Raw genomic sequence first — 72089 nt, forward strand, 5'->3', positions numbered from 1 at the left:
CTCTCCAGGTAATCATCTCTTGCTCGTTGCTTCTCTCTCCTCCGCTCCACCTGCCACCACTGCCACCACTGCCCCCTGCTGGCAACCGCAACTGATCCCACTATAGGACCACTCCAGAAAGGGAGAAAGATGCTTCAATGTTATGTTAGTGATCCATATCGAAGCCGGAGAAAGAGTAGCACCTCGCATCATTAGTAGCCCGGGCGAGATATCAAAAGGAACACTGTTTATCACACTTTATACACACACAGGGGAGGTAACAGTTAGTCAGCACTTCTGAATACTTAGCAGAATATTCAGGATGCTACACTACTATTTATGCATAATAATCATCTGTTTTGTTCGCACGCGAGGGAACATGCATGGGACGCACGCTTGCACATGGCGTCATTTAAACGGCGTACAGGCACTTCTGATATTACAACAGTAACTATGGTTACTGCTATTGGCATACTCAAGATGTATTGCATCCATACATAATGTGTGCACCTTTCCCCAGTGAAGGTTTCAGTTGTTGTGATGCCCTTTTGATGTTGAAGCCTCCACCCTGACTCTTTTGTCTGGTCCAATATGTAGCCAAGTAACTTCTCTCTACGCCTAGATGGCTTCCATTGCTGAGGCTGCACAGAGGCTGCAGTGTCCCCTCTGCTTAGACCTGCTCAACGAGCCAGTCTCCACGCCGTGTGGCCACACCTTCTGCAAGGCTTGTTTTGAGATGTACCAGAGCTACGGAACCAGCTGTAAAGACTTCTTGGGTCGACCAGCCTTGCATGTCAATTATGTTCTGCAAGACATTATTGAGTACTACAGAATGACGTCCACACCTGTAGGGCGACCGGAGGACAGGATGTGCCCAGTGCACCACCGTGTGCTGAGCCTCTTCTGTATGAAGCATGATGTCATGTTGTGTCAGACTCACAAGGGAAACAAACATGATGGTGTGACCATATCCAAGGCTCTGAAGGTAAGGTCATGTCGGTAGTAACTGTTACTCGAATAAAACTTTAATCTGCAAAGTACTTAGTTTTGGAAGTGTTTTCTTGTGACATGCATCGATGCCTGCATATATTTCTATATCGTCCCAGGTGATGCTTCCAGTGATCCAGGGTAAACTTGGAGCTCTGAACTACGTTGAACGCTCTGAGGTGAGGAGGGTTACTAAAGACTGCCCATTCCGTGTCAACTTTTCTTTTGTGTAGCACTGACTAAAACAACCAGATGAGACTGAGAGGTTATATTTTAACCTTTATTTAACCAGGCAGGTCAATTAAGAACACATTCTTACTTACAATGATGACCTGGCGAGAGGGCAAAAGGCCCTCTTGAAGGGTAGCTGGCAAAAGGGGACAAAATTATTAAATAAAAGAATATGCATACATCAGAGGTTGGAGAAATAATTAAAACGCACATCAAATAAATAAAATGACATGGTATGTAATCCATGAAGCGGCATAAATATAAGTTTAAGGCTGGGAGTTGCAGATCCTTAAAGTAGTGAGGGGGGATCAATTTGTCCATCTTCAACATATTTTGCACCTCATCAACTGCTGGGAGCAGCAAATTGGAAGGACTAGGAGGATAGACCAAAGGAAGTGTTGACCCGGAATATCTAGCGAGTAGATGACAATTGTTCCACATGATGCCTTCTTTGGGACAGTGATGGTCCAATAGTCTGAAGTGCTGTGTCACCCGTTTTTCAATGTAATTAATAACTATGCTTGTTGAAGTCAGAGGTTCTAGGTAGGATTGTTAGTAACTGTCTAACTGCATATATAACTGTTTCCACTAGAGGGCGCTCTAGGCGGAGCCACTCAGGAACACCACCAGGTGGCGAGTATAAATAGAGATGTCTCCTCCCATTCTTTCTCTTCCCCCACCTACCTCTAACGGGGAGGACTCATGTGTTACTGCTCTGCCATGTGAATAAATAAACCACGCCAGTTAAGGCTCAAGATAGAAACCATGCCTCTTGACCACATTATTTGTCGCCCTATAGCCGGATTCTGTCAACAATGCTCAATCTCTATGATCCCTCCCACAGGCCAGGGTGCGGCGTGTGGCCCATGACCTGGAGTTGTCTAGTTCAAGCCTGACTGGTGCTTCTGCGCAACACATGATGGGTGTCCAGAGAATGGTTGACGCCATGATTTGCACTAATCTGCTAACTTGGTTATACTGGTAGCAATTTAGATTTTTGATTGATTGAAATCTTTATTTCAAACATGTAAATAAATACAAACAATATAAAACCAAAACAAATCATTGATCAAGAAATTAAATGAAATAAAATATATATGACAAAAGCAAAACATAACTCAATTTACATGAAAAGGAGTAGGAAGAAGTACACTTTTCCACTACTCAATGAGTGTACTAATTAAAAACTTTAAAAAACAAATATATATATGCAAAACAAAATTGTTATGTAAAACATGAAATGAAATAAAAATGTAAACACCCGTGAATGTCAAATCCCTTCCTCATCCCTGTACCTCGTGAGCATCATTTCTCTATAATTCAGTTTGAATTGTCTCATATCATCAATTGTCCTGTTTTTGTTTTAGACTCAAGCTGACTGAGTTGGAAAGCCGTGATGACTTTCGGTGCTGGACAGAGACCAGGACTAGGACGAGGAACCTACTTCATAGGGGCTCAACGGATGACTTCAGCTTCTTGAAGGTAGAACTCCTTGTCTTCATCTAGAGACCTACTGTATGGTGGGTTGGTCTTTCAGTTTAAAAATGAAATGTAGGTGCGGCTGCCGGCTGGGTAGTGCAGTGGACTAAGCACTCTCCTACCACCGCAGAGACTCTGGGATCTAATCCAGCTGTCGGAGGTACCTCCAGCTTGGTCAGTCGTCCCTACTAACACAATTGGCAGTGTTGGTAGGTGGGATATGTGTCCTGGTCATTGCAAACTGTGACTCCTATTGGTCTGTGAACCTTCGCACACGTTATGTTCCCCCAGTGAAACTCCTCACTGTCAGGTGAAAAAGAAGCGGCTGGCAACTCCACATGTATTGGAGAAGGGCAGGCATGTGATAGTCTACACCAGAGGTCCCCAAACTATTTCCTGTGAGGGCCACATAACTTTTCCCTTCTCTGGTGGGGGCCGGGGTCAGTTTGTAACAGAAAAAGTGTGACGATCGCAGGGGTGCCTAAACGTAAACATTTATTGTTTTCCAGAAAGCCACACATAACCAAATATTAATAACCCTTTCCGGGATCTTTTTTTTTGACCAAATCTTTTTATTTTCATATTTTCAAACAAGAAACAACACAGCACAATAATGACAATAATACATAACAGACATCCAAGAACACAACAATGACTAGACAATAAATTAGACCTATCATATATCGGATACACAACCAGTCAATACAAGTTGTCTCAAAGAAAAAGTATAACAAAATAAAATCTTTACTATAAAAAGTGCTTACCGAGCCCCCTCCACCTCCAGGTCCGGCAACCGCAAGCCACAGTCCCGGAGGACCCACAGCCCGGCCCCCCGCGAGCCAAAGCACCACGCCTCTTTAGTGCCTCGACCCGCAGAGACCCTGAACCGCGGCCCCCCCCAACCAGAGCCTGCGATCACCAGACCCAGATCAGAAGGGGGTCAGAAAATATACATAGGATCAATATTGAATGAAAAATAATAAACAAAACAAAAATAAAAAATACAAAAACACCATAACCATCAACATACATGGATATTCGCTTGTTCCCCCCCCCCCCCCTCTCGCCCCAGGACCCCAACGTGAAAATACCTTATTCAGTACTCAATTTCCAGAGTCATATGCGTTCTTTTAGTTTTTCCACCACGGCCCACCAGACCGCGATATTGGCCTCATTAACACCTATGACACGTGCAGTAGAATCTCCAAATAAATAACATCAAGATAGGTGAGAATCCATACCTTCGGACATAACTTATCTGGTTGTATCCAGCGTGAGGCAATCAGCTTCTTGGCCGCCGTTAGACCAGCCAAAATGAGCCTCTTTACTTGTACAGAGGTCGGCAGCTGAGAAACATCATTTAACAACACAACAGAAGGCAAGGCCGGTATGGTTAGAGAGAAAATCTCTGATAACTGAGTGGTGACCTTTTCCCAGAAGATCTCAACAGGAAGGCATTCCCAGTACATATGCATATATGTTCCAATGGCACCGTCTGGACACAAGGTACATCGAGAGTCAGGCCTGAGACCCATTAGGTTCAATCGCCTGGGGGTCAAATAAGTCCTATGAACAAAATTTAGATGGATCTGTTGGTGATCTGGGTTGCGTGATGATAGCCTAATATTCTCCCATACCGCATCCCAGTCAAATCTATATCCAACTCAGGGATATCCTTTCTCCAAATCGTATCTAAGGGTAGGGTAAGTGCCGATAAAAGTCAGAGACGAAGCCTCTCGATGTCTCTCTGTCATAAAAGAATTTGTGAAACCGGTGTCGTTCTAGTGGAGCGTCCCATGGGACTCCGTGAGCCTTTAGAGCTGCCCTCATTTGTAAATAAAAGAAAAAGGAACTACCGGGGAGATCAAATTCGTTGGTTAGGTCCTGAAAAGACCGGATACCAGAGTAATTGAAAACATCCCTCAATACATGGATACCTTTCCCCTCCCATCTGGGGAATCTAATGGGTCGTTGTCCAATAAGGAGCAAATTGTTATTAAACAGTGGGGAGTACGTGTGCCAAATCTGGATCACATGTGTGATCAGGGGGCCAAATCGTAATTTGCATTGCTTAATTGAGATGTTGGTATACACGATATCTTGAAGTCTGTGTGGGGACACCATCTCCTCCTCCAATGGACGCCAGGAAACAGCCGCTTGAGCGTCAAACCACGTGATAAGAGGTCTTAGAGAGTATGCTTGGAAATAATATTTGAAGTCCGGAAATGCCAAACCCCCGTCCAATTTACTCCTCTGTGCAGTGGTTCTCTTTAAGCGTGGGCGTTTGTTATTCCAGACGAATTTATATGCAGCAGAGTGCAGTTTTTGCCAGTAACAAACAGGAGGAGACAACGGAAGCATGGAGCTAATAAAATTAATTCTAGGTAAGACATTCATCTTAATTATTGAGGCGTGGGCCTGTAGTGAGTTCTTTAATTTGGACCACCTGTCAAAATCCTTTCGCAATCCTGTCACCCAAGCTGGAGTAGTTATACTTTACAGTCTGGTTAACAGTCGGGAATATTTCAACCCCAAGGCATTTAAAGTTATCTACCATGAGAATATTTGCCGGAAGGAGGGTTGCCTTCGCAGCCTCGTTGAGTGGAAGGAAGGCTGATTTTGGCCAGTTGATCTTAAATCCAGATAGGCTGCCAAAGTCATCTATTACTTGGAGAAGGTGGGGCAGAGAGACGGCCGGGTTCTGCATAAATAGGAGTACGTCATCCGCGTATAAGCTGATATGGTGATGTGTGCCCTTAATTGAAACAGGGGATATAACTCGTGATTGCCTTATGTACTGCGCTAGGGGTTCGAGTGAAAGAGCAAAGAGTCCTGGGCTAAGAGGACAACCCTGTCTAGAAGAGCGCGAAACAGCGAATAGTGGTGAGCAAAGCTTCCCTGTCAAGATCATGGCAGACGGGCTTGTGTAGAGAACTTTGATCATGTGAATGAAACCCTCGCCCAATCCCATCCTTCCTAGTACTGCCCATGAATACGACCACTCCAATCTGTCAAAGGCCTTCATCGCGTCTAAGGACATGACGGCCGTAGGGGTTGCAACATCCTTACTGGCGTCAATCACGTGTAGTAACCGTCTGATATTATCCGTGACCAGACGGCCTCTTATAAATCAGGGTTGACCAGAAACGTCATGTGCTTTTGAAGTCGGATGGCTAGCACCTTAGCATATAGCTTGAGATCGGCTCCGAGGAGACTTAAGGGTCTATAGCTGCCACATTCCGTGGGGTCCTTATCTTTCTTGAGTAGAACAGATATAAGTGCCATATTGACATCCCTGGAGAAGTTGCCCTCCTCGACTGAGTGTAAAATCATTGAAAGTAATAAGGGACCAAGTATATCCCAAAACGCAGTATAGAGTTCCGGTGGAATGCCATCCCAACCAGGAGCCTTGCCGCGCTGCATGTCCGCAATTGCTTCCCTGAGTTCATCTAGTGTGATAGGTTCAGCTAACCGCTTTGTGTCCACCTCTGAGATTTGTGGTAGGTCAATTTGACTAAGATAGTCCTCCAGCTTGGCGTGATCAAAGACCACCTCCGACTTGTACAGGTTGGAGTAAAATGAGCGAAATGTATCATTGATTTTCTTGGGGTTGGTGGTTATCTCCCCGTTGGTCCTTAATGGCAGGGATATCCGCAAATTGATCGCTGGCCCGTATCCTCATAGCCAGTAGGTGACTTGGTCTAGAGCCATGAAAGTAATAGTGTTGTCTTGTTCTGTGCATTTGAAATTCAGACTGTTGTCTTAAAATGGAGTTAATCTCCTTCTTCACTACTTTAATTTGGAGCTCCAGTCGGTCAGAATAGTCGCTGCATAGAAGACATCAATGTTTTATGCAGCTCCTCCAATTCCACCAACTTGGAAAGATGCCCCTTGCGGAGATTGGAAGCAAATAGCGTGGTATTACTCCTAATAAATCCCTTGACTGCATTCCACAGAGTTATGGGGTCCTGTACCGAGCCAGCATTAAACTGCACGATTTCAATGAGCTTCTCTTTAAATTGTAGATTAAATTCCTCGTTCTTCAGCAGTGTTGAGTTAAAGCGCCATTTTGCTGAGTGAACCCTTAACCCATCTCCCGCCAATGACTGATTAACACGTCATTCTCCGCCATGCGTTGTCTGCCAATGACTGATTACCACGTCATTGAGATCAATATTTCAAATTTTCGTCATGGTATTCACATTTCACCCACGGAGGCCTGACTGGTGCTGTAAATCTCCGCTCAACTCTCCAATGCTTCAATACCGCCACCTGGTGGCCGATCGGCGAGTTGCCAAAACCGGAAGTCACCGGAAGTGCTTGGTGTCCCCCCTATTCCGTCCGGCCACTCGCTATCGCTCGCGGGACTCCATCTTGACATACTGGATATCGATCCGTTGCCATAACTCAATAAACAACATTATTTGGACGTATATAGTATTATACAACCTGGAAATGGATCGCAAAGATCAACATCCCATAATAGCGATCTTTTTGCTCCAGTAGCATCCCGCATCGCTACGAGGAAGCTGCCGTGAGTTATAGCGTTTTTGATTATTATTATCCATACAAACTGTTCTGATCTATATATCACCCATACTACATGAATCATTTAACGTCGGTCATTGCATTATAAACGACCCCCCCCCCCCTCCGGTCACCAGCAGATGATGAGTCATGACGTTTAGGACCTTGTACAATTGAAATTTTTAATATAACGTTGATCGGTGTCAAACGGCATTTGATAATCTAATAATATGCATTTATGGCTATAACTCACGTTCTATGAAATACAGCAGAAAACGATAAAAACATATTTATACTCTGGACGGTATTTTAGTATGAATGTGTGAATGAAAAAGTAAAATGTTCCTACATCCTGAACGATATATAATTGATGTTGAATAATTGAAAGTTATAGCCCTGCAAAGAAGGTGAATATCTCCATAGACAAATAGAGCTGGCAGAGGATGGTTTAGGATGAATCAAAGTGGTGGCGGAGAATGGGTTTTAAGGAGGATGTATTTGTGGTCTGACAGTGCAATGGGCTTCAAGTCAACGTCAAAACTATCGAATAGCCTAGGGGAGGAGAAGACATAATCAATTCTGGAGAAAATGTTATGTCTTGCAGAGAAGAAAGAGTAGTCTCGTGAGGTTGGGTTGAGTACCCGCCACATATCCATAACCCCCGTGTCTTTAGACCAGCCACGTAGGGCCACGGACGCCTGCTTTTGATCGTGGGTTACAGCATCTCCGGATTTATCAATCAATGGATCCCACATGGCATTGAAATCAGCACCCACTATGAATGAGTACTCAGGCAGTTTCAGCATCTCTGTAGTGAGTGCAGTATAAAATTGTGCGTCATACACATTAGGGGCGTATGCAGCTATAAGAGCAATTTTCCTGTTAATGTATTCCAATTTCGCTATAGTGATTCGTCCTTCAGCATCCGACCACACGTCTACTAGTTTAATATTCAGCCTCCGCTTAGCCACTATGGCTACCCCCCGAGATCTAGTGCTAAAAGAGGAGGAGCCTATACTATGATAAAATTTGTTTGCAAGTTTAGCACTGTCAGCCTTTAAAAGATGCGTTTCACTCAGCAAAGCCACATCGACCTCCTGTCTTTTCATCCATGTAAGAACACTTGTGCGCTTATGTTGCATGTTAAGCCCCCCTGAATTCCAGATCAAGATGTTTAAGTTAGCCATAGTCCACCCAGGTTGCAGTATGATTGGACGTGATTCCCCTGAAGTAGAGTACCACAATATATACACAACCCCACGTTAAGGACCTGTTGGGCGTGATCAGACATACAATAGAGCGAGCGAAAAGAAATAAAAAACAAAAAAACCTGTGCCCCCCCGCCCCCCCTCAAAAATCGTGTCCGATGTCGATCAAACATCACCTGGCACTGTGCCCGGGTCACAGCAACCAGGACCACATTATGTAACTTTACCATTCTAACCAGAATTGCATATTGTAACAAACTAGGACTAGGGGGACTCCCCCGTCTCTCAACAGAGAATATCAATCTAAAGATATACATACGCCCCCTAAAGAGCACCTACGGGAGGCTGCAATTCGAAACTGGCCACCGTAAATGCCCAAAACCCCCACCACCTCCTAATAGACAGTCTCCTCCCCACCGCATGTATATATTCCCTCCCCGCCGTATGTATATTCCCCTCCCACCCACCCACCCCCTCCTAATGTACAGTCCCCTCCCCATCATATGTATATACTCTGTCAGGATCTAGGGGTAACAGTACTGTATATTTGAATACCGCCTATGTCACAAATGTATCAGTACTAAATACCTATATGTCCCTATGCCATAAATGTCATGTATGTTATGTATGTCATAAATGTCTATATGAATTGAAAATGGGGGACCCTGATGGAAACAAGACAAACGTCTTTCTCAGGTCTGCATCCCCTTAACAATTGTATGTATTGAGCCGTACTGTATTGTACCCATTCTGCAATCTGTTAAATAAAGTTTTCATTCATTCATTCAATCTATGTCTATATATAAATCAGTGAATAGAACATTATTCACACGAAAAAGGCACATGAAACATAGTTCGTCCGAACTGAACTTGATTAAAGTGACGTACTCTTAACACATGTCGAAATAACACCATTGTGGAAACAAACCCTGATCATTACCGTGCTGTCCACGTTGAAGTTGCGCAGCGCCGGCGGCATACTTGTATTCTGTTATGACAAGGAGAGTTAAATGCAAACAACATTGTCCGCTGCGGCAGGATAGCTTCGACCTGCCACACCACACGCATACAGTTCTTTGCAAGGGGGAATAACCCCCTCGAATGGACGGACCATAAACATATTCAGTCTGTTTGAGTGAAGACTGTGATCTTCATCCCACCCGGTTAGAGTCGAATAAAGATAATAAACAACCGTAACAAATCCTTGCGCCGTTTACTGGATAGCTCAAGTGCTGGATGGTAAAAAGGGCAAGAGATAAATAATAATGAAAAAACTGATAAGAGTATAGGGCGTCTGAATTACATTCAATTAGTCCGTAATCATGTTTGTGATTGAAACAGTACCGTATAGAGAAGCCAGGCATTATCGTCTTGAAGATTGAATAAGCAGCGGTCGAAAGTGAATACCAAAATGCTGGGCTGGCTAGCTAGCCGGTGTGCTAAAAGCACTCGTGCAGTGAGGACGGTAGCCTGGTTAGCTTGTATGCTAGCCGCCCACATGTGGAATCATCGTCGCTCCTATAGGGATGCTAGCCTGGATAGCTAGCATGTTAGCAGGCCACACGTGAAGCCCGCCTCAGGTACCCGCTCCAGCCTCTCACTGCCCGTCGCTCGGCGCCTGCTCCACCGCGGCCTGTCCGCTCCCCCCCGTCGGAGCGACCGTGCTGCTTCTTCGGATGTAGTCCTCCGCCTCGGCTGGTGACTTGAACAGCCGGTTGCACGATACCGCTCCCCGGCCCGTCTTTACCTTTAACGTTGCTGGGAATAGCAGAAACACCTCCACAGCTCGCTCTCGTGCCAGATCCATAGCACCTGCGAACGCTCTTCGCCGTTTAGCTGTGTAATCGCTAAAGTCAGCGGAGAATCTCAATGTACATCCATTCACAACCGGAGGTTTCAGTCTTGCCTCTCTCAGTATATGCTGTCTCGTCTGGAATCTCAGGCAGCAGAAAATTAATGTGCGGGGGATTGCACGTCCGCCCTTCGCCTGGGTAGCTGGCCTAAAGATCCTATGCGCTCTTTCAATCTCAGGCCGAGCTATCTTTGGAAACCATCTTGGGACCATTTCCACAAGGAACCCAATCTGGTCGTCATCCTCCGTTTCATCAGGCAGTCCATAAATTCTCACATTGCAAAATCTCTTGTACACTGTAGTACCATCAAATTCAGTTCAAAAAAGCATTGCAAAATCATCACAGTAGAAAAAAAAGATTGCACATCGGCGGAAAATATTGCACATGAACCATTATTGCACATGTCCCAACATCTGTCATATTGCACATACAAGTATATATTATAGTGAGGTAGATGTAGATGTGGTGGCAATAGGGGGGGGGGGGTTGTTCAGTTCAGTGATGGCTCTCGGGAAGAAGCTGTTCTGCAGCCTGGAGGTGCAGGCTTTGAAAGCCCTGTATCGCCTCCCAGATGGCAACAGGGAGAAGAGGTGGTGAGAGTGGTGCATTTCATCCTTCAGGATGCTGCTAGCTCTGCGGAGGCAGCGCGTTCTGAAGATGTCATCCAGTGTGGGCAGGGGGAGACCGATGATTTTTTGGCAGGTGTTTATGACTCTCTGGAGGGATTTTCTTTCATATTCTGTGCAGTTTGCGTACCATGCTGTGATGGAGTATGTTAAAATGCTCTCAATAGAGCATGGTTGGGGTGGCTGGGGTCTCTGATGATCCTACAGGCTTTGCTTGCACACAGATGGTTGTACAGTTCCTCGATGGAGTCCCCGCCGGTGTGTTTGGCAGACGGCACTACCCTCTGCAGAGCTTTGCGGTTGAGGGCAGAGCAGTTCCCATACCACGCTGTGATTCCTGCAGTCAGGATGCTCTCGGTTGTACCTCTGTATGCATGTCCGTGCATGTGCGATGTGTGTATGTTTGTATGCATGTATCTATGATAACAAAAACTGTCAAGGCAGAATTTCATACAGACAAAATGGACAATTGAGATGCCATAAAGGACACCATAATTGTAGTGTGCTCTCTCCATCGCGGCTCTCTAGCGTGCCCTCTAAGACTGCATTCTATAGTGGGGCCACTGGGCCTAAAGGTTGACATGAACTGTAACTGCATCCTTCTTCAACTCATTCATCAGTCCAAAACATGATGATCATAATATAGTGGAGTGGGGTAAAATCATAAATATTCACTATATCATATTGGTTAATGTCCCAATAACCATCTCAGACCAACCCATAACCCTAACGGAATCATTCAAGTTCCTCGGCACCCACATCAGCAATAAACTTAAATGGGACATTAACACCACTGCCATCATCAAGAAGGCCCATGCAGCGCCTGTACTTCCTCAGGCAACTGAGGAAGTACAGAGTCCAACAGCGCCTGCTGGTCCAATTCTACACCGCCATAATTCAAAGCATCCTCACAGTCTGCATGGTACGGTTCCACTGATTTTTGTACAGGATCTCCTCTCTGGTAAATAGGAATACCTTGAAGACAATAACAGGAGCACTCATTCAAGGTTTATATGACTATGATTGCACCTCATGGTACCAAAGCACCTAAAAGGCCCTAAAAACAAGGCTCCAAACATCACAAAACAAACTGGTCAGACTACTGCTTGGCCTTACTCCTAATCTAGTCTAAGCTAAACTAAGATAAGATAAGATATAAGATAAGATATTCCTTTATTGATCCCCTTGGGGAAATTCAGGCATCATAGCAGCATGGGGGGGAGGGGTACAGGTAGTAAAACAACACAGTATACAGGTAGTAAAAGACAACACAGGCAGTGTAAACAATTTGATCAATATGGTCAATATAATTTACTATCTGACTAGCTGAGGAATATTCACATTATTCACAGTGTCACATAAGGTGCAGTATGCATGAGGTAGTGTTATAATTTACTATCTACTGAGTATACATTAATCAAAGTACCAGGGTAGTGTAGGTTGTCCCCCTTGGGTTCCTATAAGTCCCAGGTCAATGTCTGGTAGCAGTCGCTGTCGCTGCCCCCTGTTGTGGAGCCTGGAGGCTGCTAGTCGCTGCCCACTGTTGTGGAGCCTGATGGCCACTGGTATGAAGGACTGTCCGAGGCGGTTAGTTGAGTGTCGGGGGGGAATGAGTCTGTGGCTGAACGAGCTTCTCATCTTGACTAGCTCGTCGTAGAGGGGGTGGTAGGGGTTCTCCATGATGGCATCCAGCTTCCTTATCATCCCCCTCTCTACCATCACCTCAAGTCTAGGTAGCTCGACTCCCACCACGGAGCTAGCCTTCCTCACCAGCTTGTTGAGCTTGTTGGTGTCCCTTGAGTTGATGTAGCCTCCCCAGCATGCCACAGCATAGAAGAGGATGCTGGCCACAACAGACTGGTAAAAAGACTGCAGCAGTTTGTTGCACACATTGAAGGACCTGAGTCTCCTCAGGAAGAACAGCCTGCTCTGTCCCTTCCTGTAGAGGGCCTCTGTGTTGTATCTGGGTAGTGTGTGTCTCACGAATTAGCCTAGCTTTAGCTAGTCTCTAGTTATATACTCGTACTGGCCAATCGCGTCTCGCTCTTCGCCATTGAGATATACCTCATCTCCAGTACCTACTGTACTTCATTAACGAAACAAAGCACCCATGCATTTGACCAGGCCCCGCCCCAGCGTACCCCTATAAGGCATCAGGCATGGTCACCCTCGCCCTTCCTCTTTTTTCGTTTTCCATCATGGACGTGCAGTGCATCCCATGTAACTAGTGTTATGAAATGCAGAGAGAAATTGAACAATGTTGGGTTTTCGCCGGAGGCTTGCCAGCCCCTAGAATCTTCTGGGCATGATCCAACGGCACGTCGGGTCTGTCATGGGGTTTCCTCGTCTTTTGACAGCAGATCGAGGGACGTCGCGCAATGTTTAGCTATCGGGCTAACTCGCACTCAGGTAGGCTCTGTGCCATCAGGCATTAATGCTGGTGTTAGTAATACTGCTTGTTGTCCTGTGAGACAACCGAGTTGTGTATTGGCGCAAGGGGCAGGATATCTGGGTAAACGTGACTCTGAGTTGGACGTTTTCCCGGCTATCCTGGAGCGCGCTGCTAATGCTAATGCTGTAATGCTGGGTCGCTGTTCTACTGTTCCCCGCTGTGGGATGTCACCGCTTTTCCCTCCTCTTAACCGGTTCATTGATGAAGGTCAGTCAGTAGCTAATGTGGGGGGTTTTGCTGCGACTTATTTACCCTTTTTACGGGTAAATGGGCTGACAACAGGGCGCAAGGCAGGTGTGCTTTGGCTTGAGAGCCAGGTAGCATCGATCCTTTGCCCTGGCGGGGTTGAACGGTGTCCCGCCCGGAAGCCGACGCTTGAGAGCAAGTCGGCCTGGCAGGTGGAAGTATGGACTGATGATGTTTATACTGCCATAGGATGGAATTTAGCTGTGGCCAGTGTCGTGGCTCAGCTGATTGTTTTTCTGTCCACATTGACGTCGGGTAGTGGGGCTGCAGGGCCAGCCGACGCTGAAAACATTGTGCATGTTTTTGGGGTTATTGAAATCTTGAATCAGTCGCAAGCTATAACCGCAAGGAGGATCAGGATGCTATCAACACTTATTAATAGGCATCTCTGGTTGGAGCAGTCTTCCCTTGGGGAGGAGGAAAGGTTTCTTCCCCTTAAGGCTCCTCTTTCCGCAGAAGGACTTTTTTGTTGTTCTGCGGAAACCTGGGCCCCAGGTTGACCTGGGCCCCACACCGCCTCACGCCATGCAGCCAGAGGTGAGAGCTCAGCCTCGTCAGCGACTATGGCGAGGCCCTCGACCAGGGGCCATGTTTCCCCCGCCTGAGGTACCCTGGGCTCTATGTCAACAGGTGTCCACAAGGCCGACAGCCTTGGCGGCCGAGGGATCGGCTACATTGGATGAGCACGGCCTAAGAAACCGTCGCCGTCCTGCTGTGTGCAGCCCGCTCTCCGATCACTCCCTCCCCCAACACCAGCGGAAAAGGGGCTCTGATTTGTTTCCTTTGGCTGCGGGCCGCGGGTCTTCATTGAAGCGCATGCGGCCCCACGTTTCGCTTCTCATGAGGACAGGGGCTGACACCCAGTTGATGGCTGAGCCTGGGTCTGTCCTTGAGAATGTTGTGCTGTCATGCGTTCTGCGTCTGCGTTTGGGGAGCCTGGTGTTACGTCTGTCACCTTTAAAGGTTGTCAGCAGGGGGACTCGAGGCCTCTTCGGAAGAATGCTCAGCGCGGGTTTCCCCGACCTCGCCTTCACCAGGCCGGGTATCACGTTAGTGCCTCCCACTCCGGAGAGCCCGGTAGTGGTCTGGCAGGCGCGCGTGATTTGGGTGGTAGTAATATCACTGCAGGGCTACGGTGTGTAGGAACCCATGGGGTCCTCACACCTTGCATGTCCAGCTGCAGAACAGCCCCTCAGCGGTCCATGCTGGAAGGGTGTTCAGTGGGGGAGCTCTTGTCACCTGGTATGATGTCAGCTTCTCCCGTATCAAACCGGCCCTTTCTGTCGGGGTCCCCCCTTGGGTGCGATTGCCTCGTGGGTTGTGTCAGGGACCGATATCCCGACTCCACGAAACGCCCTGCCCGCACGGTTAGTGGGTCCAGAGTTGGCTACGCACAGCGGGTGGGACCGGGCCGCCTATCTACAGTTCCTTGCGGGCCAGCGCCAAATGGCGGCGGGTGCGCTTTGGGACTATCATCACATATGGCTACAGCAGTGCCATATGTCGAAGTGGATGGAGTCAATGTTGAGGCGGGGGCTTGTCTTGCAATTCGCACAAGCCCACCCTCCGTTTTCAGGTTTGGTGCAGGGTCGGCAGCAGTGACAGTTCTGGCCGACGAGATCCAATCTCTGTTGGCGAAGCAAGCCGTAGTCGTGGTCCCATGGGAGGATGCGATGTCGGGCGTCTACTCCCGGTATTTTCTGGTGCCCAAAAAAATGGGAGGTGTCAGACCTATACTGGATCTGTCCGCGTTCAATCGTCTGATTGTGGCGAGACGGTTCAGAATGTTGACGTCAAACACCTGTTAAACGCTGTCAGGGTGGGGGACTGGTTCACCTCCATAGACCTGAAGGATGCGTATTTTCACATCCCGATTTTCCCTCCTCACAGGAAGTTCCTACGGTTCCTGTTTCAGGGCGTGGCGTACGAATACCAGAGGTTGCCATTCGGCTACTCTCTGGCCCCCCGCACATTCACCAAGTGCGTAGAGACCGCGCTGGAGCCTTTACGTCGTCAGGGGATACGAATTATTTTCTATCTCGACGACATTCTGCTCCTCAGCCGGTCGGAGGAGGTCGCCAGGTCTCATACCAGGCTGGTGGTGGAATTCCTCACCAAGCTGGGTTTTGCTGTGAACTGGAAGAAGAGTACGCCTCTTCCCAGTCAACAGGTGGAGTACTTGGGCTTGGTTCTTGGGCAACCCTCTCGGAGCAGCGGCAAGTGTCTATCCTCGGCACGCTCAGGGGTCTCCGTCCTGGCAGGACGGTTACGGCGCTGTATGTGATGCGCCTGCTTGGTATGATGGCATCTGCTCACTCTGTGGTCCCTCTTGGCCTCCTCTTCATGGGGAGGATACAGAGGTGGTTTTCCAGTATGAAAATAGACCTGGTGAGAGACAAGTGGAAACGTTTGAAGGTTCCCTTGTCGATACGGGGGTCTTCACCGACGCCTCCCTCACGGGATGGGGGGGGGGGGGGTGTGTCGGACCGATGCAGTGGGGGGCAGCTGGACGGTCCATGCTGCCCAGTCTGCTATCAATGTGTTGGAATTGAAGGCGGTCCTCCTGGTCCTCGAACGGCTCGGCCCCTTGGTGTGGGGCGAGCACGTGATGGTCAGGACGGACAGCACGACGGCAGCGGCATATATCAACAGACAGGGTGGAGTACGCTCCATCCGTCTGCACCGGGCGGCGTTCGAGCTTTGGCTATGGGCGTCTCGCAATCTGCGCAGCCTGACTGCACTCCACATCCCTGGCAGGGAGAATGTGGGCGCAGATGTGATGTCGTGGGCGGTCTTCGTCACGACGAGTGGGGTCTACGTCCAGACATAGTCAGACAGGTCTGGGACCGCTTCGGGGAAGCTTCGGTGGATCTGTTTGCAAGCAGACAGTCTCACCTGTGCCCCTTGTGGTTCTTGGTCAGACGGGAGGACAATCGGTTATCCGAGGCCCCGTTTGAGCCTCTTGAGCAGGCGTCTTTGGAACAGCTGTCTTTCAAGACTGCGTTCCTGCTGGCCATCACCTCCGCCAAGCGCGTGGGTGAGCTTTGTGCTTTCTCGGTGCGGCCGGAGTGCTTGTCTATTCGTGTCAATAGCGGTGCGACTCTGAGTCCTAATCCAGTCTTCGTGCCAAAAAATATCCGGAGTTCTTTTTGCTCCAGGGATATTGTGGTTCAGGCGTTTCATCCGCCTCCTCACGCTGGTGAGTTAGAGGCGTGCCTTCACCTGTCATGTCCAGTCCGGGCTTTGGGGGTTTACCTCAGCCGGACTCAGGACCTCAGGGCTACCGATCAGCTCTTTGTTTGTTACGGTGGCTCTCGCGCTGGTAAGGCACTGTCGAAACAGCGCCTGTCACATTGGTTGTGCGAGGGCATAGCCCTTTGCTACACGTTGGCTGGGCTGGCCCCCCCTGGGGGTGTCAGGGCGCACTCCACTCGTGGGGTGGCGGCCTCTGCCGCCTTGTTAGGGGGGGCCTCGGTGGAGGACATCTGTGCTGCGGCCTCCTGGTCCTCCCCGGGTTCGTTAGGTTTTACCTCATGGACATGACTGGGGGTTCTGTTTCCCAGGTGGTTCTGAGGTGGGTTAGCAGGGGTGTGTGGGTGTGTGCCACGAGGTGCTGTGTCACACGTGGTCCCGCCTGTGCTGAGCGTTTTTAGGGGTCTCTAGTTCCCTCTTTTTCGCACTTGGGTGGAGTTGACTGCCGCCCCCTCTTCACTAGGAAGGGGGGGGGTGACGGGACTCCCCTCCCCCTGGTGGTAGGGCTTGCGGGTCCTCAGGGGGTACATTTGTCGGGCCACGCGTCTGCTCTGCCCCATATATCAATGGCGAAGAGCGAGACGCGATTGGCCAGTACGAGTATATAACGATAGGTTATGTATATAACCTAGTTATATGAGTACTGGCTGAGCGTCTCACTCTTAGTGCGCCCTGAGGTCCCTTGGTGGGGTTTTTCTTGATGGAAAACTTTTCCCGAGGAAGGGCGAGTGTGACCATGCCTGGTGCCTTATAGGGGTACGCTGGGGCGGGGCCTGGTCAAATGCATGGGTGCTTTGTTTCGTTAATGAAGTACAGTAGGTACTGGAGATGAGGTATATCTCAATGACGAAGAGCGAGACGCTCAGCCAGTACTCATATAACTAGGTCGTTACAGTGTGTGTCTCATGAGTTAGCCTACCTTTAGCTAGTCTCTAGATACAGCGTGTGTCTCACTAGTTAGCCTTAGCTTGTCTCTGGGTAAAGTGTGTCTCATTAGTTAGCCTAGCCTTAGCTTGTCTCTGGGTACAGTGTGTGTCTCACTAGTTAGCCTTAGCTAGTTTCTGGGTACAGTGTGTGTCTCACTAGTTAGCCTAAGGCTAGACAGCTTTTATGCGTCTCAGATTTGCATATTACCACGACTAAGTAACAAGCCTCCTACCCGATTGGCTAAAAAGGTATATGGAATTGTCTTTCAGTCAACCGTGCACACGGCTGGGTTGACCCGTGTCAAAGTACTGGTAGCTATGAACAGGGCTTATTGCCTATATTATATTAGAGATATGGTATATTATATTGAGATGAAAGTCAAGTTAGACCGCGCTCACAATAATTTACACTGGGTGCTGCAATCCCGAAGATATAAGTAGAAAAAAGCAGGAAGCCGGACCAGCACTCTCAGGTTTCGACAATTTTAATCGCAGCCGGATACAACAAACATGTTTCAGAACAGGTGTTCCTTCTTCAGTGTTAATGGCTAGCAATATTAGTTTGAAAAGATGGTGGCTATATACAGGGTGGGCAGGAAGTGACATCAAAACAGGTATGCCTGGGATTACTGGTCAACTTTGACCCTAGGAAGGACATTATAATGTGAAGTCAATTCCAAAATTACAAAAATTACTAGAAACAAAATACATCTTCACCATAGCTAATAGGGCTAAATAAACGAGCCCATTGCAATATTTGCAAACCAAAAATCCTCTTAAGATAAGAGCAGCAAAAACAAGGAAAACATTTCCTCATTCGTAAAAACAATGATAATAATAATAATGTAATCATAATGATGGTAAAAGTCACTTATTATAGGAAACAGGTTAACACGTTCTCTTCATTCATTCCCCTTGGTTCAATGCAATTGAACAAATGGATATAATAACATTCACGTTGCAATAGCAGCTTATGCCTATCACCCCCTCTAGAGGGCCTGTTGACTAGCTCGAGTCCCATGTATTTCAGATCGTTGACGGCATGATTGCATTTAGAAAAATGTCGAGCTACAGATGACTTGACATCTGCATTTCTGACTGAACATTTATGTTCACTGATTCTAGATTTAAAAGGGGGGAGTGTTATAATGTGAGCTTATTAAAACTGAGTTAATACTAATTAGGAATAGTAAATAAAACAAATCTGTTCTGGCCCATGGACTTCTACCCGGACTGTTACAATCACAGCCAGGGCCTCTCTCTCACCTGCTGCTTCCACGCCCTTATATGGGCAGCTTCCTGTTGCTGCTTCCACACGCTGTCAGCCAGGTTCAATCTGCACACCTGAGACTTGTCAGGTCATCACCAGCCCTGACAAGATACCTGCATTTCCTGCCACTCCCTGTCCGAGTGTTGCTTGAATCTGGAGACAGCTGAGACGCAGCACCCTGGCAATCTTCTTTTTTAAATTTTTTTTAAAGATTTATTTTTTGGCGTTTTTATCGCTTTATTGCTACTGGGCTGTCGCCGAGCGTCCATACCCCCCTCCAGGGGGTGGGGTAAGAGGGGGAGGCACTGTCGCCCAGCGTCCATACCCCCCTCCAGGGGGTGGGGTAAGAGGGGGAGGCACTGTCGCCCAGTGTCCATACCCCCCTTCAGGGGGTGGGGTAAGAGGGGGAGGCGCTGTCGCCCAGTGTCCATACCCCCCTTCAGGGGGTGGGGTAAGAGGGGGAGGCGCTGTCGCCCAGCGTCCATACCCCCCTTCAGGGGGTGGGGTAAGAGGGGGAGGCGCTGTCGCCCAGCGTCTATACCCCCCTCCAGGGGGTGGGGTAAGAGGAGGCGCTGAATGAACCCTTAGTCACTTTACAGCACGGCGGGTGTTAATGAACCCTTCGTCACTTCACAGCGGGTGTTAACACTTTGAGTGCCAACGACGAGATTTCTCATTAGTTCATGCCAACCGTTCAGTGCCAACGACGAGAGATCTAGTTTTTAATAGTTTTTTATTTATTATCGATTTCCATTCATTTTTCATCAATCTAGACTCACGTTACCAGTGGGGATCTGTCTGAACTCTAACAGGGAAAATACCGCCCCCTATCGTCTCTCCGGATGGTACTGCACCCATTTGGATTGGATTGAATGAAACGCATGGAGAAAAAAAAAGTCCTGCTTCCACATTTTACTTGTCAGACATGTAACCGGAGACGATCGAAGTCATCGCCCACCCTCAGAACAGCGGAAAATGTGTGTTTCCAGTACCCAGCGTTGGATCAATAAACTCGATCGATATTTGGAATGGCGATCAGGAATTGGAATAATCTTTTTGGAGAACATCTGATCTGAGGTAAGGAATCTATTTTACCAGTCTTGGGATAATCAGAGCTATTTTCACCTATATATCAGCGTGTGCCATATGTGTGTATGTGTGTGTGTGCGATCAGGAAATAAGATAATCGATTTTCAGCCTGCTTCTATAGCGTGCATAAGTACACATATACTATCGATAATCTAGCATTTATTTGAAAACGATTCATAAATAGGCCGAAAAATGACAACGTGTTTTGTGTATTCCAGTGTATTCCAGTAAAGGGCGATTATCACAGAATCTTCTGACATTTTCTGAAACTTTCAAGAAACGAGCGTTTTTCAAAATGGTATAAAACGGAAATGAACCGATTAAAAAAACAATCCGTTTCGACAATGTTGACTGCAAACAAGTCATTGATAAGCGACGGCCATATTATACACATAACCATAATTTAAGATATAGTTTATGCGTTCGCAAATATGAGAGCTCTATCATTGAAGTGGGTGGTGGCACGCAACAGGGTTCCGGGGCACCAGACCCGTGGCACTCAAAGTGTTAATGAACCCTTCGTCACTTCACAGCATGGCGGGTGTTAATGAACCCAGCGTCCATGGGGTAAGAGGGGGAGGCACTGTCGCCCAGCGTCCATACCCCCCTCCAGGGGTGGGGTAAGAGGGGCAGGCGCTGTCGCCCAGTGTCCATACCCCCCTCCAGGGGGTGGGGTAAGAGGGGGAGGCGCTGTCGCCGAGCATCCATACCCCCCTCCAGGGGGTGGGGTAAGAGGGGCAGGCGCTGACACCCAGCCCGCTGGTGGTGGGCTCTCTGGTGGTGGCTCTCTGGTGGTGGCTCTCTGGTGGTGGCTCTCTGGTGGTGGCTCTCTGGCGGTGGCTCTCTGGCGGTGGGCTCTCTGGTGGTGGCTCTCTGGTGGTGGCTCTCTGGTGGTGGCTCTCTGGTGGTGGCTTCTGGTGGTGGGCTCTCTGGTGGTGGCTCTCTGGTGGTGGCTCTCTGGTGGTGGGCTCTCTGGTGGTGGCTCTCTGGCGGTGGGCTCTCTGGTGGTGGCTCTCTGGTGGTGGCTCTCTGGTGGTGGGCTCTCTGGTGGTGGCTCTCTGGTGGTGGCTCTCTGGTGGTGGGCTCTCTGGTGGTGGCTCTCTGGTGGTGGCTCTCTGGTGGTGGCTCTCTGGTGGTGGCTCTCTGGTGGTGGCTCTCTGGTGGTGGCTCTCTGGTGGTGGGCTCTCTGGTGGTGGGCTCTCTGGTGGTGGGCTCTCTGGTGGTGGCTCTCTGGCGGTGGGCTCTCTGGTGGTGGCTCTCTGGTGGTGGCTCTCTGGTGGTGGATCTCTGGTGGTGGGCTCTCTGGTGGTGGCTCTCTGGTGGTGGGCTCTCTGGTGGTGGCTCTCTGGTGGTGGCTCTCTGGTGGTGGCTCTCTGGTGGTGGGCTCTCTGGTGGTGGCTCTCTGGTGGTGGCTCTCTGGTGGTGGGCTCTCTGGTGGTGGGCTCTCTGGTGGTGGGCTCTCTGGTGGTGGCTCTCTGGTGGTGGCTCTCTGGTGGTGGCTCTCTGGTGGTGGGCTCTCTGGTGGTGGCTCTCTGGTGGTGGCTCTCTGGTGGTGGCTCTCTGGTGGTGGCTCTCTGGTGGTGGCTCTCTGGTGGTGGCTCTCTGGTGGTGGCTCTCTGGTGGTGGGCTCTCTGGTGGTGGCTCTCTGGTGGTGGCTCTCTGGTGGTGGCTCTCTGGTGGTGGCTCTCTGGTGGTGGCTCTCTGGTGGTGGGCTCTCTGGTGGTGGCTCTCTGGTGGTGGCTCTCTGGTGGTGGGCTCTCTGGTGGTGGCTCTCTGGTGGTGGCTCTCTGGTGGTGGGCTCTCTGGTGGTGGCTCTCTGGTGGTGGCTCTCTGGTGGTGGCTCTCTGGTGGTGGCTCTCTGGTGGTGGCTCTCTGGTGGTGGCTCTCTGATGGTGGCTCTCTGGTGGTGGCTCTCTGGTGGTGGGCTCTCTGGTGGTGGGCTCTCTGGTGGTGGGCTCTCTGGTGGTGGCTCTCTGGCGGTGGGCTCTCTGGTGGTGGCTCTCTGGTGGTGGCTCTCTGGTGGTGGCTCTCTGGTGGTGGGCTCTCTGGTGGTGGCTCTCTGGCGGTGGGCTCTCTGGTGGTGGCTCTCTGGTGGTGGCTCTCTGGTGGTGGCTCTCTGGTGGTGGCTCTCTGGTGGTGGATCTCTGGTGGTGGGCTCTCTGGTGGTGGCTCTCTGGTGGTGGGCTCTCTGGTGGTGGCTCTCTGGTGGTGGCTCTCTGGTGGTGGCTCTCTGGTGGTGGGCTCTCTGGTGGTGGCTCTCTGGTGGTGGCTCTCTGGTGGTGGGCTCTCTGGTGGTGGGCTCTCTGGTGGTGGGCTCTCTGGTGGTGGCTCTCTGGTGGTGGCTCTCTGGTGGTGGCTCTCTGGTGGTGGGCTCTCTGGTGGTGGCTCTCTGGTGGTGGCTCTCTGGTGGTGGCTCTCTGGTGGTGGCTCTCTGGTGGTGGCTCTCTGGTGGTGGGCTCTCTGGTGGTGGCTCTCTGGTGGTGGCTCTCTGGTGGTGGCTCTCTGGTGGTGGCTCTCTGGTGGTGGGCTCTCTGGTGGTGGGCTCTCTGGTGGTGGGCTCTCTGGTGGTGGCTCTCTGGTGGTGGCTCTCTGGTGGTGGCTCTCTGGTGGTGGCTCTCTGGTGGTGGCTCTCTGGTGGTGGCTCTCTGGTGGTGGCTCTCTGGTGGTGGGCTCTCTGGTGGTGGGCTCTCTGGTGGTGGCTCTCTGGCGGTGGGCTCTCTGGTGGTGGGCTCTCTGGTGGTGGGCTCTCTGGTGGTGGCTCTCTGGCGGTGGGCTCTCTGGTGGTGGGCTCTCTGGTGGTGGCTCTCTGGTGGTGGGTTCTCTGGTGGTGGCTCCTGGTGGTGGCTCTCTGGTGGTGGGCTCTCTGGTGGTGGGCTCTCTGGTGGTGGCTCCTGGTGGTGGGCTCTCTGGTGGTGGGCTCTCTGGTGGTGGCTCTCTGGTGGTGGCTCTCTGGTGGGGGAGTCTTCTAGGCCAGGGGGGGAGAGTCATCACCATACAGGTACTGGATCACAGCTGGAGCAACATCTCCTCTAGGGTTGGTCGGTCTGCAGGGTCTTTAGAGAGACAGCTCTGCAACAGGTGCTGGCATCCTGGAGGGCGAGAGAGAGAGATTTTGGTGAAAATGTGCAATATGTCTGCATTTACATGTTAAGCTCTTATCTAGAGCAACTATAAGTGGTTAAGTGCTCCAGTAAAGTTTGCACAAATTCCAGTATTGGCACCATAGCAAGAAGGCAGAGAAAGCAGCACTAGGAGCATGTTAACAGCCCAGTCAACAGCCTGAGCACAGGAAGCCTAAAATACATCTGTGTGTGTGTGTGTGTGTGTGTGTGTGTGTGTGTGTGTGTGTGTGTGTGTGTGTGTGTGTGTGTGTGTGTGTGTGTGTGTGTGTGTGTGTGTGTGGGTGTGTGTGTGATTGATTGATTGATTGAAAACTTTATTAACAGATTGCAGAATGGGTACAGTACAGCTCAATACATACAATTGTTAAGGGGATGCAGACCAGAGAAAGACTTTCGTCTTGTTTACATCTGGGTCCCCCATTTTCAATTCATCATAACATATATGACATACATGACATACAGATAGTCAGTACTGCTACATCTATACATTTATGACATATCAGATTTGCAAATACAGTACTGTTTGTGATACAAAAAGAGTCCAGAAAAGACAGTATATACATTTGACGTAGACACGGTACATTGGAGGGTAGGTGGGGGGGGGGGACTGTACATTGGAGGTGGTTGGGTGGGTGGGGGGGGACACTGTACAACTGTACAAGCAAAACTGTACATTGGAATATTGACAAAACCATACTTGGTCATTTACTGTACATTGGGTTGGGTTAGGACATTTACAGGGGCCAGTTTCGAATTGCAGTCTCCCGTAGGTGTTCTTTGAGAGTGTTTTTGAAGGTGGGTAGTGATTCACATTCCTTTACAGCTTTGGGTAGGGCGTTCCACATTGATGTGGCATAATTGCGAACCGTGTTTAGTCCCTTGTTTGAGCCGAATCTGGGTTTAACATGATTTGTGGAGCTCCCTCTGGTGTTGTGGTCGTGGTATTCACTGACCTTTGGGAAGTATTTTGACATGTACATGGGTACCTTGGTCATGTAGTGTATCTTGTAGACCAGGCCCATTGCAAGTTGCTGTACTCTGTCGTCTACTCTAAGCCATCCTAGTTTGTCAAAGTGGGCAGGGGTGAGGTGAGTTCTAGGAGTAAGGTCAAGCAGTAGTCTGACCAGTTTGTTTTGAGATGTTTGTAATTTTGTTTTTAGCGCCTTTGAGGTGCTTTGGTACCATGAGGTGCAAGCATAGTCGTAGTACCCTTGAATGAGTGCTCCTGCCAGAGTCTTCAGGGTATTCTTGTTTACCAGTGAGGAGATCCGGTACAAGAATCGAGTTCGTTGGTTGACTGGTGAGCGCGTGTGTGTGAGCGTGTGTGTGTGTGTGTGAGCGTGTGTGTGGGGTGTGAGCGTGTGTGTGTGTGTGTGGGTGAGCGTGTGTGTGTCTGTGTGTGGGTGAGCGTGTGTGAGTGTGTGCCTTACCAATGTTGGGATGAATGTAGGGATCAAGGGTGAGGATGTCGTCGGGGCTCTTGAAGGGGTCGTCACCATATAGCATGCTGTACAGCACCTCCCCCAACTGCCACACTGTGAGCTCCACTGCCTTGTAGGCCTTAGTGAGATGGCACTCTGGAGGAAAGAACCTACCTGCAGAGAGACAGAGAAAGAAAACAATATGAAGAGAAGAAGAGAGAGAGAGACAGAGAGAGAAACAATATGGAGAGAGAGAAACAATATGGAGAGAGAGAAACAATATGGAGATAGAGAGACTACACTTCATAACAACCTGCCCCCTATACCAAGACATCAGAGACATGCTTCCCACAAATTGCAAACACCCAAAGAGACTTTGAAATCATTGGCAAATAACTCAAAACTCCAAATATACAACAATGTGCAAACACAGCAGCAAGATTTGTGAGCTGCTGTGACAAGAAAAGGACATCCAATGGAATGCAACCACCATAAAGACTGTCAATCACACAAATAATTCCTTCTGTACTACATGTAAACGTATGTTTCCCATGTCAATAACGCAATAAAGAGATAGAGAGACAAAGGGCTGGGTAGTGAAGGGTCAGAACAGAACAGAACAGAACAGGGCAGCATACCTTCAACACCTGTATGATACAGTCCATCATGCAGGTCGCAGCCACAGCCAAAGTCTATGAGCCTGAGGCGCGGGACGTCAGAACCGGTTTCTACCAGGATGTTATCCAGTTTAATGTCCCGGTGCAGAACTCCTCTAGAGTGGACCTCTATTACAGCCTGAACCAGCTGCCTCATGAGGACCTGGAACATACAGAGAGAATGTTGATGAAACACACACACTTACACAAACACACATACACACAAACACACACACACTTACAGAAACACACATACACACACACATTTAGAATATTTTATTTATGTCCACATAAAGACAAAGTTTAAAGGACACAAATATTAACAGTGCACTTGTACATTGTGGGATTATTCCGATACAATCGTGCCACAGTGGCAACCAAAGTTACAGACTCACATGGATGATGAACCTGACAATCTACACACAGCTCATGGGTACAGATAGCAGCGTCTTCTCCAAATTCCCAGGCTGCCAATAATTGCTGACACTGAGCAATATTTTGCTAATTGTTTGGCTCTTCTCTTCGGAAGACCGGCCAACTGAAGGCCTCTAACACCCAACTTATGGACATGACCCAGGCTTCCAAATATGAAGACTAAAAGTTTACAGTTGTAGCCGAGTTGTGATATGGTATGGTCTAACAGTTGATATTTTAACATTTTGGTTGTAAAGGCTTCCTCTAGACTGTAGTCAAACGTGCAACCAACTTCTAGGATGAGAACCTCTCTGTTATTCTCATTAACAATAACAACATTGGGGGTGTTTGCTGAAATATCAGAGAACAGTGAATTGTCCCTACACAGATTGAGCATATTATGGCTTCACACTGGTGTGCTTATACAGCTTATATGTTGCAGGTGACCCGAGTGTGGAACTGACACTGTCTGCAATCAGGTCCACGATCCTATCATGCCTACAAATGTAGAGCCCTTTGTATGCATGACAGCCATTGAGTATGTGAGACATGGTTTCTGTTGTCTGTTCGTGACCATGGTGTATGCAGTGTGGGCTATGACTGCCAGGGAACCAGATGGAAAGGTTGAGCATTGATGGTAAAACCTGTAGCCTAGCTTTTAAAGTAAAAATGATGATGCTCTCATCAATAGCTAAATTTTTTAAAACTGCGTGCGAGACAGTGGTCAGCGGCAGGGAGACAAGCAAGCTTCCCTTGCAGTTTAAGCTCAGTCCAGTGTTGACGTTGGCGTTGTTGTTGTGCCGACATGAGATGGCCACGGGCATTGGTAAGTGGCAGTTCATGCCACGTTCCACAGATGTCAATGGTGGCCTTCACAGAGATGGTAGGGTCAGAGATGATCTCCTCAGAAACATTAACAGCGTCTGAGTCCGGCCCCACCCACTCCAGGGCCACGTTAGACCAGCCGCATAGGTCATTCAGGTCTGGCCAGTCAGACCACACCTCGAATCCGGGGGCGCGGCTGTCCAGCTTTCCACTTGGTTTCTTCTTGTAACCCAGGAAGTTTGGATCCGACCCACACGCCAGGGGGACCTTGCGTCTCTGCAGGTCTAAGAACAGAGAGGCTCTGGCCTGCTCTCTGACGTGCTGGTCGTCACTGTTCGGCATGTTGAGAAGATGACAATGTACTTGTGGCAATGTACGTCCATTCAAAGTTTGGAACACCCAGGCTGCCCCTCCGCATGGTATGGAATATGATGTCCCGTGTTGAGTGAGTGTTCAGTCCAGTCCATTGTCTCACCATCTGTCCACACACACACACACACACACACACACACACACACACACACACACACACACACACGCACACGCACACGCACACGCACACGCACACACACACACACACACACACAACACAAACCACCTACCTTGGCTTGGAGCTCCGGCAGCACCTCAACTTTATTGTTGACGTAATCGAGGAGGGTGGTGCACGGGTCGGGTCTCTCCAGGACTAGCAGTACCTCCTGCTCCAGGTTGTACCAGTCCAACAGGGCCACGGCTGCGCTCTGTCCCGGCTCCCCTGCCACCCTCAGCAGGAGCTGCACCTCCAGGGGGACCTCATCCATTGTTGAGCCTGTCACCTGGGTGTTGGTGACATCGTGCTTGGGGATGTGTTTTATCGCCACCTACAGGACAGACACAAAAACACTATTCTATTGTCTGCAACACTTCAAGCAAATGTTCTATGAATGTATGTATGTATGTATGTATGTGTGTGTGTGTGTGTCAATTAACTTTGAATCTAATCAATTCAAAATGTAAACTGAAAGTAATTTACATGTTAACACATTCGGGACGGGCCACGTATATATCCGTGTTTCAAATCCATGCTTAACACATCCCACGCCGGAAACGGCTTACGACGTGTTTCAAGTTCATGCAAATTCTGCCATTCCACGGCGTACGACGTTATTGAAATCATATTTCATTTTTTCGCCATGTTATTCATAATTCCCTCACAGAGCCTGGTCTGATGCAGTGGGAGCATGCACAACTCTGCAACGCTTCAATACTGCCGCCTGGTGGATGATCGGCGAGTTGCCAAACCGGAAATGGACGAGTCGATCTCGGTGCGTCTGGGAAATGCGTCCGACATTCGCATATTGTTGCGGGACTGTATACACACGTCCATGTGTAGCGATCGCTGCCATAACGCAATAATCGATACGATTTGGCCGTTTATTATGATTATACAAACCGGAAATGGATTTAGGAGATCGCCGTCAAATAAGTGGGATCTTTTTCCTCCAGTCTCATCGTCGAACGGTAAGAGGACGCTGACGTCATTTTCAGCGCGTTTGTTTATTATTATCCATGCAAACTGCTCCGATCAATATATCACCCATACTACATAAAGCATTTACTGACGATCACGGAATTATAAACAACCCCCCCCCCCGTTCATCCGCGCATGATCAGTCATAACGTTTAGGATCATGTACAGTTAACATTTTTAATATAGCGTGTATCGCCAACAAACGGCATTTGATAATCTATATATGCGTTTATGCCTATATCTCACGTTCTAGGAATTACTGCAGAAAACGATAAAAACATATTTATATTCTAGACGGTATTTTCGTATGAATCTATGAATGAAAAAGTAAAACGTTCCTACATCCTGAACGATAGATAATCGATGTTGAATGGGCCATAGTAATGTCAATTTAGCAATACAATTTAAAAAGTTATAGCCCTGCAAAGAAGGTGAACATCTCCATAGGCTTACAGTGCTGGCAGTGAGTGGTATAAGATGCTCAAATTGCGTGGCAGGGAATGTGTTAAGGGACCAACGAAGGATATGTCCGTGGCAAGGTTGTTTTGGCTTTTATTCCATTTTAAATTCAAGGTCGCCGAGCTGCACTGCAGATATACCCTACTCTTTGAATTCGAAAAAGTGCATTACCGGCCAGATCCTCTTAATGGCGCTGTATCGATAATGCAGTGTTACCTGTGGCAGAAGTTGTCTTTTTTTTTCTGGATTTCCAATGTAGTTTTCTACTCACCTGAAGCGATCGCTATTGCCTGTTGCACGGAATATGTTTTGGATCGCGGATTTCACGATGCAGTAAAGGAATTTATCATCAGCCAATGGACATATCGATCTACCAGATGGCGATCGATAACTGGGAAATGGTGTGGGGGATCCAACCGGCTCATGGTAAGATCTTTTTCACGTAAATTACATGCTGATAAGAGCTTGTTATGATACTCAACCAGTCGATCAGCGTATGTAGCTACTGAGACGAACACAGTTATTGGTAATCAATAATCAGAAACGACGTCCCCCGCCCCCCCCCCCCTTCCATGCATTCATGCTTGAGGATCGTACCGATCATATGCAGTTTGAGTTTTAACTGTAGCTTCTGTATAACCGAAATGCCATTGGATATAACGTTAGTAGCTATTAGCCCTTTATCCAGCCTTCCAGGAAATATACTAGACCAAATCCCGTATAACGCTTATATTCACGGCGCTATAAAATGAGAACGTATTGATGAAAAAATTATTTCTTTAAGCCATTTTGAAGGGACGGTTTATGGACTCAATTGACAATGAGAATGGACAGATAGCAATACTATAAAGTATAGATTTAGCTCTACAAACAGCCCCACGGACTGTGCAAGTCTGTTTACATATGCTGGCCGTCTACAGTGATTTTAGACGCATCCAAATGGCCGCCAATGTGTTAATGATGGGACATCCATTCTCATGTATTGTCAATAGGCTACATAATTCAACCTTCTCGTGCCTGAAAGTGTTTAAATTTTTTACTTTGAATACAAATCAACTTTCTTTCATTGAACTGATCCCAACCCAGGTGTATATGACTCACAGGTAGCTTGTCCTCTTTGCGATAGCCGGCAAACACGGTTGCAAAGGCTCCGCTCCCCAGAACGTCCTGTTCCTCATACCGGAGCTCAAAAGCCGCTTTGACCTCCTCCTCGTTCTTCTTTTTCTCCTCCTTAGTAGTAGTAGTCGTTTATTCAGTCATCATCTCACACAATACAATATACACCATCATTTAACAATATTTGATTTTACAGTGACTGAAAAGGTACAGACTGAAGCATAATGCTTATATATGCCTGTCCTATATTCTTAACGAAAATTAAGACGCAAACAGTATTCTAAAAGAAAATAGCAAAAAAAACAGTATTATTCACCCTTGTAGTTTTCAAAAATAGCTTTACAAACCATTTTCTTAAAAACGAATTACTCATTCTTAACTGTATATCAGCATTGTTCCACAAGTTAACCCCAATAATAGAAATACACCTCCTTTTAATCCCTTTCTTAGCTTTTTGAACAGTAAATTTACAAATATCTCTCAAATCATATTTTCTTTCATGTATTGAAAAAAACCTTTGCACCCTGTCTGGGAGTAACTTTGCTTTAGCTCTGTACATTATTTGCATAGTTTTATAATAAACCAAATCATTGAATTTCATAATATGAGGTCGCATTTCAAAGAGCTCCTGGGAAATGTTTACTGCATTGGGCTGCGGTCACGTTTGATACTCACGTTTTTAAGTGTTTTATCCGATTGTACCCTGTTTTATCCTGTTTTTACCACTATCTGCAAAACTTGGCAACACACAACAAGCAACATTCAGACATTTCGGAGATTGTTTACTTACTGGTTTGTTGGCTTGGCGACGCTGACGCGGAAGTATAGTCGCGACTTCGGACATTATAGAAGTACGGGCTGATCTTAAATCCATTGAGCACCTCATTGTGGAACGTCAAACTGAGCTCCTGTCCCGGCTGGATAGTCTGGAGCCATCGGCCGCTGTCCCCTCGCCTACTCGCTCCTCCTGGGCAACAGTTGTGAGGAGGAAAAGAAAGGTATCCCTTCCTCTCTTCGACCCCATGGACTCCCCGCTGCTCTCTAACCGTTATGCTCCACTGTCAGAACGCTTGGACGCCTCAGGATCACCTTCTTCTGGCGAGCATGGTGTTATCCAAGGAGCAGCTTCCCCAGATCGGACCCCCTGGCCTGGCAGCGCTGCTTCGCTGGCTGCCTACCCTGGGCTAACGCTAGCCGCAAGTAGCAAGCCCCACACCGCATCCTCCTGGGCCTCGGTGGAGACAAAGGGATTGCAACCAAAGAAAAGGAGACTGACCTCGCCGCAGATTCCCGATCCCCTGAGTGATGAGGAACCTCTTCAACTCCATGGTGAAACGCCACCGTCTCACTGCCCCGAGATCTCTCCAATTCGGCCACATAGCGCCGCTGGAATAGCTGCCTGGTCCAAGAAGGTGAAGGGCGACAGGGTTACCTCGCGTAGGAAACGCACCTCTGCCGGCAGCAACGTTTCCAGGTCACGGTCTACTTCTCGCTCTCCCTCCGGTAAGCATACACGAAAATGCTCCCCGCTGGCTCCCACAGCCTCTCCCGATTCATCACATGCTGGTAACGCTGCTACAGCTAGCATAGCTGATTCTAGTCATTTACCTCCTCCTGCTACCGCAAATAATGGCAAGCCCTCTTTCTTTTCTCCTCCCGAATACATCCTCGTGGGGGATTCCATCGTGAGAAACGTCCCGATTCCCAAGGGCATCTCGTACTCCTTTTCTGGTGCAAAAGTTCTTGATCTAATCAAACATATCCCATCCATTGTGGAGCGCTACCCATCTGCTCATACAGTCATTGTGCATGTGGGAGTGAATGACGTCAGCCTCAGGTGTAAACAATCAGTAGACCATCGCAAGACATATGGGCACATCAAACTCATCAAAGACTACAAAGCGCTGGCAGAGCTGATAGAGAGCCTTGGGAAAACCTGTACATTCTCCGGTCTAATTCCCACCCTTAGACGGAGCTCAGAACACTTTAGTCGGCTATACAGTGCCGATCAGTGGCTGCGACATTTCAGCTCAACTTGTGGACATGGCTTTATCAGCCACTGTTGACAGAATCCGGCTATAGGGCGACAATAATGTGGTCAAGAGGCATGGTTTCTATCTTTAGCCTGTAAACGGCGTGGTTTATTCATTCACATGGTATGAGCAGCAGCACATGAGTTCTCCTCTCACTGAGAGGCTGGTGGAGAAAGAGATAGAGTGGGAGGAGACATCTCTATTTATACTCGCCACCTGGTGGTATCTTGAGTGGCTCCGCCTAGAGCGCCCTCTAGTGGAAACAGTTATATATGCAGTTAGACAGTTACTAACAATCCTACATAGAACCTCTAACCTTAACACTCCCACTTAGGGTTGTATTAGCATACTGGATAACTTCTCCGAAAAACATTTTACAAAGAAAATAATACAATCCAAAAACATCAAAATAGTATGGCAGTCAATATTTACACGTTAAACATGACCTCTGCAAATCTCTTCAATTTCAATTTGGAACAGGTTTCCTCATAGTGTCTGCTACCATGTCGTCCGTTGGACAATAAATCAGTGTCATTCTTTCTTCTCTGATGACAGATCTGATGAGATGATATTTTATATCGACATGTTTACATCTATGTCGGCACACTGGGTTCCTAGCAATCACAATGGTTCCCTGGTTGCCCTGATAAACAACAGTCTTCATATATACATAGGTGTTCATCACTTCGAGCATCTGTTCTAGATAAACAAAATTTTTCATATATACATAGCTAGAAACATACACTCGGCTTCACAGGTTGATAGTATCACTGCAGGCTTTAAGCCCTAAACCCTTGCTGCCCTTTCTGAAACACAGCTGTTCGTCTGCTGCACCTCTGGGATAACGAAAAACATGTTTTTGACGTATTTCAATGCTTCTCTGTGGGGTCAGCAAAATGCTGTGACAATTTTTACTCACTACAAAACATAGGTCAGGGCGAGTACAGGTTGTCTAACAAATGAGGCTACCCACAGCTTCTCTATACATCTCTTACATCAGTCAAAACATCTCAGGATATTTTCCACATAATTAAATCATTTAGAACATGGTAAGTCATCCACCTCTGTATTTAAACATGGAATTAAACATAGGATCCATTTCAGTATTTAAACATGGATTCTACTCCTCCCGTATTTAAACCTGGAGTATCCTCCTCCTGCATTTAAGCAGTGTAGCCACCCTCCTTCAGTATTTAAACATGGAGTACCCTCCTTCAGCATTTAAGCAATTAGCTACGAACCATACTTTGTATTTGTCGTGGCCTTCAATACCCTCCTGGATTGAATACACCCATTTCCCTCCCACTGTCTGTCTGCCCTCTGGTAACTTGGTTGAATACACCCATTTCCCTCCCACTGTCTGTCTGCCCTCTGGTAACTTGGTTAGAGTAAAGGTGTGGTTGTCCTCTAGGGACCTCATCTCCTCATCCCTTGCTCTCTCCCATTTACTTGATTCGGGGGACACTATGGCCTCTTTAAAGGTTGCAGTAATAGCAGTAGCAGTAATCAACGGTGGTAAGTGTACTGTCATCCTCGTCACTCCCTTTCCGGGCATAATCTGTCAGATACTTTGGTGGTTTGTGTTGCCTTGAGGGATACCTCCCACTGCTTGGGGCACTTGACGTCACCCTCGGGTGCTCCTCGTCATCGCCCTCCGGACTGATGTGTCTCTTACTCTGGAGTCCAGCTCTGGCTCCTCTGTCTGTGTCTCGCTCTCACATGTTGTCTTTGTGACAAACTTGACTAGCATGTGTTTCTGCACTCTCCCTTTACCGGGATGATACACTAGGAGAGCGGGGCTTCCCTTGTCGTGCCCTACAAAGAGTCCTTTTTCACATCTGGACTTGGGCTTTCCCCTCTCCTGCAGGTACGCATAACACACTGATCCAAATCGGTGCATTCTAGCTAGATTACACTTCTTTCCTGTCAGTGCTGTATACGGGGTGGTGCCCGTGTGCTTATTAAAGCACCTGTTTCTGGTGTAAGCGGCTTCTTGCACCGCATAATGCCATAGGCTCTTAGGTAAGTTGCTGTCTACTAGCTTACACCTAGCCATTTCGAAAAGGGTGCGCCATTTCCTCTCCGCCACTCCGGTCTGGTGTGGGGGATATGGACATGACGTCTCGTGTCTTATCTTGTTCCTTCTCAACAGTGATTGGAACTGTTTGTGAACTCGGTTCCGTTGTCGGACCTCAAGCATCCTACGTTACCATAAGGGGCTACGTCTGCCAGGAATTTCTCCGTGGCCTGGAGTGTGTCGCTCTTTGCTTTGAGAAAGTAAACAAACACTGCTCCTGTGCACACATCTGTAAAAGACTGTACATATCTAAAGCCTCCTATGGACTTGTTGCTTACTGGACCGGCTAGATCCGTGTTAACTAGCGCAAGTGGTACCTTTACTTTTTCTGTGGGATTTCTGTTTCTCAATTGAGTAAACTTCCCCGTTTTGCACACTACACATTTTTTGTCAGGTCTACGCTTTTCACCTTCAATGTGCATGCCTTCTGTCACTGCTTGCAGTTTCAGTAAATCCTCGTAATTACAATGACCCATAATCTTGTGCCATGTCTGAATATCGTGACTGGCCGTCACGCTACACATATCATTATTATCATTACACTTGTCGTTGTCATTACACTCTGTTTGCAGATAATACATTCTCTGGTACATCTTTATGTCAAACCGTGTACCGTCAGGCTCTACAATAAAATGTTTACCTTTATCGAAGAATACCTTGGCACCGCTTGCAGTAGCAGCTATTACAGAGAATAGTCCTTGTGGGAACGATGGTACGTAGAGAGCGTTCTTTAACGTCACTGTATGCCGGCGCCCCCCGCTGTCCGTGAGGCATACTTGTGCGTCTCCTCTCTCTTGCGCCAACCCGTAGGTGCGCTTCCCATCTGCCAGCTCCATGCTGTGTCTCTCCGGGTGGAAAGTGTTGTCAAAGTTCTTGAACCGACTCCTGTCGTTGATAGCATGGGACGACGCACCTGTGTCCACGATCAGTCCCTTCCTCTGGGCCCGCTGCAGCTGTGCCGGCCTGGCAATGCACGCTGTCCGCGCCCCGAAAGCGAAGTCTTCTTGTCCCGTTATTCTCCGGGCGTCGTCTCGATCCGTCTCACGTCGACCGTCGCCGACATCGTGTCCGCTGCCGCCATCTTGTCCACAGCCGCCATCTTGTCCGTAGCCGCCGTCTCATCCATGGCCGCCGTCTCGTCTATGGCTGTCATCTTGTCCATGCGCGTATCGTGCGCTCTGGTCGTGTTTCTTCATGCACGCTCTGTCTGTGTGCCCCGTGGATTTGCAGAAGCTACACCAGACAGTCTTTGTGCAGTCGCCTCTCCGATGGCCTTTCTCTCCGCATCGCCAACACGCCAGCTCCGCCGTGGTCCTGGTCCTCTCCCTTGGCGTCGCTCGGGCCTTCAGCACCCTCTCTCCCGCCTCCGCGGCGGCTGGGTGGGTATCTTCTGAGGCCTCGAAGTTTCTTAACTTGGCCTTGAACTGTCCCAGCGTCATGTCCGCTGAACCGTGTGTTACCAGGAGTGTGAACGGTTTGTACAGCTCCGGTAGTCCTCTCATTATCATCGCCATCATTAGCCCATCGCTTGGTGCTTCTCCTGCACTCTTCAATGCCGTCATGGACTGCTCAGCTCTGATGACGTATTCGGTCACCGTCTCGGTGTGCCCCTTCCTCAGTCCTGTTAGTGTTATGTAGAGGGCCACGACTCGGGGTCTTCTTCACCCGATGTAATGCTCTCTCAACACCCCCAGGCTTTCTCTGCCTTTGTCTTTAGTGTCGCGGAATATCAGCCGCAAGCTTGTGTCGTCGAGCAGTGGCGCTAACTCACAGTACGCGTCTGCGTTACGCTGGTCGTCCAGGGCTTGCTCTTCCGCCGTCAGTGGTCCCGTGGCATTGCCCTTTGCTGTTGTGTTTTTGAATTTACTTACAATTTCAATTATATCAATTTCATTTAGCCCACAAAGGAACATAGAACTGATATTACCATTAATCAGATTATTAAACATATCTTTTTTATCCTCAGGCACAACAATTTTGCTGGCCAAAGTAGCTCCAACACCCACAAAGTAGTCATTGAAATCTTCAACGATGCTTTTTACATTGTCCACTTTAGCATCAGAGCTATTTAGAAAATAACTTGGAAATTCAGATTTATAACCTCTATTCCGAATAATATGATTGATTATTTTCCAGGTCCTTTGTATATTATTTACACTGTCCTCTAATATTTTATTGTAGTATTCCTTCTTCTGTACTCTCATAATGGAAGTCAGTTTATTCTTATACAGCTTATACTTTTCTTCGCTTTTACTGGTTCTCAGTTGTAAATATTTCTTGTAAAGTATGTTTTTCTTTTTGCACGCCCTTTGCATAGCTTTAGTCATCCATGGCTTTCCTTTATATTTATCCTTCACCCAGGTCTTTCTAATAGGACAGTGTTTGTTGTATAGCTCTGTGAACGTCAACAAAAATGCATCATATGCCTGATTTGGATCGTCAACATACACCTCATCCCAGTTGTAGTTTGTAAGGTCCATCTTTAAGGCCTCCATTCTTTCTGGTGTCCTAATTCTTACAAATTTACAAGGTTCACTTACATCAACTGAACATTTTACCGTCTTCTTCTTCTCCTTCTTTTTCTTCTCCTCCTCCTTCTTCTTCTCCTTCTTCTTGTACTCCTTCTCCTCCTTCTTCTTCTTCTCCTCCTCCTCCTCCTTCTTCTCCTCCTCCTTCTTCTTCTTCTCCTCCTCCTTCTTCTTCTTTTTGCATTCGGGTGGGGTAGTCGACTACCAGTAAAAATAAATTTAAAAAAGTGAATTTAATAAAAGATTTTAGAGATATTCTGTTATGACATCATCCCATTCCGTTATAACATTGTTATGACATCATGACATTCTGTTTTAGTCGCATATGCGACCGAAATTTTATCTGTGCGACCTCAAAATATAATTGGGAGCATTCGTGCAAGTGCAAATAATTGTTCTGGTGCAAATACTAAAACTGACACTGAGGAGTGTGTTTCTTCATGACAACACCATGGTCGTTATTGGATGCCCTGCCCCCGGCTGCTAGTTTGAATCCCAAGACTTGTCTGAAGCACTTGTCAGTGCTATATTGACTATTCATGGCCTGAGCCACCAGCACGCAGCGCCTGTCATGGCCGCGCCAGCCCAGGCCCCAGCCCCTCACGGCCCGAGACTCGATCGGCCTAAAGTTGATGTGGGCGTGTCGATAGAGGAATGGAACGTGTTCCTCCGCCGTTGGGACGTATTCCGCGCCGGCTCAGGCATAAGGGATGCTGAGGCCCCCTTCCAGCTGTTTCAGTGCGCTGGGCCTGTACTTGGAGACAGCCTGTTGAAAGCCGCCCCCAATGCCGCCTCCGGACCCTTGCCAGAACTGATCGCTTTCATGCGTTCCCTAGCTGTCATCCCAGTCTCTACATGTGTCCTGCGCACCGAGCTACTTCAGCTACGCCAGGAACGCGATGAGACATTCCGCGCATTCGCCGCCAGAGTGTGGGGTAAAGCGGAGACATGCGCATATAATGCGGTATGTGAGTGTGGTAAGGACGTGGACTATACCGACCACATTATCCGTGATGTTCTGCTTAATGGCATCTATGACTCTGACATACGCCGCGAGACACTGGGGACACCTGACGTTCTGGTCAAGCCAATTAACAACGTGACTGCACTCGTCGAGAACAAGGAGATGGCCCGTAACGCTCTCCCGTCGTCCTCCCTGTCAGCCATGTCGTCATTCCGGCGCCTTAGGGCGACCCCACAGACGAGCCTCGCCCCGGGCCCTGCGGACAGGGCTAAACGGGCTTCGTGCCCAGAATGTAAGAGCATCTTTAGCGTCTTCACGGAGGGGCCTCGCGGGTGGAATCCTAAGCCTCACCAGGTGTGCATCGGCTGCTACAGGGCTCGCCGACAACAGGGGCGTCAACAGCCGCCGTCCAACGGTCAACAGGCCGCCATGGGGTCAGAGCTGATCTCCCAGGTCTCATCGGTGCAAGCTGGAGCCCGCCCTGGCCGACATTGCGGGAGCCATCGCCGCACCCCTACGTTGCACGGCTGCGTCAACAGGCCTGCACCTGTCAGGCTCGAGCACCACATCTTCTCCAAGGGCGAATGGAAACGAGCTAGGCTGAGAGACCACCCCCGGGCATTGATCACCATCTCGTGGACATGCCAGTCGGACTGAGGGATGGCGCCGGCAACCGGGGCTCGGCAGACGGGGCTCGGATATCTGCCGTCGCAGACACTGGCGCGCAGTCGGACCTTTGGTCTCTAACGACCAGTATCGGGTCAGGGTTGGCGGTTCGGGACGTCTGACACTGCACAACCGGCGGTTCCTCCATGCCTACACGCCGCCCACACCCTGCGCCCATCAGCAGTCGGCTGCGCCGCCGCCCACTGTCCACCCAGGATATCAGCCCCCACCTGTCACCCAGGATATCAGCCCCCACCTGTCCACCCAGGCTATCAGCCCCCACATGTCCACCCAGGATATCAGCCCCCACCTCAGCAGCCGGCTGATGGACCCCGCGACTCGGTGGTGGGCACTCCCCCACCGGCGCCTGCTGATGAGGCGACCTCTGACCTTGCCGTTCCTACGGTGTGTGAAAGACTCCCGGTGCCGCAGTCGCCGCTGCCCCAGCCTACTTGGCCGGGCCGCGTGAGGAGGCCGCCTACACGATACGAGCCCGAGTCCGGCAGCTGGATACAGGATTTAGACCGTTAATCTACTCCGGCCCATAGCTTTCCGGTCTGGGGGGGGATGAAGAGTTTATCGCCAGCCACTAGAGGGCAGCGTCTCACTACTATCTGACCGGATATGCCGTGCTCCTATTCAGCATTGCTGAGCGGCCATTTTAGTTTTAACGTTACTGTTTCACTCCGCCTCCAGTCAAGACGTCGTTCAACTCATTCATGTGAGATTGTTTACATTATTGTTAGTTAGTGTGTATTTACTTTATATCCTTATATATATATATTTATGTCTTTATATATATATATGCGTTATGTTAGTGACAACATGCATGTATGTAAAACTTTGTCAGCTTATTTTGCTGTATTGTCTGTTTCAGGGTGTCGTCATCCTTGTCAATTAAATACTAAAACTGACACTGAGGAGTGTGTTTCTTCAGTTAGCTAGTTAGCCAGCTAGCTAGTAGTACCGGTGAATCATGTTGCCAATTGATTTCGGTCGACTAACGTTAGCGAGATTGGCCTACGTTCCGTTACATATTCATAATCATGAGAAGGATAGGAGTCTGAGGCTGGATGTCAAAAGACAACGCCAAACATTTATTAATGTTAAACTCTGTTGACGTTGAGCTAGTGTGCTGACAGGAAAGTAACAAACAATATGGGCCGTGCGGAACCCTTATCCCCAACACATAGTTCCGTGGGTGGTTGTTAAGAGTTGTTGATCTTCCACAAAAGTTGAATTGTTTAAATGTATGTTTAATCCAGTAAGAATAGGCTATATAACATACATCTGTGCAAGTAGATTACATTACATTAACAAAACGTATTGCCCTTTTGACATGTAGCCTTTTCATAATCATGAACGTTTATTTGGAAGTATTTTTTATTCTGTACTTAGTTTGAAAGTGGTCAGACAGTTCCCTCTGTGTGTAATACAGAGTCTTCACACATTCATAAATAACACTACAGAAAAGCTGGTTTGTGCACTGTAATAAAAGAGGTTTTGTTCAATGGTATTTTTTTTATTTTTTTTACCGAATACCGTGATATAGCTACCATGAACCGTGGTATTTTTGCCCAAGGTTATCATACCTTAAAAATGTCATACCAGCACAGTACTGTTATATTGTCGTTTAAATTTTTTATCAATAAAAAATATATATTACATATTGTTGGTGCTCCTTACATTTTGGTGGGTGCTCCTAAATCTTTGCTGGTGCTCCCAACTTTTTGAAGTTGGGAGCACCAGTGCTACCAAGTAATTTTTTTAATTTCGAGCCCTGATTTTACATATTGTGTGAGTGTGAAACATACCGTTTTACAACCCCTGGACAGACGACGCTTCAAACCTGGCCTTGGGGTTGAAAGGTCATTGGGTGCAGAGACGTCTTGGGTCCTGATGTCCTTCACCTCAGTGTTACAGACACGTCTCTCCTTCTGTATGGAGTAAAGCAATACACACAGTTTACATCATTGATGTGAGAAATTGTTAAAGGCAAGATAGTGATCTATGTGGTAAAGTAGCCTACTCACACCCAGCAAGCTTTTTATTTGCATTCACATGATTGATATAATTTAGCTTGTTGCTTGAACATAATGGTATCACAATTGCCTTAGTTAGAACGCCATACAGGTTTCATAAAATGTATCACTGTGGCGGCTGGGTGGCGCAGCGGACATTGTGCTCGTCACCAACGCAAGAGACACCGGGTTCGACTCTGGATGGTAGGAGGAATAGCACTGAGGTGGTAATCTGGATGTTGTAAACAGCAACTCCTACAGGTCGGTTGGGGGACGCCTGCACAGCAGACAGGAAACTGACGAGGGTAGTGTGAGCCGCCGACACGTTACACCTCGCCAATGAGAGTCCGCGCTGGCAGGTGAAAAGATGTGACAGGCTGCCTCCTCATGTACCGGAGGGGACACGTGATGCAAGGCTTCTATCCTCCCTACAACCGACCAGTGTGGGGCATATGCGAGCAACGTTCAAGACAGGGGAGGGAAGAATTGGCACAATGGAAAAAAATATATAATAATTTTCTTTATTAAACATAAAAAATTCGAATGTTGATTTAGAATTCGAATGCCAACGTAACGAACGAAGGTTCGAACGTTCGAATGTTTGGGCTCCGAACTTTTTTTCCCTTGCTCTAAGGACTTGTTATTGAATAGTCTTATTGCTTGTAATATACATTTCAGGTGCAAAGGTCAATGACCAAACACACCCAGACGCGTGAATACTTTCCCTAAGCCAGTTGTACTTTTGCGCGATCTGATTGGCCACTGACGTTTCTGGTCATGTGACATGTGTGCCAATTGTGGGACGGCAAGTTCTGCGCCTATTTCCGGGTCTAACAGCCTGCAAACTACCTAACGCCTAGTTTATCACTGGTTAAGCTTAGGCGACTCTTTCGAAGTTGGTTAGGGTTAGAGTTTGGAATCAGGGCTGGTGTTCTATCGGCCTGCTCTAAGACAAACTCTAACCTTAACCAACTTCGAAAGAGTGCCTAAGCTTAACCGGTGGCAGAACTTGCTGTCCCACGATTGGCGCACATGTCACATGACCAGAAACGTCAGTGGCCAATCAGATCGCGCAAAAGTACAACTGGCTTAGGGAAAGTATTCACGCCACCCAGACACATTCCATCTGTATTCCCTTCAACATCACAGTCTACACATCTACGTCAATGAACATCAGTCGCCATGAGCGGCATGCAAAAAGGAACTTCTCTTCATACCATGGTAAGTGATATCATCTAGTTTTCAGTTACGTGCCAAAACCAATGGGTTCCTAAATTGCAGCTTGTTATTAGTATGGTTTTTATTTCATTTAAAGTGACTGCCCACAAGAGGCCTAAACGTTGCAGCCAAGACATCCAAGTTGAGGAAGCAGCCCAAGTTGAGGAAGCAGCCACACCTCCCATCAGGGGCGTAATTCCTGGCCTGAGCCACCAGCACGCAGCGCCTGTCATGGCCGCGCCAGCCCAGGCCCCAGCCCCTCACGGCCCGAGACTCGATCGGCCTAAAGTTGATGTGGGCGTGTCAATAGAGGAATGGAACGTGTTCATCCGCCGTTGGAACGTATTCCGCGCCGGCTCAGGCATAAGGGATGCTGAGGCCTCCTTCCAGCTGTTTCAGTGCGCTGGGCCTGTACTTGGAGACAGCCTGTTGAAAGCCGCCCCCAATGCCGCCTCCGGACCCTTGCCAGAACTGATCGCTTTCATGCGTTCCCTAGCTGTCATCCCAGTCTCTACATGTGTCCTGCGCACCGAGCTACTTCAGCTACGCCAGGAACGCGACGAGACATTCCGCGCATTCGCCGCCAGAGTGTGGGGTAAAGCGGAGACATGCGCATATAATGCGGTATGTGAGTGTGGTAAGGACGTGGACTATACCGACCACATTATCCGTGATGTTCTGCTTAATGGCATCTATGACTCTGACATACGCCGCGAGACACTGGGGACACCTGACGTTCTGGTCAAGCCAATTAACAACGTGACTGCACTCGTCGAGAACAAGGAGATGGCCCGTAGCGCTCTCCCGTCGTCCTCCCTGTCAGCCATGTCGTCATTCCGGCGCCTTAGGGCGACCCCACAGACGAGCCTCGCCCCGGGCCCTGCGGACAGGGCTAAACGGGCTTTGTGCCCAGAATGTAAGAGCGTCTTTAGCGTCTTCACAGAGGGGCCTCGCGGGTGGAATCCTAAGCCTCACCAGGTGTGCATCGGCTGCTACAGGGCTCGCCGACGACAGGGGCGTCAACAGCCGCCGTCCGACGGTCAATAGGCCGCCATGGGGTCAGAGCTGATCTCCCAGGTCTCATCGGTGCAAGCTGGAGCCCGCCCTGGCCGACATCGCGGGAGCCATCGCCGCACCCCTACGTTGCACGGCTGCGTCAACAGGCCTGCACCTGTCAGGCTCGAGCACCACATCTTCTCCAAGGGCGAATGGAAACGAGCTAGGCTGAGAGACCACCCCCGGGCATTGATCACCATCTCGGTGGACATGCCAGTCGGACTGAGGGATGGCGCCGGAAACCGGGGCTCGGCAGACGGGGCTCGGATATCTGCCGTCGCAGACACTGGCGCGCAGTCAGACCTTTGGTCTCTGGAGGAGTTCCTGGCCTGGGGTTTCGCAAGGGACAACCTGCGACCCGTCAGCCTCAGCCTGTCAGCCGCCAACCGAGGGAGCGTTCTTCGCTAGGCTCTCGGTGACCTGCAGCGGGGGGCTCGTTACATCCTGCCGTTCCATGGTATACGTGAGCAGCTCAGTCCGGGCCATGTACCTCTCCTACGAGTCGTTGCTCAACCTCGGCCTCTTGCCTGTGAACTTCCCGTCGGACGACATTGCAGGGAGGCATAGCCCTGACACGGTTGACACGTCAGACCAGCCCTTGTCCGTCAACGCCGGCGCGCCCCGGAGCACTGCCATTCCCTTGTACGCCAGAGAACAACAACCGGATGAAAGGGTGGCTACTCAGGAGATACGCCTCGTCGACGTTCAATGCTTGCCCTCATCGGGCATTGCCATGCATGGAAGGGCCACCTATCGATATGCACGTGGACCCCGCAGCTACTCCCAAGGCATGCCACACCGCGGCTAACGTGGCTCTACACTGGCAGCGGAGGGTCCACGATGACCTCCTGCGGGACGAAGCCCTTGGGGTCATCGAACGCGTGCCATATGGCAAGCCAGTTACGTGGTGCCATCGTATGGTAGTCACTCGGAAGCACGACGGTTCCCCCCGCAGGACCGTGGACCTATCCCCCCTCAATAAGTTCTGCCAGCGTGAGACCTTCACCACTGAGTCCCCGTTCCACCTCGCACGCCGCGTCACGAAGGGCACCTGGAAGACCGTCACGGACGCCTGGAACAGCTACCACAGTGTCCCACTGCGTGAATCGGATCGCCACCTCACCACCTTCATCACACCCTTCGGCCGTTGGCGCTACACCAGGGCACCACAAGGTTTCCTGTCATCAGGGGATGGCTACAACCGTCGGTTTGACGCCGTCCTCTCGGACTATGAGCACAAGGAATGTTGTTTGGATGACACCATCCACTATGACACCGACCTGGAGCAATACTGGTGGAGGACCATCGACTTCCTGACGCGTGTCGGCCGGTCGGGCATTGTGTTGAACCCGGACAAGCTTCAGTTCGCAGAGAGGTGCGTTGATTTCGCTGGCTTCAGGGTGTCGGACTCTACCATCGAACCGCTCCCGAAGTACTTGGACGCCATCCGGGACTTCCCTACACCGGACTCCACAAACGGATATCAGGAGCTGGTTTGGCCTTGTCAACCAGGTGGCTAACTACGCCCAGCTGCGTGACACTATGGCTCCATTCAAGCCGTTCCTCAGCCCACGATGTGTGTTCCTATGGTCCCCCGGTCTGGAGAAGGCCTTCCAGACGTCCAAGCAAGCCATAATTGAGGCTATCCGTGAGGGCGTGCAGCAGCGTACCTGCCTCTGCCCTGACTGGTCCAAGCGCGGCGTTGGCTACTTTCTGCTCCAGCAACACTGTCACTGTGCCTCGGGCATACCGGACTGCTGTCCTGAAGGATGGAGGATCACCCTCGCGGGTTCGCGCTTCCTGTCCCCTGCGGAGCAGCTGTCGAAGGAGAGGCCCTGGCCGTGGCCTGGGGTCTGGAACAGACACGGTACTTCACGCAGGGGTCCGACAACCTCGTCGTGGTCACCGACCACAAGCCGCTGGTGAAGATCTTTGGCGACCGCACGCTGGATGAGATAACAAACTCTCGTCTATTTAGACTCAAGCAGCGCACCCTCCCATCTGCCTGGCAAGAGCAACCATGCCGCTGATGCCACTTCAGGGCACCCTTCCCCCTCGGGCTCGGCGAACGGCATCTCACTGCGGCTGCCGAGCGAGCCTCATGGCCTCCATCCGTGATGATGCACGGGAGCTCGGTGCCGTCTCTTGGCCCCTCCTCGCATGGGAGACAGCGGCTGACGAGTGCCTTGGCCACCTCCTCCGCCTCATCGAGCAGGAGGGTGGGATCGACGTCAACGACCCCGCCCTGGCGAGTCTGTCATCGGTCTGTGAGTCCGTCTACGCGCAGGACGGCTTCCTGCTCTATCGGGACCTCGTCGTGGTTCCCCCATCCCTCCGTGAGAGAGTCCTTCGGCATCTCCACGCCACTCACCAGGGGACTTCAGCAATGGGGCAGCATGCCCGAGCAATAGTCTACTGGCCCGGGATGTCCGGGGACATTCAAGCTACCAGGGACGGGTGTGCAGACTGCAACCGCAATGCTCCGTCACAGGCGGCTACACCCCCCCTGCCGTCCTCACCCCCGTCCACTCTGTTCGAGGCGGTGTTTGCTGACTTTTTCGACTATGGGGGCCGCCACTACCTAGTTGTTGGGGACCGGCTCTCGGGCTGGGTAGAGGTCCTGAGCTCTACGGCGGGTACTGCCCTGGCAGGCTCAGCTGGCCTGGTCCAACACCTCCGTTCGTTCTTCGCCACCTTCGGCGTACCGGAGGAGCTCTCGAGCGACGGCGGCCCGGAGTTCAAGGCGAGCCACACTGAGGATTTCCTCCGCTTATGGCACGTCAAGCACCGTGTATCTTCCGTCAGCTTTCCGCAGTCAAACGGGAGGGCGGAAGTGGCGGTGAAGACTGCTAAGCGCCTCCCATCGGGCGGCCTTGATCAGGACCGCTTCCTGCGTGCGATGCTGCAGTTTAGAAACACGCCTGACCCCGACTGCAACCTCTCGCCGGCGCAGATCATATTCGGCCGCACCCTTCGTGGCTCGCTCTCTTTCGTGAACCGCCTCGAGAAGTTCTCGAACCCGCATATCCGCCGGCTATGGACGCCCTGCGGACCCGTATGTCCCATACCACCGAGTCTCTGGGGACTCACTCAAGACCGCTCCGCCCATTGGCACTCGGCGAGAGAGTATTCCTCCAGAACCAGCAGGGCCCGAGCCCCCACAAATGGGACAGGTCAGGGGTGGTGGTGGAGTCACTAGGCCACGACCAGTATCGGGTCAGGGTTGACGGTTCGGGACGTCTGACACTGCGCAACCGGCGGTTCCTCCGTGCCTACACGCCGGCCACACCCTGCGCCCATCAGCAGTCGGCTGCGCCGCCGCCCACTGTCCACCCAGGATATCAGCCCCCACCTGTCCACCCAGGATATCAACCCCCACCTGTCCACCCGGGCTATCAGCCCCCACATGTCCACCCAGGATATCAGCCCCCATCTCAGCAGCCGGCTGATGGACCCCGCAACTCGGTGGTGGGCACTCCCCCACCGGCGCCTGCTGATGAGGCGACCTCTGACCTTGCCGTTCCTACGGTGTGTGAAAGACTCCCGGTGCCGCAGTCGCCGCTGCCCCAGCCTACTCGGCCGGGCCGCGTGAGGAGGCCGCCTACACGATACGAGCCCGAGTCCGGCAGCTGGATACAGGATTTAGACCGTTAATCTACTCCGGCCCATAGTTTTCCGGTCTGGGGGGGGATGAAGAGTTTATCGCCGGCCACTAGAGGGCAGCGTCTCACTACTATCTGACCGGATATGCCGTGCTCCTATTCAGCATTGCCGAGCGGCCATTTTAGTTTTAACGTTACTGTTTCACTCCACCTCCAGTCAAGACGTCGTTCAACTCATTCATGTAAGATTGTTTACATTATTGTTAGTTAGTGTGTATTTACTTTATATCCTTATATATATATTTATATGTCTTTATATATGTAACGGATGGTATCGTGAAGCGCAGTCAAGAAGGACTGGGGTGAGTAGCGGTGCTATGGGTTAAACTCACTCTCACATCCTCAAAGACAGATAGACACGTTGCGAAGTAGTGAATTCACCTCTTGGTATAGCGGTCTGTGTTGTTGCCTGCGACGTGGGAGACCGGGGTTCGACTCCCACTCGGGGCATCAAAGTTTATGGTGACGTTGTCACAACCGTTACAATGGTGCTGATTGACCCGGATGCCTTGGGTGGAGTGGAGTGAGTTTGAGAGGGTGAGTGTAACAGATGGTATCGTGAAGCGCAGTCAAGAAGGGCTGGGGTGAGTAGCGGTGCTATGGGTTAAACTCACTCTCACATCCTCAAAAAAAAGACGCATAGACCCAGCACTTAGAAGTGGATTCACCTCTTGGTATAGCGGTCTGTGTTGTTGCCTGCGGTGTGGGAGACCGGGGTTCGACTCCCACTCGGGGCATCGAAGTGCCTTGGGTGGAGTGGAGTGAGTTTGAGAGGGTGAGTGTAACGGATGGTATCGTGAAGCGCAGTCAAGAAGGACTGGGGTGAGTAGCGGTGCTATGGGTTAAACTCACTCTCACATCCTCAAAGACAGATAGACATGTTGCGAAGTAGTGGATTCACCTCTTGGTATAGCGGTCTGTGTTGCTGCCTGCGGTGTGGGAGACCGGGGTTCGACTCCCACTCGGGGCATCGAAGTTTGAGGTGACGTTGTCACAACCGTTACATATATATATATGCGTTATGTTAGTGACAACATGCATGTATGTAAAACTTTGTCAGCTTATTTTGCTGTATTGTCTGTTTCAGGGTGTCGTCATCCTTGTCAATTAAATACTAAAACTGACACTGAGGACTGGGTGGACGGTATAAACGGTATACGGTATAAACGGTATGAATTTGCTCTACGGTATGGATTTTGCCTATACCGTGTAACCGGTAGTGCAGCTCTAAAATAGCAATGACGTCATGTAACCACAGCGCGACTATTTCACTCGCATTTGCCCCTAAAAATAGATAGAATTAGTCATAGATAATAGATATGTGCGAACTGGAAAAAGTTATTTAGGAGGCTTCGCGCAGTGGGCGTGCCAGCCCCTCCCGCACGCATGTAAACACGGGTCTACTAGTCTACTAGTAGTAGTGGGACGGGACGTCTCCCTGAGCTAACGTTAGCTTAGCTACCGTTACAAAATGACCCAGTCAACTATTCACTTTTAGTTTAATACATGATGAGGCATTGTCTAACCGAACGGTATCTAGTCGGCCAGCTACCGATAGCTCCTGACATCAACAAACGCTCCATCAAGTCTAGTAGAGAGTAGACGTGTATGATAGCTCCGTTAGCCGTTAGCTCACGTTAACACAAGTTAGTTCACCGTTCAAAACTAAATGTCCCATTGAACTAAATAATTCACTGAGGCGTTGTATTAACGTTATATATCCGGCTAGCAGTAGCTACAGATAGCTCCTGATATCAATGTCTTATAACACTGATTCGATGCGTATTCGAGCTGAGGGCTTGTGAATGTGATTTAACGTTATACCAATACTAGGGCCCAGCTGCAGCGCCGGTGAATCCTGGCCGTAGCTCGAGGCTACTCGAGTATAGGTCCAGCTGCAGCTCCGGAGAATCCTGGCCGTAGCTAGAGGCTACTAATGTACACACAGACAGTGGAGCTTGTTGCGTGGTGGCGATGTCTCGCAGATAATACAAGTACAAGTCTAATTATATAATATATATATTTTATATAAAAAAAAAAAAAATTATATAAAATTAAAAAAAAAATTTAATCAAAAACGATGATACCGTGATATATACCGTTACCGTCTATGCTTCAAATTATACCGTGATATAAATTTTAGACCATACCGTCCACCCCTACTGAGGAGTGTGTTTCTTCAGTTAGCTAGTTAGCCAGCTAGCTAGTAGTACCGGTGAATCATGTTGCCAATTGATTTCGGTCGACTAACGTTAGCGAGATTGGCCTACGTTCCGTTACATATTCATAATCATGAGAAGGATAGGAGTCTGAGGCTGGATGTCATAAGACAACGCCAAACATTTATTAATGTTAAACTCTGTTGACGTTGAGCTAGTGTGCTGACAGGAAAGTAACAAACAATATGGTCCGTGCGGAACCCTTATCCCCAACACATAGTTCCGTGGGTGGTTGTTAAGAGTTGTTGATCTTCCACAAAAGATGAATTGTTTAAATGTATGTTTAATCCAGTAAGAATAGGCTATATAACATACATCTGTGCAAGTAGATTACATTACATTAACAAAACGTATTGCCCTTTTGACATGTAGCCTTTTCATAATCATGAACGTTTATTTGGCAGTATTTTTTATTCTGTACTTAGTTTGAAAGTGGTCAGACAGTTCCCTCTGTGTGTAATACAGAGTCTTAAGGCCTCTGCATGCTACAGCAAATTCAAAGCAACTTCGACACAACATCGACAAAGCAACGGTGTTGCAGACACTCTACCTTTATGCTTCTGCAAAATCAACGCGCAGCCTATGTAACATTGTACCCCGTATGTAGCTAGGTTCCCTAGATAGATGACGCTTCCCTTCTCAACCAACCCATTGATAAAAGTAGAAAAATAAGCATAATTTTTACTTCCGGGCGGGGGGTTTCAAAATAAAAGAGCGAGTCTAAAAGCACCGTAAATACGTTTATTTTTTACAATATCTAACGTTACACGAACCTAAACTAATCTAAAGTTAGTTTAGGTTCGTGTTAACTTTGGATAATGTACAAAATAAACGTATTTCCGGTGATTTTAGACGTCGCTCTTTTATTTTGAAAACCCCCGACCGGAAGTGTTATAGTGTCTGTTGCTAGCAGCTTCACTTTCTGTGCTTTTCGAGCTAACGTTACCGTAACATCATTAGTTTCCAATGGAGAGGACCTCGGCTCACATGCAGCTCAAACTACCTATTGGAATAAATTACTTGATTGATGTTTAACTTGTCCCTGTGTGTGTCCAGTCATTTCGACTAGCAAACGTTGTATTTAACGTTACCTCAGGACGGATACCATTGTATTTACTTGGTTAGCTATGTAGCTAGCATTTTGAATAGACCCAATGCTAGCTGGCTGGCTACATCTTTATTTACTAAATTATGGAGGCTTTTTAATCGTCAAGGTAAGAGAGGATTTGTCATGATCAACTGAAGGCGTATGCTATGGAACAATATGTGCTTGGGTTTTCAGAAAAAGGCGAGCTATGTGACGCTGATTATTTAGCGTCAACGCTGGCTTCAACAATGGAGGATATTATTATCTGCGGGACTAATATTATTCTATGACAGCCCCGCCCCCATTCGCTAACCAACCAATCACTGCTACGCAATATCAACGCAACGGTTGTTCAGATTAGATTCTGGGGACATGTACGCAACGTCCAAGCAACACAGTCTACAAGACCCTCTAAAACAACCGTGCTGAAATCGCGCCGATGTTGTGTTGCAGTTGCTTTGAAGTTGCTGTAGCATGTAGAGGCCTTTATACAACGGCATGCAAATTTCTCGATTCTGATTGGCTGAAACAGTCAATTTACACGTATGTATTTTTCATAATTCCATGCTCTTGGTCCCAGGACCCGCCCACAACCGAATTACTATCACTCCGCCGGCTTTTTAGGAAAAAACAAGATGGCGGACAATAATCTTTAACAAATGGATATGTTGATAGAGTCATAACGACTAAATATAAACCGATTCTGTCACGGCGAATGTCTTAGTTCTTTAAACAATGTTGGATGATGTAATTGATGGGTCATGAGTCATTGTGGAACAAAATAAAAATTGCGCAGATTGATTGATTGATTAATTTGCAAATTTGTATTTTTTTTTTACCTACTTTCAAGCAGCTGGGAGGTGCGCTGTTTTAAGTGAGCATGGCCTATTGAATTGATTGATTGATTGATTGCTAATTTTATTACTGTCCGCCTGGTTTCCAACTGGTTAAGTTTAGGCCCTCTTTCGAAGTTGGTTAAGGTTAGAGTTTGTCTTTAGAGCAGGGCGATAGACCAGCAGCCCTGGTTCCAAACTCTAACCTTAACCAACTTCGAAAGAGGGCCTAAACTTAACCAGTTGGAAACAAGGCGGACAGTAATAAAATTAGCAATCAATCAATTCAATAACCCACGCTCACTTAAAACAGCGCACCTCCCAGCTGCTTCTATAGAAAGTAGGTTTAAAAAAAATAAAAATAAAAAAAAATCCTATAGGGCAAAGAAAACTTCTTTTAATTTGTTTTACCTACTTTCTATAGAAGCATCTAAGAATGAAGTTCTATAGAAAGTAGGTTAAAAACTAAAGAAAAGTTGGATGTGTTAGTTGGTTGGATGTCTAGGTGAAAGACAGTTGGATGTGTTAGTTGGTTGGATGTCTTAGTTGAAAGACAGTTGGATGTGTTAGTTGGTTGGATGTCTTAGTTGAAAGACAGTTGGATGTGTTAGTTGGTTGGATGTCTTAGTTGAAAGACAGTTGGATGTGTTAGTTGGTTGGATGTCCTACTGAGAACCGTTGGATGCACTTCCGAGCTGCTTCCACGTGGAGGGAACTTCTCTTTTTTGTTGTTGTGGGAACAACTTTTTCTGGCGGATGTTTTTTTTTAGGGGTGCACCGATATATCGGTCGGGTATCGGTATCGGCCGATAAGTGCCTTGTTGACTGCTATCGGCCTATCGGCCGATAAGCTCAAATGTGCCGATAGCAGTCGCCGATAAATACCCATCAATTTGTGTAGCGTCAAAAGGTAAAAAAAAAAGTTCACTCGCGCGATCTACCTGCACAACGCCTGCCGTCCCCCACACACACAATCTACTGCATCAAAGTAACTACTTATGATTAACAAGGCATTCGTTTTGTGGCATTAGCGTTATATAGTTAGTGTTACACGGACAATAACATCAGCATATTATTATTACCCATAGCAGCAAGGCATTACTCCGAGTCCGTTCATTAGCTCGGTTCCATTCCGTTGCTCATTCCGTACCCAACTACACATTCTGCAATCTGTTAATAAAGTTTTCAACCAGACAAATGTATAGAAAGGCTTTGTTTTATTATAACATTTGTTGCAGTAAAATCATTATGTCTCATTTGGTCATGCGTGGAGCGCCGGTCGGCGGGCCGGGCAGCTAACGTAGCTACGTTATTAGCTATTAGATGCAAGACTAACGTTACTGGTGAAAATGTGATTTGCGTTGGAATACTCCTTTGTCAACTTGCTGTACTTTGCTTGCAGGTCTGCAGTCATTATTGCTGCATTATGAATAGCCGCAACTTTAGCCAAGGTAACGTTATGGCTAAACCTTTAACAATAGTTAACGCTAGCTTTCGGTTAGCTGTTCAATGCTATTAATAACACAACTCCCCGTCAACACCCTCTCTCGGGAAGATGGCATTTAAGAAAGTATCTGCTGTTAAAATGAAGTGTTACACGTTCAATAACAAGCATATTATTTACCCGAAGATAGCAGTAAACAAGGCATTACTCCGTTAGTACGTTCATAGCTCGGTTCCATTCCGTTGCTCATTCCGTACCCAACTACACATTCTGCAATCTGTTAATAAAGTTTTCAACCAGACAAATGTATAGAAAGGCTTTGTTTTATTATAACATTTGTTGCAGTAAAATCATTATGTCTCATTTGGTCATGCGTGGAGCGCCGGTCGGCGGGCCGGGGAGCTAACGTAGCTAAGTGTGTTCTGCTCTCGCAAACAGAATGCCCGGAAGTAGAAAAATTTATAAACGCTTGCCGATTGGTGGTAAGGACAGCAGGAGGTGGGTGCTAGCGGTCACCGGTGTGGCGTAATTGGCCGAATCGACTGTCAATCAAAATGGTTCCATTGCATTGGTTGAAAGCTCTGGTTGAGAGAATAGTATCCTGCTGCAGGCAGCAAGAATGGTTCCATTGCATTGGTTGAAAGCTCTGGTTGAGAAAATAGTATCCCTCTGCAGGCCGCAAGACGATACTGGGAGAGAGATAGTGATACCATAAACATATTTCTTGATGTTTCCTTTTTTTAAGTAAGTAAAGAGGCCTACAAATACAAACATACACATAAAAATATACAGTAGTTTCATTAAAAAAAAAAAAAAATTAAAAAAAAAAAAAAAAAAAAATTTTACAAATACTTATATACAAATATACAAATATCGGTATCGGTATCGGCCGATAGTGTTAGTTGAACAATCGGTATCGGTATCGGCGGCCAATTTTCATATCGGTGCATCCCTACTTTTTTTTCAATAAATCTTCGATTAATGTGTGTTTATTGTATAGCAATAAGGTTGGATGAATGTGCCAGTTGTATAAAAGCATTACACCACTTGTAGTCGTGGTTTGTGAAAAACAAAACAATGCCTAGGGGGCAGGGATGTAGCTCCAGATTCTGGGCCCCATGAAAGAATGTATTTTTCAGGCCCCCAGTGAATGCGAGCGCGCGTAAGCGCGCGAGCGGATTTATTTTTGGCAATTTTTTTATTGATGAAAACGCATAATATGGTTTTTACCTATACATTCGGATCAGCAGTTCAGCACCTGCACTGTTGGTGGGTGAGCCTAGTAAAGGATGTCGCATTGCGTTCATCTTCAATGAATGGACCAATGCAATAGTCTACCAAAGCCCCCCCTCTCTCTCTATATATCTCACACACACACACACACACACACACACACACACACACACACACACACACACACACACACACACACACACACACACACACACACTTCAGAAACAAACATAGTATCAATGAGAGCATCAATAATACACCTGAGTGATGTCTAGTAAAAAAAAAAAAAAAAAAAAAAAAATGTTGGGCCCCCCCCCCAGTGCTGGGCCCTTGGAATCATCCTAAGCTACCCCCCCCCCCCAGCTACGCCCCTGCTAGGGGGGTCTAATGCTTAAATGCTTAATTCACACATTCATAAATAACACTACAGAAAAGCTGGTTTGTGCACTGTAATAAAAGAGGTTTTGTTCAATGGGAATCTTTTTTTTTTTTTTACCGAATACCGTGATATAGCTACCATGAACCGTGGTATTTTTGCCCAAGGTTATCATACCTTAAAAATGTCATACCGGCACAGTACTGTTATATTGTCGTTTTTATCAATAAAAAAAATATATTACATATTGTTGGTGCTCCTTACATTTTGGTGGGTGCTCCTAAATCTTTGCTGGTGCTCCCAACTTTTTGAACATACCGTTTTACAACCCCTGGACAGACGACGCTTCAAACCTGGCCTTGGGGTTGAAAGGTCATTGGGTGCAGAGACGTCTTGGGTCCTGATGTCCTTCACCTCAGTGTTACAGACACGTCTCTCCTTCTGTATGGAGTAAAGCAATACACACAGTTTACATCATTGATGTGAGATTTTTATTTTTTTTTTTATCCGCTTTTTCTCCCATTTTCTATATTTTCTCCCATCCCAATTTTCGTATCATCCAATTCAACCCTCCCCTGTCACGGACGCTGTTTCTTGCCTCCCACAAGCCAGCTGCAATGTGGACTAAGTCATACATAGCACAAGTCCCCTCCGGTACTTGAGGTAACAGCAGTCGCATCTTTTCACCTGCGCAGCTCGATCTCTCAGTGGCGAGGAGTAACGCGTGGGAGGCTCACGCTGCCCCCGACACTTCCTGATTCTACTGTGCAGGCGCACCAACCGACCTGTAGGAGTCGCTGTCCACAACGCCCGATCCCCACCCATCAGTTTCCCACCCCCTAATACGGCCAATGTGTATTAGTATGAACAACCAGCTAAACTGAAAGCAATGTGGAGCGCTGGGCTCGAACAGGCGAGCCCAGCGTCTCCGTATTCGTGGCGAGCGCCTTGCCCACTACGCCACGTAGCCGCCCTTGATGTGAGATATTGTTAAAGGCAAGACAGTGATCTATGTGGTAAAGTAGCCTACTCACACCCAGCAAGCTTTTTATTTGCATTCACATGATTGATATAATTTAGCTTGTTGCTTGAACATAATGGTATCACAATTGCCTTAGTTAGAACGCCATACAGGTTTCATAAAATGTAGCTGGGTGGCGCAGCGGACATTGTGCTCGTCACCAACGCAAGAGACACCGGGTTCGACTCTGGATGGTAGGAGGAATAGCACTGAGGTGGTAATCTGGATGTTGTAAACAGCAACTCCTACAGGTCGGTTGGGGGACGCCTGCACAGCAGACAGGAAAATGACGAGGGTAGTGTGAGCCGCCGACACGTTACACCTCGCCAATGAGAGTCCGCGCTGGCAGGTGAAAAGATGTGACAGGCTGCCTCCTCATGTACCGGAGGGGACACGTGATGCAAGGCTTCTATCCTCCCTACAACCGACCAGTGGGGGGCATATGCGAGCAACGTTCAAGACAGGGGAGGGAAGAATTGGCACAATGGGAAAAAAATTAAGAATCATTTTCTTTATTAAACATAAAAAATTCGAATGTTGACTTAGAATTCGAATGCCAACGTAACGAACGAAGGTTCGAACGTTTGGGCTCCCAACTTTTTTTCCCTTGCTCTAAGGACTTGTTATTGAATAGTCTTATTGCTTGTAATATACATTTCAGGTGCAAAGGTCAATGACCAAACACACCCAGACACGTGAATACTTTGCCTAAGCCAGTTGTACTTTTGCACAATCTGATTGGCCACTGACGTTTCTGGTCATGTGACATGTGCGCCAATCGTGGGACGGCAAGTTCTGTGCCTATTGCCGGGTCTAACAGCCTGCAAACTACCTAACGCCTAGTTTATCACTGGTTAAGCTTAGGCGACTCTTTCGAAGTTGGTTAAGGTTAGAGTTTGGAATCAGGGCTGGTGTTCTATCGGCCTGCTCTAAGACAAACTCTAACCTTAACCAACTTCGAAAGAGTGCCTAAGCTTAACCGGTGGCAGAACTTGCCGTCCCACGATTGGCGCACATGTCACATGACCAGAAACATCAGTGGCCAATCAGATCGTGCAAAAGTACAACTGGCTTAGGGAAAGTATTCACGCCACCCAGACACATTCCATCTGTATTCCCTTCAACATCACAGTCTACACATCTACGTCAATGAACAATGACAATGTCGCCATGAGCGGCATACAAAAAGGAACTTCTCTTCATACCATGGTAAGTGATATCATCTAGTTTTCAGTTACAAAGTTTGGTGTGAAACTGTGAACAATGGTCTGTGTGACTGAGATTGCCATGAAATGCAACAGCATTGCTTGGTGTCTGTGAAATATCTGTAGGCTGTTGTTTTATACATTGTAGATAATAAATAGCGCGATATCTCTCTCTCTCTCTCTCACACACACACACACACACACACACACACACGCACACACACACACACACACACACACAACGCACGTTCCGAGACTCGCGCGGCATTATGACTTGTCATAAGTGAATTGTGTATAGAAACAACTCACCAAAATTGACTTGCACAACTGATTTAGAAAAAAAATAATCTACGTAAAGGGGGGACCCCCCCCCCCCCCTACGACCATACAACTATACGTAGCACCCCTCCGCCACTGACCACGCCCCCAAATATGTCCCCTCCACCACTGACAACAAAGTTACGCCCCTTGCCTCCCATCACCGAGCAGTGTCTGTTTGATGAGATACAGTCTCTCAGAGAGGAGAGGGATGCAGCCAAGGAGGATGGTGACCAACAGAGAACCAAGGTCGAGTCAAGCTCCTTGACCGCTTCATCTGTGGACAGCAACGACACCAAATGCAAGATGATGACAGGTGTTACCTGGCCAGTGCTTCTGCACTTGTTTTCTTACTTGCACACAGAGAAGACAAGGACCACCATTATCTCACCCAAAGATGAGCTATTTATCACCCTTGTCAAATTGCGTCACGACATGTCCTTTGACCTCATCTCCCACATCAGAGGTGTGTCAAAGGCAACAGTCATCAAAGTGTTCTGGACCTGGATAGACCTGATGTACGTCAAGCTTGCCTACTTGATTAGATGGCAGGACAGGGACCACATATTCTCAATCATCCCCCCAGTATTCAAAACAAAGTTTCCTCGTCTCACATCGATTGTTTTGACATTTTCATCGATGCACCCAGAAATCTCAAAGCTCGTGCTCAGTGCTATTCCTCCTACAAACGCCACGCCACAGTGAAAGTGTTCATATCGTGCAGCCCAGTGGGTCACATTAACTTTGTGTCCCAGGCATGGGGAGGCAGAGCCTCGGACATCCACATTGTCAGGGAGTGTGGATTTATAAACCCTGCGCTGCACATGCCCGGTGATCAGATCCTGGCAGACAGGGGTTTCACACTTGAGGATGACTTTGCATCTGTTTGCGGTGCACAACTCATTCTACCCCCATTTACTAGGAACAAGAAGCAGCTGTCTGCAGAGGAGGTGGAGAGAGCCCGGAAAATATCACCAGTGCGGATCCACATTGAGAGGGTGATTGGACTAGTCAAGAACCGATACACAATACTAAAGGGTCCAGTTCCAATTCGCTGTGTTCAGAGTCTATCAGGTGAAGCCAATCGTGAGCAATACAGCAGCATCGACAAGATCATCCGAGTCTGTGCTGCTTTGGTGAATCTGGGAGACAGCATTGTTCTCAAGGATTAGAGAGACATTTGTGATTGACATGTGATACAGGACTAGGATTATTATTGCAGATGTTTTGCGTTAGATCTCGCTGATAATTTGCACTATGAGCCATTGTAAGTAAAACAAGATTAAATTGACCAATCAGGGGAAAATAGTATAATAAGCAAAAGTATCTGCAAAAGATATTCTACTCAATATTTGATCAAATACAAGATATTTTCACTTGATACGATTTTATTTTTTGCAGTGTACTGTCTTTGCCCTGTGAGCCAGATAACAATGATTGTGTTACAGCGTGTAGTAAATGTTTTGTGTAAATATTGTTATGGTGTAGTAGACTATCTTACAAAAAAACAAAACATACACAATAAAATGTAAGTGTAACTAAAATACATTTATTGTCAACATCCATCTATTCTATGGTACAAAACAAGACAGCAGGAAGCGTACAACTCTATCAGCTGAGTAACAATGTTCATCAAAGTGTTGAGTATACAGTCAGGGTTCCCACACATTGTAAAATGAAATTCAAGGACGTTCAAGTACTTTCCTAAGCACAATTCTTCATTTTAAAAGGACATTTAAAAGGATACAATTCACTTAAATGCTGTTTACCTATTTTTTTCTATAAAACCAATTTCTGACAATTAGTTACACTTTAAATAAAGAAATTGAATTTCTTGATTCAGAACAATTTTATGAACAAAACTTTAACATAACCTTTACACAGGACCACCAACCACTTTAACATAACCTTTACACTGGACCACCAACCACTTTAACATAACCTTTACACAGGACCACCAACCACTTTAACATAACCTTTACACTGGACCACCAACCACTTTAACATAACCTTTACACAGGACCACCAACCACTTTAACATAACCTTTACACTGGACCACCAACTACTTTAACATAACCTTTACACTGGACCACCAACCACTTTAACATAACCTTTACACAGGACCACCAACCACTTTAACATAACCTTTACACAGGACCACCAATACTTTAACATAACCTTTACACAGGACCACCAACTACTTTAACATAACCTTTACACTGGACCACCAACCACTTTAACATAACCTTTACACTGGACCACCAACCACTTTAACATAACCTTTACACAAGACCACCAACCACTTTAACATAACCTTTACACAGGAATAAACAAGAATAAACAATACCCTGAAGACTCTGGCAGGAGCACTCATTCAAGGGTACTATGACTATGCTTGCACCTCATGGTACCAAAGCACCTCAAAAGCGCTAAAAACTAAATTACAAACATCACAAAACAAACTGGTCAGACTACTGCTTGACCTTACTCCTAGAACCCACCTCACCCCTGCCCACTTTGACTACCTAGGATGGCTTAGAGTAGATGACAGAGTACAGCAACTTGCAATGGGCCTGGTCTACAAGATACACTACACGACCAAGGTACCCATGTACATGTCAAATTACTTCCCAAAGGTCAGTGAATACCACGACACAGAGGGAGCTCCACAAATCATGTGAAACCCAGAAATGTGAAATTTTAAAAATATTATTTTGTATAACTCACCGCGCCATACAGTCACAGTGACCTGCAACCACCTTTCCCAGATTTTGAACTGCAACCAGATTTTGGAGGGAGCCTGATCACAAAAAAGGCAAACAAAACATCTCTCTAGCGAGTCTAGCCTTACTGTTTCAGTATAGCTCTTATTAAACTGAGCACACACATCACATCCAGTCAAGCACCACTAGGTGTCCCTCTAACACAGGCTATAAACATATGCCTATATGTAACACTTACTGCCACCCTTGGGGGAAAGTCGGTCTCTTACTAGCTTACTAGATTCTAAGACCAAGAGCTCCTGATATACAGACGGATGACAAATTAAAGGAAACACCTGAAGTGTTGCAGTGCATATCACAATACTGTATTTTTATACATGCCACAGAGCATGATGAAATGAATGAATGAAAACTTTATTTAACAGATTGCAGAATGGGTACAATACAGTACGGCTCAATACACACAATTGTTAAGGGGATGCAGACCAGAGAAAGACGTTTGTCTTGTTTACATCAGGGTCCCCCATTTTCAATTCATAGTGACATTTATGACATACACAACATATATGACATCATGACATTTATGGCATAGGGACATACATGACATACAGGTATATAGTACTGTTACATTTGTGACATATACGATATGCAAATATACAGTACTGTTACCCATAGATCCTGATAGAGTATATACATATGATGGGGAGGAGACTGTACATTAGGAGGGGGTGGGTGGGTGGGAGAGAAATATACATACAGTGGGGAGGAGACTGTACATTAGGAAGGGGTGGGTGGGTGGGAAACAAATATACATACGGTGGGGAGAGAATATATACATACGGTGGGGAGGAGACTGTCTATTAGGAGGGGGTGGGGGGGTTTGGACATTTACGGTGGCCAGTTTCGAATTGCAGCCTCCCGTAGGTGCTCTTTAAGAGCGGTTTTGAATGTGCGTAGGGATTCACATTCCTTTACAGCTTTGGGTAAGGCGTTCCACATTGATGTGGCATAATTGCGAAACGTGTTTAGTCCCTTTTTTTTGCCGAATCTGGGTTTAACATGATTTGTTGAGCTCCCTCTGGTGCTGTGGTTGTGGTATTCACTGACCTTTGGGAAGTATTTTGACATGTACATGGGTACCTTAGTCGTATAGTGTATCTTGTAGACCAGGCCCATTGCAAGTTGCTGTCGTCTACTCTAAGCCATCCCAGGTTGTCAAAGTGGGCAGGGGTGAGGTAGGTTCTGGAGTAAGGTCAAGTAGTAGTCTGACCAGTTAGTTTTGTGATGTTTGTAATCTTGTTTTTAGCGCCTTTGAGGTGCTTTGGTACCAGGCATGAGGTGCAAGCATAGTCGTAGTACCCTTGAATGAGTGCTCCTGCCAGAGTCTTCAGGGTATTCTTGTTTACCAGAGAGGAGATCCGGTACACGAATCTAGTTCGTTTGTTGACATTTTTTATTACCTTGGATGCCATTGTATCCAGCTCACTGATAAACTATCAAAACCAATTGCCTTTAGCTTGTTAATCAGAATGGAGTGATTGACAGTGTCGAAAGCCTTTTGTAGGTCCAGCATGACCATGCTGCAGTATTTGCCCGCGTCCACCTCTTGTTTGATGTGGTCGTTCAAATAGAGAAGGCATGTGTCAGCGTAGTGGGATGTTCTGAAGCCAGATTGTAATTCGTAAATTAGATTTTTTTCCGCTAGGTACTTTTCGACCTGTTCGTAGACAATTTTTTCCATGACTTTCCAGATGGAGGTAAGAATAGAAACAGGGTGGTAGTTGCCTGGGTCTAATTTGCTGCCCTTTTTGTGCAGAGGGGTCACTCTCGCAATTTTGAAGTCCTTGGGGACGTGTCCCTGTTTTATGGAGAGGTTTATTATGTGTGTGATGACTGGGGTGATGGCGGCTGCTGAGTCTCTGAGGAATTTGGAGGGGATGTTGTCATGGCCAGTGACCTTGTTAGGTTGGACGGCGCTCAGTTTTTTGAGTACCTCATCTGATTTGACCATTTCCAGTTTGAAGTCGTCTTTGCGGACCCCTAGGTTTTTGTAGTATGCTACTATGTGTAGGGTGTGAATTGCTTAATTGTATCAATTGCTTAATTGTATCATGCAGTACATCTGTATGGAAGCATCTGCATTTGTTGTTTCTCCACTCATTTATTCATGGACTACCTATTTCCATACGATCAGACTGTGGACCACAGTATATGTCTGCACAGTTTCAAGCATTCTGCCAGGAGAACGGAATTGAGCATGTGAAAACCACACCCAAGTGGGCACAAGCCAATGGGGAGGTGGAGAGACAAAACTCTTCACTGATGAAGAGGATTCGCATCGCACAGTCTGAGGGGCTGGACTGGAAGAAGGAGCTACGCAAGTATGTAACCATCTACCGGTCTATTGATCACTCCACAACAGGGAAAAGTCCTGCAGAGCTCCTGTTCAAGAGAAAGATCAGAGGAAAGCTTCCGGACATCACAACACCACAAAGAGACCTGGAGGTCAGAGACACTGACGCAGAAAGAAAAGGAAAGTCAAAACTGTACACAGACAACAAGAACAGAGCAAAATACTCCGATGTGTCAGTGGGAGACCAAGTCTTACTAAAACAAGACAAAACAGACAAGTTTACAAAGACCTTTGACAAGACGACACCACACAAGGTTATCAGTAAAGATGGTAACATAGAGCTGCCGCGGTATCGGTATTACCGCGGTATCGCTGTTACATCATGCCCACCGCAGCGTTGGGCTGAATACCGGCATCACCGCTGTTTTTTATTATATTATTATTATTATTATTACGCTCTCGTTGGGCTTGCGGCTCTGCAGATATACCCTACTTCTCTGTCGAGATTCCAAGCGACCCTATTGGGTACCAGAAAAGTCACATGAAACACTGCAGACCACTGATTGGTCAGAAGAGATACGCGTCACATGCTGGAGCATCTTGCAGTGCTTTTACTTCCTGAATCTCAGCCATGAGCCATTGATCAGAGCTCACAGTCCCAACACGGCTAATAGTACGTTAGCTCCCACCGGAGACCGGAGTGGATTACCGACGCCGTCGCTCCTCAGGGAACGAGGCATAATGATTTTACTGCAACGAAATGTTATAATAAAAGCCCTTCGTTCTATACACTTGTCTGATTGAAAGCTTTATTAACAGACCGCAGAATGGGTACAACTCGGCACGCTCTGAGCAAAGAAAGGAACTTAGATATTAATTGAGTAACGCTTGCCTTGCTATGGTCCGGTAAATACGAACGTGTAACTATACTAACGTTAATGCCACAAATCGAATGCCTTTGTAATCATAAGTAGTAACGTTATAATAATAAGAAGAAAGGGTCGGGGGGGTAACCGGCGGGCGCGCCGCTACCACCCCTGCTCGCGACACCGAGGGGAGACTTCGAATCCGTGTTTCACTTTTAATAACGAATGCGTGCATGCCGAATCCCAAACAATATTCATGCTGCAAAGTCATCCTCTAAAGATAGACATTTAGACTAGAGTCAGGCTATATGCTATAAAGAGTAGACTACAAAAAAAATGCATTCAAACTTTTTTTTTGTGTGTGTGTGTGTGTGCGGTAATAACCGCGGCGGTAGGAAATATTTTGCAAATTTGTGCGGTAAGGAAAACATCAATACCGCGGCAGCTCTATGGTAACAATGTGGTTGTCCAATCACCAAGTGGAGCGACCTATTCTAGGAACACTACATTCGTCAAGAGATACTACACAGAGGATCCTGCTCCACAATCATCCAGCAAGACGCAAATAACATGGACTGAGGGTGAGGAGAAAGAAAACACACCTGACACAGAGTCTGACGCAGAGACTCACACTACAGTGTTACAGACAAACTCTTAAATTGTCTCATCTGTGAGAATGGGTTTTAAGCAGAGCCCAATCGCTGAACACAGGAGAAGAGAGAATGGAGCGTTTCAGGTTGTTAAACAGATATGAATTGGGAATGTTCTTGGGGTAATGGGAGCAGGTGCACTCCAGTGCTACTGCGGACGGAAGACACGGGTCCGTGTCGAGAGAGTAAGCAGGAACTCCTTGGTAAGCTCCAAAGGGTCCAGACAGGGGCACGCTGGCACGGAGGTCCTAGGTAATGATACTAACACCACAGCGACTTCTGGTCAGTGTCGTCCGGTAGAAGTAGGGTCTTCATCAACAGGGGATGGGATACAGCTGTGAGGAGTGAGGTGCCTGGCAGCGTGCGAATCAGGGGATGAGGTGCAGCTGAGTTGAGTGACAGGGGGTGAAGGGGTGCTGACCATATATGGGCGTGAAGCTTCCATGGTGGATGGAAGGGAGGATGAAGAGGAGTGAGGAGGGAGTGTGGTGAATGAGGGGGGAATGAGGAGGAGTGAAGAACGCTCTTGCTGTGATTATGACAGGACCCCCCCCTCTACGGGCGCCTCCTGCCCCCTCTACGGGCATTCTGATTTCCCTACATAGAAAATAGGAAACAATGTGTGCAGGGGAGACAAGATCATCCTGCAAAGTGATAACACGTGGGGTACCGCAAGGATCCATTTTAGGACCGAAATTATTTATATTGTATATTAATGATATCATTGATGTTTCTGATAAACTTAAATTTGTCATTTTTGCAGATGATACCAAATTTTTTTGTTCAGGTGCAGACCTACAACAGTTGCTAACAAATATTACAGGTGAACTGGGGAAGCTGAAATGTTGGCTTGATACTAACAAACTCTCCTTAAATATAAGTAAGTCTACATTTATTTTGTTTGGTAATAAAAAAATACATCCGGATACTCAAGTAGAGATATGCATAGATAATGTTCATCTTGAAAGAGTAAATGAATATACTTTTTTGGGGGTCGTGATAGACCAAAACCTCAGCTGGAAAACTCATATTAACTATGTAAAGAAAAAAACAGCGCGTAGCTTAGGTATCTTAAGAAAAACCAGACACATATTAAATTTGAGATCATTATACACAATTTATTGTACTCTTTTATTACCATATCTAACTTACTGTATAGAAACTTGGGGAAACACATACAAAACTAATCTGAATCATATTATCATCTTACAGAAAAAGGCAATAAGGGTTGTGAACAATGTTAGTTATCTCCATCCTACAAACACACTGTTTTTTTTAACTAAGGGCATTAAAGTTCCCCGACTTAGTTGACCTTAAAACAGCAGAGATAGTGTAGTAGTTTTTGATGGAACATAAATCCTAAACTGTATTTGAATCTTTTATTCCCAATAGAAAAGGTCATAAGATTAAGCTTGGATCAGAAAACAGATGTCTCAGTTAGTCAACGCAAGAACCCTCACAAAAGGTTGGGTGCCGGGCCACTCAAACAGCCGGCTGTAAAAGATAAAGACCTGTTTGGATAGGCCATTCGGGAGTCCTAGAACAAAAGAGCCACCTGGCTCCTTTAGGGTGGGACAGGAAGGATTTCAGATAAGCCCTAGCTAACACAAGGAGATGATGAGGTCACATGAAGTTGTTATCAGCTGCTTCGCGGCCTGGGGACACAAGGACAGTCAACTGTTCTGAGTAGTATGAAAAGTCTCAAATAGGAATTATAGTTAAATAACTTATGTGTGTTTACTGAGGTAGAATGTTTACCATCAATGTGAGACTGTTAGGCTGGAGCTTGGTAAATCATGGAGGAACATATTATTAATGAACGCTAAAGTATAAACTGTATAAAAGAGATATTGAAGTAAGTTAAAAGAATGATTAGGCCTGTTAGCTATTCACTGAAAGTCAGCAGACTGGGTTACAGACTTAAATCCCCTGCAAAGTAAAACTAGTTTCACCTAGGGTGAAACTAGGCTTATGGTATCAGACTGTGTTCAATTATGATATCTCTGTGTTTATGTAATCAATTGCAATTCGAATATATATATTGTGAGATCAATAACCCAAGTATTAAGTTGTTAGACGGTGTTTGTTCTTTGACTGGAAAACAAAGGAAATATAGAGTTGGCTGTGAAGCCAACCTCCTATTTCACATTCAAACTTAGTAGGCCTGGGATTGGAGGAAAACATCTGATGATGTCACTTTGGTGACGTCACGCAGAGACTCCAGGCTTTTGATATAAGAGGGGGTGTGGTGACGATGTGAGAGGAACTCTGAAACGAAACCACCAAGGAACCACACCCACCTCTTCACACGGGAGGAGACGATGCGGAAGCAGAGGAGCAGAACACAAAGAACATTTTGGAGGGAGAACAGACTTGCCTCTTTGTTCATCAGCCAGAGAACAAAGACAACTCAACAAAGACCATTCAACAATCTACTTTCTTAGTCTAGTTGGGATCGCAGACGGCATAGTGTCTAGTGATCACAACTATATCATTCTTTATTTTAATTGAAACAGATCATTTTTGTATAACTTTGTGGATTTTAATAAACCACTACTTTTGAAATAACTACCTTCTCCTCCATTTCTCCTGCTGTGCCGCTGGTCGTCAAACAAAGACCTCCAGGTCTTTGTTTAAAGTACTTTCCAGGGCTTTAAAGGTTTTAAACACAACGTAGAGCAGATTAGATATTAGGTTCTGATTATATCAGAACAATTAGCCCAGGAAAGTACTACAATAGTTTTTAAAGCTAGAAGTTATCAACTGCCATGTAACTTACAAATTTTGTTTAAAGAACGAGAGGTGACGTATAATTTAAGAAGAACACTCAATTTGAAACAGCTTAGAGCTCGAACCACACTTAAAGGTATGTCTGTGTCAGTTAAAGGAGTGAAACTCTGGAACAATATACCGCATGAAATAAAAAACAGCAGGAGCATTTTTAAGTTTAAAAATATGTTTAAAAACAGGGTTTTAGAATCTTATAGTAAAATTTAACCTACAATCTTTAAAAAAAAAATCTACCATGAAACTCTGGTATTGCAGTTGAATTTTTGATTTTCCTATGTTGGCTTATGTTCTTTTCAGGAAAGTTTTTTGTTGATTGTTGATTTTTTTTGTTTGTTTGTTTGTTTGTTTGTTTGTTTGTTTGTTTGTTTGTTTGTTTGTTTTATCTTGCAAACTTTAACCTTTTTTGTTCTTTTCTGGATCGGTTTTTGTTGATTTTTGATTGTTGATTTATTTTTTTGTTTGTTATATTTTGAAAACTTTAACTTTTTTGAATTCGTTTTTTGAATTAGGGGTAGGTTGCTCTATAAGCCTTCGGCTTCAAACCTATCCTTTTCATTTGTTTATTTGTGAAAATGTTCAAAAAATTATTTGTTTGTTTATTTATTTGTAAACATTCGAAATAAAATAATTCATTCATTCATTCATTCATTCATTCATTCATTCATTCATTCATTCACAGGCAAACCGGGAAGCGTGAACCCACTGGAGCACCTGGGAGCGGACAAGGTCGGGGAGAAAAAGCCGGTTAGGTGGACCGTTACCTGGGTCCGGCTGGGCACGCTGAGCCTCCCTGACGATGGACTGGATCTCCCAGGTGGCGGCGGCCACCAAGCAGGATGTGGAGAGGATGGTGTCGGGGTGCGCGGGACCCTCCTCGGGGACAAACTGCCGGGAGAGAGCGTCTGGCTTGGTGTTCTTGGAACCAGGCCTGTAGGTAAGGGTGAAGTTAAACCTGGCGAAGAACAGCACCCAGCGGGCCTGGCGGGAGTTCAGGCGCTTGGCCGTCTGGACGTAGGCGAGGTTCTTGTGGTCCGTCCAAACCAGGAAGGGGATCTCTGAGCCTTCCAGCCAGTGCCTCCATTCCTCCAGGGCTAGTTTGACTTCCAGGAGCTCCAGGTTTCCGATGTCATAGTTGACCTCAGCTGGGGTCAGGCAGCGCGAGAAGAAGGCACAGGGGTGCAGCTTCTGGTCGAGGATGGAGCGTTGGGAAAGGACCGCCACTACTCCGGTACAAGAGGATGGCTGGACGAGGATGGGTGCGGTGGTGAAGGGCCGGCGCAGCTCGGCGAAGGCGGAGTCCACTCTGTCAGACCAGACGAAGGGCACGGAAGGCGAGGTGAGTTGGGTAAGGGGTGCAGCGACCCGGCTGTAGTCCCTGATGAAGCGCCGGTAGAAGTTAGCAAACCCCAGGAAGCGTTGGAGGTGCTTGACATTGGTGGGACGGGGCCAGTCGGACACCGCCTTAATCTTCTCGGGGTCCGCCCGGATCTTGCCGCCCTCGATGATGTAGCCGAGGAACCCGATGGAGGAGACGTGGAACTCACACTTCTCCGCCTTGACGAACAGCTTGTTCTCCAGAAGGCGTTGGAGGACCCGGCGGACGTGCTGGATGTGCTCCTCCATGGAGTGGGAAAAAATCTGAATGTCATCCAAATAAACAAAAACGGAGCGGTTAAGGACATCGCGGAGAACGTCATTGACGAGGGCCTGAAAGACAGCAGGGGCGTTGGTCAGCCCAAAGGGCATTACCTTGTACTCGAAGTGACCGAGCGGGGTCTTAAAGGCTGTCTTCCATTCGTCCCCTTCCCGGATGTGGACAAGGTGATAGGCATTCCTGAGGTCCAGCTTCGTGAAGATGGTGGCACCTTGCAGGGGCTCAAAAGCAGAGTTAATCAAAGGCAGGGGGTACTTGTTCTTGACTGTGATGTTGTTGAGACCCCGATAGTCGATACAGGGGCGAAGGGAACGATCTTTCTTGGAGACAAAGAAGAACCCTGCGCCGACAGGAGAGGAGGAGGGAGTGATAATGCCTGAGGCCAAGGACTCGTGGACGTACTTCTCCATCGACTCCCTCTCTGGGCGTGAGAGGTTGAACAGGCTCCTGGGAGTAGATCAATAGCAGTCGTATTGGGAGGAGGTAGGGAGAGAGCCTGTTGCTTGCTAAATACAGCCTCTAAATCATGGTACAGGAGGAATAGCACAGGTCAATGGGTTCGTTGGGAAGGTGGGAACCAGCAACCCCCTAGTGGCGGCCGAGCTGATTGCAGGCAGGATACGTGACAGTGAGCGCTCCAGCTAGTCACCAAGCCAGTAGGCCAGTTTATGATGGGGTTGTGTAGTTTGAGCCACGGCATGCCAAGGACAATGGGATTGTGGGGAGAGTTGGTGACATGAAAACGAATACTCTCGCTATGGTTTCCTGATAATAGGAGGCGGAGGGGTACGGTATGGCGAGTTATTCGCGTGAGCAGCTTCCCGTTTAACCCGTGAGCGTCACAGGGTATTGGCAGGGTGTCGGTAGCGATGTGGTAGTGGGAAACAACCCCAGCGTCGATGAGATTCTCGTCTGCACCTGAGTCGACCAGGGCGGACAGCGGGAGTGATTGACCATTGAATTGCATGTTCGGACCGGAGCTGGGAGCAATATCAAGGCTCGAACAGACGCCCAGCGTCACTGCCGAGCTCTGTCGTTTGGGCGAATCGAACATGAGGCAACGGAGTGACCGAGTTGGCCGCAGTATAAACATGCCCCCGTAGCGAGCCTGTGATGCCATTCGTTGGGAGGAAGGCGCGAGCGGTCTAGGTCCATGGGCTCGGGGGAACTACTTTCAGCGCGGACGGCGCCGGGGGAGCGAGTTGAGCTGGGCACAGGTGGGCGAACGGTGCTAGCCCTCTCTCGGCGGCGTTCACGGAGGCGCATGTCCAGTTCCCTGGCTAAATGGATTAGCTCGTCTAGGGACTCCGGCTTTTCTTTAGAAGTTAATCTTTTAAAACGTCGCTCAGGCCTTGGCGGAAAGCCCCTCGCAGTGGCGTGTCACCCCAGTCGGAGCCGGCTGCCAGGATATGGAATTCGATTGCGTATTCGCTCACACTGCAACTTCCTTGGCGGATTGTGAATAAACCGGCGGCTCTATCCGAGCCCCCCGGAGGGTGGTCGAAGACTTTGCGCATGTCGTCAATATATGCGGAATATGACTCGCAGAGGGGAGAATTATTGAAGTGGAAAGCGGTTGCCCATTCTAGCGCAGCACCCGTGAGCAGGGCCGACAAGTAAGCGATTTTAGACCTCTCGCTTTGGAAAGTGTGTGACTGTTGCCCGAAAACTAACGAACACATAAAGATAAAGGCTCGACATTTGGAGACGCTCCCGCAGGGGCGTGGGGCTCTGTGCAGGGGAATCGCAGCAGTGGGTGGGGAGTCTGGCGGGGGCTTGCTGAGGCGTGACGTATGCCTCGAAACGGCCGTATTGTCTGTCTCGCTCCAAAGAGCCGAGCGTGAGAGCGGTAAGCTGAGCAGTGACGGCATCTATTGAGTGGGCGAGTTGGTCTACCCGAGCAGTCTGGCCGTTGATAATACTCACGGATTGCCTCTGAAACTTCCTCCATACCTCGATCTCGAGTGTAGCTGGTTCTGACATCATTGGTCGTGGTGTTCTGTGAGAATGGGTTTTAAGCAGAGCCCAATCGCTGAACACAGGAGAAGAGAGAATGGAGCGTTTCAGGTTGTTTAATAGTATTCCCAAGTAGGCAAGAGTTACATCCAGAAATGTACAACAGATATGAATTGGGAATGTTCTTGGGGTAATGGGAGCAGGTGCACTCCAGTGCTACTGCGGACGGAAGACACGGGTCCGTGTCGAGAGAGTAAGCAGGAACTCCTTGGTAAGCTCCAAAGGGTCCAGACAGGGGCACGCTGGCACGGAGGTCCTAGGTAATGATACTAACACCACAGCGACTTCTGGTCAGTGTCGTCCGGTAGAAGTAGGGTCTTCATCAACAGGGGATGGGATACAGCTGTGAGGAGTGAGGTGCCTGGCAGCGTGCGAATCAGGGGATGAGGTGCAGCTGAGTTGAGTGACAGGGGGTGAAGGGGTGCTGACCATATATGGGCGTGAGGCTTCCGTGGTGGATGGAAGGGGGGAATGAGGAGTGAAGAACGCTCTTGCTGTGATTATGACATCATCATTCTCATTAAATCCAGAACACCATCTCAATAATGAGTTTGGCTCACTTCAGCTTCTGAAATTGTTGTCGGCAGCCCATGATATATCCAATCTCTGAGCCCCAGAAACTATATATTGGTACATATACTATACAATATATCCAGGGACATTAGGTAATGAGACATAAATAAATAAATAAATAAATAAATAAATAAATAAATAAATAAATAAATAAATAAATAAATAACTAACTAACTAACTAACTAACTAAATAAATAAATAAATAAATAAATAAATAAATAAATAAATAAATAAATAAATAAATAAATAAATAAATAAATAAATAAATAAATAAATAACAGTGGAAGAAAGAGAAAGGGTGGAGGAGAGAGGGATAAAACAAAGAAAAAGAAAGGCCCTTACAGGAGAGAGTGGTTAACTGTATTATAATAGTAAATAGAAAAAATATGTTGTGCTCTTGCTTTTTTCTTTTTGAAGGTGGAGAGAGTAGCATTGCTAGTGCCACAACAGTTTTATTTGAGGTCCATAACAGTACATTGTACTAAGCAATTGTTGGCATTAGTTTGTGATTCACATGCACTAAAATTCACCAGAATGCAGGAAATTAAGTCTTTGTAACAAAAAAAATCCTGGTGGGGGACCCCCAGACCCCCTGCTTAAAAAGTGGCCTGATTGGGGCTATATTTCGTGCTATATCTCCCGGTATGAATTATTTCCCCAGTCCGGCCCTGGGCAAGGACTGAGAATAGGCGACTTCTCTTTGATGACCCTCCCGGAGCTTGGATAGGAGTAGGTCTGAGGCGGCCAGAAGATGCAGAGTGTAGGGGTCTTGAGGGTGTGTAGTTAGAGACCATTGACCGGAGGTAGGCGGGAGCGGTTCCCTTTGCCGCACATACATTGTTTACATACAGAGGTTGTGTTCTTACCAAGTAAACTATAAAAGAAGGAAGGGTCATTACGTCACTGTGTAGCACGTGAATGCACATTGGTGCCAAGTGTGAAAACTTTCAGTTGGGCCGACATTGAGTTGAATGGTATCGCCATCTTCTTGTTTATGATGGGTTATTACCTCGAATGTCACAATCATCTGCAATTTGTTGCATTGTTAACTAGCTAACGTTTGATTGGTTGATGTGTAGTTGATGTGTAGCTGATGTGTGTCATTCTCACTCCCTGTCATTTCCCACGTGGAACACAGGGAACATTGTTGGGCTTATTGCCCCCATTAGGAAACTAGAGCGGGCACACATTTTATTCATCCCAATTAGATTATTAGATTATCAGGTAGCACTTTATAATAACACCCTGTTATAATACATTTATAAGGTATTTGTAGATAATGAACTAATCATGAACAAATCATTTATATACATTCGTAAATTATTATTAAATCATTATTTGTATCACATTAGGAACAAATGTAACGTTAGCGCCCACCACATCAAGTACGTCTACACAACATATAAGAGTTGTTTGTAGGTCGGAAATGATGGAATAGATTTACCAACAAAAAAGGTGTTTAACCTGCTCATACCTTAATAAAAGCGTGGGGCAGGAGCAGCACGGATAACTTGGTTCTGCATGGATCGTGCTTCCATTCAAACAGACGGCAACACACGTGACGTCAAGTCTCACTCGCGTGAGACTTCCTCTCTAGATACTCTACCAGACCAGGGTAATCCTGGGTCCTAGTGCCCCCCAGTTACACTATATGTCATGCACATGTATTTTATATGTTAATAAAATTGCATTTATCTTTAGTCCTAATTCTGTCACTGTTTGATGTCACAAAGAAGGGTGTATCCGAAAGCTGTCTACAACATTTGTAACAGGTGATGAAAAAGTAAACAAATAATTAACTGTATTAGACATTTGTTAATGATGAATAGGCTTCACTTCAGATTAGGGCACACAATAGCATCTGCAAATGATTTATAGATGTTTTATGAATGTCTTAACAAATCATTTGTTGAACATGAAAAATAAATGGAGATACAGTATAGTCGTCTTTTCATATCCATTTTTCAAAGCATCTACAAATGTGTTACTACACATTAAACAACATTATTTAATGATGAACAAATCAAGTACAAACAATGTTGATAATGAGTTATAAATAATGTAGAACTAATCTGTAAATGTTATACAAATATAGTTATAAATGATTTAATAATCATTTATGAATGTATATAAATGGTTTGTTCATGATTAGTTCATTATCCACTAATGCGTTATAAATACTTTGTAAATGTTATACAAATATAGTTATAAATGATTTAATAATAATTTACGAATGTATATAAATGATTTGTTCATGATTAGTTCATTATCTACAAATACCTTATAAATGTATTATAACAGGGTGTTATTATAAAGTGCTACCGATTATCATTATACAGCACAAGTACAGAGTGCAAATGTAACAGTAAAGTGCAATAGTAATATACAATGTACAGGTGATTAAACTGGGTATATAATACAGAAATGAGTACTGGGTGTAGTGCTAATCAGATGTATGTACAGAGTTGTAATACCAATATGTACAGTGACACAGGTATGGTAGTAAGTCATACTTGCCAGCAGCGTAACTAGTAAGTGTAGGTATGTACAGACTTGTATATATGTACCAGGGTTTCCCATTAATGACCTAGACTGTGGCGGCCCTAATTAGTCCCGCCACAGTTGTATAATGAACCAAAGAAAAATTTAATAAAAAAAATATTCTTTTTTTACTCTTTTTTTTAAATATAAAGTTTGCCAATAGGGATGTATCAGTAGTATTGGCAGTGGTAGTAGTCGTAATAGTAATCCACTATATTTTTTTATTTTCTAAAAAATAAACCAGTTCAACACAGGTAACCACTTTTGCTTTATTTCTTTGATGGCTCAAATGTATGCACTAGTCCCGTGGTTC

The 72089-nt window shown here is 47.3% G+C and overlaps 1 protein-coding gene across 1 annotated transcript; it reads right to left on the bottom strand.

Annotated features, from left to right (window-relative positions):
• Positions 1-23131: 23131 nt before the first annotated feature.
• LOC311231762 (serine/threonine-protein kinase pim-2-like) lies at positions 23132-30976 on the bottom strand (the record flags this gene model as incomplete). Its single annotated transcript, XM_084318385.1, has 7 exons — positions 23132-23214; positions 24678-24842; positions 25307-25487; positions 27166-27423; positions 29634-29762; positions 30491-30615; positions 30925-30976. The coding sequence occupies 7 exons, from the start codon at positions 30974-30976 to the stop codon at positions 23132-23134; spliced, it is 993 nt and encodes a 330-aa protein (XP_084174511.1).
• Positions 30977-72089: the final 41113 nt, after the last annotated feature.

The sequence above is a fragment of the Notolepis coatsorum genome, assembly GCF_963971535.1.
Source record: "Notolepis coatsorum genome assembly, chromosome: 7".
NCBI classification, from domain to species: domain Eukaryota; kingdom Metazoa; phylum Chordata; class Actinopteri; order Aulopiformes; family Paralepididae; genus Notolepis; species Notolepis coatsorum.